At 41.7% G+C, this 72,089-nt stretch overlaps 1 protein-coding gene across 1 annotated transcript; it reads right to left on the bottom strand.

The window, feature by feature from the left end:
* Nucleotides 1-38,480: 38,480 nt before the first annotated feature.
* On the bottom strand, nucleotides 38,481-66,477 carry lrig1 (leucine-rich repeats and immunoglobulin-like domains 1). The gene is made up of 18 exons (XM_079579232.1): nucleotides 65,470-66,477; nucleotides 56,796-56,867; nucleotides 55,364-55,438; nucleotides 51,663-51,800; nucleotides 51,208-51,351; nucleotides 49,219-49,362; nucleotides 48,984-49,127; nucleotides 47,353-47,496; nucleotides 45,852-45,932; nucleotides 44,801-44,872; nucleotides 44,399-44,470; nucleotides 44,164-44,327; nucleotides 43,724-44,062; nucleotides 43,346-43,627; nucleotides 41,628-42,062; nucleotides 41,414-41,545; nucleotides 41,047-41,325; nucleotides 38,481-40,104 (listed from the first exon to the last, which is right to left on the bottom strand). The coding sequence occupies exons 1-18, from the start codon at nucleotides 65,670-65,672 to the stop codon at nucleotides 39,923-39,925; spliced, it is 3,102 nt and encodes a 1,033-aa protein (XP_079435358.1). The 5' UTR covers nucleotides 65,673-66,477; the 3' UTR covers nucleotides 38,481-39,922.
* Between the last annotated feature and the right edge of the window lie 5,612 nt (nucleotides 66,478-72,089).

Raw genomic sequence — 72,089 nt, 5'->3', positions numbered from 1 at the left:
GGCCCCCATCCAATTACATCTGTAATTACTTGTCATAGCCACTTTTTCTCTCTTTAGGCGCCCTTTTTTTGCTCCTCCAGTAAATGGGGTTGAGGAAAACATGATGAGCACTGTGGTAAGAAACGAAGCTGAGCAAAAGATGGGCCAAATAGACTGGATTGTTAAATACATTGTGCAGTTGGGTGTTTGGCCACTTGATGGTAGTGTTGTACTGCAACCAAATGGATGGAACTGAAATGGTACTTTGTGTCCACACAGCCAAATACATATGACTGAATTATAAATGATCACACAGAAATAAAGCAAAAGTTAAGCAGACTCGCAAATCGCAGAAATCTGAAAAGTGTGCAGGATCCAAAAACAGTAGGACAATTTGCAAAAAGATCAGCACAGCTTGTATGCTCCCATTCAATCTTTTACTGTTGCTCGCACAGGTCAGATCAGACCTTTATCAGACATGAAGCAAGAGCTGAAATACTGTATTTGTAATTTAAATTACAAAGATTGGGGAAAAAAAAATCAAAGGTACAGTTCAATTTGTTGTTCTTTGACAAAAAGTGACACAGGAAAGTGGTGAGAACCAACATTTGACATTCACTTTTCTATGGTTAGTGTAGAGACGCAGCCGACACAGCCAGTTCTGATTCAGAGGATATAGCGCATGTTGCTGTTTTTGACTTTATTACAAAGATCAATAGGCTAAAGCATGAAAAAGAGATCAGAGTGGAAATAGACATTCAGCAAATGTTGCTCTCACCTCACTGCAAGTCCTGGGTTCAATGCGGGGCCTTTCTTTGAGGTGTTTAGATGTGGAAGACTCAAGACAAATAGTCCAGATGAAATCTAGCTCAAGTTTCAAAAGACATGAGGACAAATTTCAGTCTAACCCCTACCTTACCTTGACTTTCAGTAACTTTGGCCTTTCTCTGGGTGGCCAAACAAGCATATAGTTGCTGCATATAGTCTATATTTTAGCCAACATGGGTCTTCTCTGCATTTCTCTTGCTCCTGGGGTGGCACTAGTAGACTGGCATCTGTATGATCAAGGGGAGTCACAGCAGGTGAGGCTCGGCTCTGTGAAATTGCTTCCCATTAGTCTGTATTTCCACTCTGATGCAGGCAGGATAAATGGAGAATCAAGTTGCCAGGTGGGTAACCCTCTGCCTGCCCGCCTTGCTGCCCGCCTTTACCGCAATGGGAGATCTGAGGCATTAATATTCATCTTCACTAGCTGTTGGCAGTCCATGTTTTTTGTTGACATATGGTGGATGAGTTTGAACTTGTGGGTTTGAATATGATTACTTTGCGCGGGCCCCGTCGCCGTGTTTGCGGGCAAGAACATCATCAGCGAGCACAATGACACTCTTTACCTGCTCAAGTGTCACGTCTCGTCGGTCCGCATTTCTAACGAAGGAACTCATTAGCCAATCTGTGCGATGCAACTGCTCCTCTCTGCTTCAACATGCGACCACCTGCCACATATTGAGATCACACATATGCTGCTATCACGCGCGCTTGTGATTCCGTGACTTTAATCCCGTAAGCTCGCGGAACCAGGGGGGGGGGGGGGGGGGGGTTGGGATGGAAATGAACCACACTTCGACGAGAAAAATCTGTTCAGTTTAATGAGATTGTCTCCGGTGTTTTATATGTCCTGTACGTGGCCTGCTTGATCTGTGGGAGCAGCGGCGTATGGCTGGTGAAGCAAAGGACCCATATGCCTCCTCGGGATCCACCTGTTACTGCCAATTGGGCTTTCTGTATTGCGCACGTCAAATGACAAAAATCAAAACAACCAAGCCCTGACTGATCCTCTCTGACTCACTTCAAAAACTCTCTGGAGCAGGGGCGTGTCTAAGGGGAGGAATCTGGGAGGTCACCCCACTCCACTTAGAAGGCTTCAAATGTTCCTCGCATTTATTATTGCTAAACCCTCAAAAATCTGAAGAAGAAAAGGCCATAGATAAACACAAACATAGTCATAATTTGAACCTGTCATTGTCATAGTAAATAATGTTACTGTTTAATTGCATAGTGTCCCTCTTGCATAAGTTCCACCCTTTGGCCACACCCCGGGGAACTATTTTGGACTCGTTGCTCTTTAGTGGGGGAACTATTACAAGATAAAGTGCAAATTCTTCAAAATCACTTGCTGTATAAGCCCTCACTTCCCTGACACACGTCTTAACACAATCATCATCTGAGCTTGAATGACCCGAGTCTCGTCTTATCCTAAGGACTAATTATAAGGGGAGACCGGTTCTATTTGTCACACTTTTTTTTTTCTAGAGTTTGCTGCTCATCAACAGAAAATCCCACAAGAGTCAAACCTGCATTGAATGAAAGCGTGAACCTTTGACTTGAAGTAGACCTCACTCTGTTTGTTTCTATCATAGTCCAATAAATAGTTATTAACCGTCAAACACAGCAAAATCGACTATGACAATGTGCCCCATATGCAGGGCAAGTTGTCACAAGGCGTGGGGTTGGTTGTCACTATTGTTTTGAATGGAGTTTTTTTTTATGTTAACTTGAAATTTTATGAACCTTTGTAGCTTTCTTGCTTTTTGGGATAAATGGGACAAAATGTGTTTAAAAACAGTCACAATGCAAAGCCAGATGTGCTCATGAGACATTTGATCTGACTGTGGATTTTTTTTGCAAAATACCCTGTGAAGTAAATTTACTAAAATATATATATATATATATATACAGGCTCTATGAAAGCTTATGTTGAAATAAGTGATCAGAAAAACAAATTTGACCCAAAAGAAAAAAAATGTCCCACCATTTATACCCCATGTGACAAATGAACTCTCAGTTTTTGTGACAAATAACCCCCGAGTGTCCACTTAACCAGCACTGTAAGCTAGCTAGCAAACAGCTTTAGCAGGTTAGCTCTAAAACAGCTCATACTGAAGCTAACATATTTCAGATCAGTGTCTTTTGTTTATGGCTCTAACAAAAGGAAGGCTCTCATTAGAAAAAATAACCCAAAAAGTTTGGGAAAAGGCATAAAAACAATTCAAATGTGTCCTGTCCTCATGTCTTCAGTCCAAATGAGAAAATTACAATTGGAAGAGAGAGGAGGAATACCAATACGCACATTTTATATCAGTACCATGAGTAGCTACAGCGCCTTCTAGTGTGGCTAAAAAGCAATGTGACAAATTACCCCTCGTGACAAATAGCCCCTACTAGACATATGGACAACAGTGTGATGGATTCTTTTGGATAGACTGAAAGCTGAGGTTTTTCATTCAGCCCACAGACCTTTTGATTTCTAGGGCATTTATCGAGGCTACAAATATTGATTGACAGTTTTTTTTTGCCTTTTAAAAGTACTTGAGAAAGACACTTCTTCAGCAACTAAGAACATTTTTGATGAGTTAACGTAGTTTGTCATGACAAAATCAGCTGAAATGAGTATCAATGACGGCATTTCACCTTTTTACATTGAAGCTACAATACATTGATTGGTCTTCGGTTTGGTTGCTTCTGCTGTGCACAAAGTAATTGTTATTAAGTGTGCAGAAACATGTGCTTTACAGGCAATCTCTGATGAGAAGACCAAAAAAATCATAGAGTATGAAGGTGACACTTAGTTTTCTATGCATTTTTGGAGGTGGGAGGATGTAATCTAGTCCCTGCTCCTGTGCTATCCTGTACTTATTTTCTCCCTCACTAAACTGATGTTATTCACGCAAATTCCATCTGGACAGATGGGGAAAAAAGGACAACAAGACACTGTGATTTCTCCAAGGGGCTCTGAATAAATGAATACATTTGTGGGCTGGCGCCTGGCCTGTGTGCATACTAACGCTGGCAGATGAAACGCAACAGTGGCAGCAGGGATTCGGGCGAGGAAGCAGCTAAGGATCCTCTGCTGTGATTGGCTTTGACATGTGTCAGGAAGGTAATTCATTTTCTCCTGGCCTCCATCGCTATCCTCCTATCTCTCTTCTTTGGCTGAGGACCCCGTCAAGATAAGTTTGTTTATGTGGTGCAACGCGGCGTCTTGTCCTTTTCCAGCTTTCTAATTGAGAGTCCCCGAGTGCTATGTTATTTATTTAGAAGCCTTCAAGAGGTATTTCTGATGGACATAATATCACATTAAAGCACAAAGTGAATTTGGAGATCAGGGCACAGGTCTGACAGTGTCATTATGCACGTTCAGAGTCTTGCTATACATCACTCCTTTAATTTAGAAAGTGCAGACGAGTAGCCTAATGAGCATTAAACTTTTGACATTTGATGGTCACATTAATCTTTATCATGGCTGAGTCTTTCCCATCTCCCAAAAGATCCACCAAGTGGCCGCCATGAGTTCTATTTATTTATTCATGAGTACAGCATGAATCAATGAGGCCACCACACATTATAGACCACACACATATGTGCTTTAACAAATGATCTGGAGCGGTTTGAACAAAAACGCCTATAGCAAGTTTAACATACCATCACACTTCCTTGCTTCCCAATCTTCTCCACAGTGCTGTTTTCTGCACAGAAAGAAAATGTTATCTCATGTACCACCACTAGATGGCATGCTGAGATTATCTACATAATGCTCGAACCGCGCGGGACTTCAGTGCTTTCTTGTCTTCCAATTACCACCTGTTTCTTCACTGAAAGGAGCCTTTATTTCATTAGTACCGTTTCATACTGTATACTAAATACTTTCCAATTTGAATGAGGCATTACCTCACATTTATCTCACTACAGCTACATCCGTCCTATGTCATACAATTCCCCTGAAAACTACAGACAAAGGCAGTGATTATTTGCTACATAAGCATGCATTTGGCAGGGCAGATGAGAAAAGTTCTGTTTAGGTTGTTAGACTTTTTCTTCATTCCTCCTCCACCCAACATCTGGGACCTGGCACCTGAAGATCCTGTGGTAGAGCAAAATGAAACACCTCTCCATCCAGGTTTCTCCTGAACGGCTTGGATCTATCTCCAACCCGGCTGTTTTCAAAGACAGTTTGTTTCTTTGCTATAGTCTTAGTTGTGGCATTGATTATAGTAGCCCATTTCTCCATTTATCTCAATTTCAGTTATATTTTAGAGCTGCTTTGGTGTGAACTGATATTGTTGCCATCTTGACCCTTGATTATTGAACTTAAAATATGATGATAATGAAATACTCTAGTTAAAGTAAAATGTTCAGACTTGATGTCATTGCCCTGATGCAGGTGCATATACAGTAGTTTAACTGCAGTACCTTTGCAATGTGCACATATAAGCTTTCAGAATCAGTGGAGTGCTACTTATTCTTGTGATCCCATGTATGACGGCACCAAAGCACAGCTGACTCTGGTGCCCAATGTCAACACTCTCCAGTTAGTTTGTCACAGGTTCAGCAGATGAAGTACAAATAATTGCTTCAGTATCCTGTTTCTGTGAACAACAGAAACAGAGATTTGTGTTTGTGCACCTATGGACTCGACTCAAGGATGAAACTGTTTATTGACAGCTGCCTCTTTTGAAAAGGCCAGGATTAAAGAGACCCCTATTATAGGATAGAGGTCCTCTTTTGTGCTTACTCAACACCGTATATTTTTGGACCAAACAGCAACTCTTTGCTTATACACTACAGCATTGGAGATCTCGTGTTGGTTTAGCTTTTAGCCCCTGGAGCACAGATTTACATGACATACTGGAGAATTGGATGACTTATCCAATTCATTTAACAGACAGATTGTGATTTAGGACATTGTCAGCCCTCTAGCATGATTGCCTCAGTCATTTTTACTGTAGTTTTATTTTCCTCTCCAAACACATGTTTAGGAATCTCAGCCAATCAGAAAACTTGTTATCACAAACAGTTCTATTCTATAAAATATCAATTCTGAAGTGTTTTCATTTTCCTGAAAATATAAAATATAATTCTTTGGTCTGATGATATTGGCTTAGGACAATGACGAGACACAGATAAGTGAGCAAGTGCTTTATTTGTCATTGTACAACCGTACAATGCAATCGTGTTCAGGTGTTAGTCCTGAGCCGCTGCGACTGAGCCACGCCGCCACTGTGGGCCAACCTGAGCAGCATATTTTTGGGGTTGGGGAAACCGTAGCACCCGGATAAAAAGACCTGGCTGGCTGCCTTCAGTCATCCTCTGAAACGGTGAAAGATGATCATGTATTCAAGAGGATTCAAAGACACAAACCTTTTCATGTTTACATAATTATACCATCTGTCTGTCTGGTAACTTGTGGAACAGCTGTCTCTGATGATTGATGTGTAAGTCTGTGTATTTTGTATACGTGCCTATACTATTTTGAACACCTGCGTTTAACCTGATGCTGATGAATAGAAATTCCATTCTCATCTTCAGATTCAAGGAATCTTCCTTTTTTCATGCTAAAAGCACACATCATGATGCAGATTGCTGAAGCACTCCCACTGCTGTGGAGAAGACTACAGTGTGAGCTGCACCTGTCATTTAGATTAGTGGTGCTGTGAGAATGTATTTAAACTTTCATGCTCAGCAGTGTCATTCCAGTGCTGCGCAGCCCCCTCATAACAGCCTTATCTTTGGATAGGACTGAAGCAGTGTGTTTCCGATCAGGAAACTCCCCCCTCAGAGATCTACTTTGTGTTCTCTTATTGAAGAGTTCTGCAGGTCCAAGTAGACCCCCGAATGTGTGCGCACTCCACAAGACTTGGTGAGATATGGGCTTTTCGTGCTTTCTGTTGCGGATGATACATTGGATGACTGAGCCACTACAATGATGGAATACAGGCTTTTTAAAGTCATGGTATACCCTACTGAAATCAGGAAAACAATATATACTTCTGTGGAACATAGTTGTTTCAAAACATAGATCCAAAGCTTAACATACACCTTTTCTATCAGACTCAATATATTGAAAAACAGAACCTCCAAAATGACAAAGCATTAAGGCACGTACCTCCTAAAACACAACAGACAGACTGATACTCTGACCCTTTCCACTTGAAGTATACAAAGCAATATTCAGAGCCCATGTGTACGCAGTGTACCCAGTCATAAATTTCCTTTAGGTACTGTCAAAACACATTGCAAAATACAACTCCAGCCTCCCTCTACCCCCCATCCTCTTACCACGTGTGTGTCTGGGAGCTGTGTTTTCTTCACACCACTTTATGCATGTTTGTCTCAATTCAAGCATAAAACCATTGGCGCGCCACACGTGTTTCTAATAACACTCTGAACACTATCGGGCTGGCAAAGGAACTGTGTGAATTAAAATGGGGAGCATGTCTGGAGCATCGGGAAAACTACTGGCAACAGCAAAGGAGGCAGAAATCTGTCAAAAGCAGTGGGATAGTGGTGAAATCTGGTGCCACTCATCTTGTCGTATATACTGTACATTTTAGCTGTTTCCATGGTCATTGGTGGTGAGGTACTGCAAACTCCCCTACCAGCTTGCCTCTGATGGCTCTGGAAAACACTGGTCTTGTCTATAATCTAATTCAATGTGCTGTTTTGGAATCAACGTAAACATTAGTGTTGCCCGATTATACATGTGACAAATGCTCCTGGTCATACGAGCCTGTCCAGAAGTCGGCCCACGCTGCTATGTGCCTGCTCCGGTTTCCTCACCTGCACGCAGCGATGCCTATGACCCGTGCGCATCTGGAACCCGGCACCTGGAGGGCAAAGGCCAGTGCGCTGATGTCACTGCTAAATGTCTGACGGAGGAGAGTAATATTAAGTGCCACTCGCACCACACGCATTACCTTAGCCGACCCCCGAGGAGGTGAGGAGTTCAAACCCATTCGAAAGATGAACAAGCTAAAGCAATATTCTTAAAGGTCCCAGGCTTTTACGACTCCTTTATACCCCTATACCCCATTGTTTATTGATTTTTAGTTGCAGGTGTCTTTTTGGAACTTAGCTATAAAGAGCTTTTTAAAATGATAAAATTGAAGTTTTGGATAATGCATTCGATTGATTGATTTCCGTAGTAAGTTTGGCCAATGGGTCCAACTTCTTGCCTAACTCGTTTGAACTATTATTATCTTTTTGAAAGCTCATATTTGCATTATTGAGCTAATTTGCATTGTGTGTTGTTGCTGCAGGCTGTTACTGTACAAATACCTCTCATACTTCACTGTTGCACCTATTTGTCTCCACTCAAGTTCAGATTGGTTTTTATCAGAGCAGTTTGACAAGGTGTGTGATGGATGAGCGCGGCAGTTAACAGGTGTGTGGTCACGTGACACACTCAGGAACTATAGGCCGTCAGGCTGGTTGTGCGTTTTCAAAATGTGTTCCTATTTGTGAGTCTTCATTTTTCCACAGGTGGCGCTTCACCTTTTTGGCAGCACGGTGGCCTCTCCAGATGGGTTTTCCTTCAGGTCTTGAAACACTTGCCACCCACCTGCTGATGTCATGAGGTGGTTCTCCTCTGTGTTTTGAAAGACAAGACAGCTTCATCACATTAATTGTTGTTTATTAAAGCCACACCGCGTAGGATTTTTTCCCAATGAATAACATTGAAATGCAAGCTGTTATTTTATGACAGATATTTTCATAATTGAAAAATCCCTGATAAATGTACAACAAACACGGGTTTACTGTGAGTGGCTCACCTCTCCAAAGACATGATTGTAACTTTACTGGGAGTGGGTGCGTCTCCAGCTCGTCTCCATGGAGATGTCGACTAAAGTCAGCAGAATTTAATGGTAAATGGTAAATGGTCTCAACTTATATAGCGCTTTTCCACCTACATTAGGCACTCAAAGCGCTTTACAGCAAGGATCCACTCACCCGTTCATTCTCTCATTCACACACCAATGTACGCAGACACTGGGGGCAATGTGGGTGAAGTGTCTTGCCCAAGGACACAACGACAATGTGCACTTTCAGGAGGTGGGATTCGAACCCCCGACCTTCCGATCATGAGACGACCCTCTCTACCATCTGCGCCACTGTCGCCCCCAATTTATAGGCTAGGTTCTCATCCAAATCCATTCTTTGATTACCCACTGCAGTTGTAGTATATTATGTGTTGAGCTGGTCATTAGGAGCATGTTTTGTACCAAAATGCTACGCAGTGTGCCTTTAAGTAAGTAAGTAAGTGTAATTAAGTAAGTGTGTATGTAAGTTAAGAAAGTAAAGTAAGTAAAGTAGGGTAAAGTAACTTAACAATGTAAGTTAAGTAAGTTAAGAAAAGTAAGTTAGTTAAGTAAGCAAGTAAGTTAAGCAAAGTTTGTAAATTAAGTGAGTAAAGTGAATAAGTTTCTGTCCTCTGCCAGCTGCCGTTCTGATTTACTTTTGCCTGTTTTATTTTCCTATGCAAAAATCAATTCTTTTGGGATACTAAGCATTTTCTTTCTTTCTTGCTTTCTTTCTTTCTTTCTTTCTTTCTTTCTTTCTTTCTTTCTTTCTTTCTTTCTTTCTTTCTTTCTTTCTTTCTTTCTTTCTTTCTTTCTTTCTTACTTTCTTTCCTTAATCTCTTACGCGCTCAAAACGCAAGGTTAAACTTCCATATACATCACCACAATAAACTATGAAGTTTTCTGTATCTTTCCTGAGCAGATTAGCATGTTTTTGCAGGTTACCATGCCTTTACACTGCTGCAGATAAAAGCAGCATTGTGCCCCTGTCTCATTGTATGATATATTGTTTGATAGACTAGCAGAGAGGGGTATTATCTAAACACACATGTTTCTTTTAAGATATACTTCACAATATAAAGGAGAAGGTGAACGGCATGACGCGCTAACATCCCGAGGTATACGAAAAGAGAGCAAACCATGGAGCGTCATATCGTTTGCTGCGCTTTTCTCTGGTGATACAACTTAATGCAACTCAGCCCATCGACCTGTCAGCTCCTTGCGCGTTTGCTCTGTTCTAACAGCTCGGCTCATACATCTCTCCTCCTGTCAACGGCTAATTGGTTGACCCTGGGGGCATCCTGTCACGCCAAGCAATTCATTGGCTAATATGCGCTTTGCCGGTGATGTCATCTGTCAGGAGGCTACAAGTCAGGATTGAAACAGTATGACAAAATTTCTCATACCAACTATCTATCAAAAAGTGCCCTCAGCTGAGAGTGAATAGTTTGAATCCTACGGGGAAGTCTCCAGTATAGATAACCGGCTTAACATGGCACCGTGACACTTTCTACAATGATATTAAATATGAATAAAGTCATACTTGAACTATAACAGTAAGAATAAGTAATGAGTAATGGATATCTAATGTTATACAGAATCTTATTGAGGTTTATTCTTGTTACCGTTGTTTGGAACTTTTATATAAAGAGGTTTGTCCTAGAAGCATGACTTCCCATTGCATCCCCTCCGTCCCGATTCATCTGCTGTGTCATGGTTTCATTGTGAAGAAAGAAGCTGCTCTCAGGTGGGAGGCAGAAAAATTCACCAGCACAACATAAATATTATTCTGAGTTTCTGGGAAGCATTTCTCTCATGTCAGTGGAATTGCTTTCTTGAATCCGTGCCAGCCATCCAACTCTGAACTCTGCTCCCCCCCCTCAATCATGCTTCCATAGTCTCGTCACTTTTGCTCAGCTTTTCCTTAAAACAATATGTAGGAAATGTTACTGTCTTGTGCTGACCCAGCTGTGATATGATTGACTTGATGCATCAAATCTTCCTCTGCTTGGCTAGCAAAGAAGTACTATAGATTTCTCACATGCTGACGTAAAAGTATGGAGATAGACTGGGATTAGAGTTTGCCATGGACCCACTTTCAAATGCATTTATTAAAGTAAAAAAAAAAAAGCAAAAGACAATACTTTACACTTTGTTTTCTGATGATCAATATTGAAACTTTAATATTCATTTCTACAATGAAGGAATATGAATGCTTTGAACCTTAACCCCCACCTTAACTGACATTTTCTCCATGTTTAGCTTTACCCAAATCTAAACGCTTCTCGACTGAAGAGTTCACAGCCTATGGGCCGATACGCCTCATTTGAGACCGCAGCGTCACTTTTCTGTTGCGTTTTTGTCATGTATTTGTTGCTTTTTTGCCATGTTTTTAATGTTTTTTACCATGTTTTTATTTTTTTTATTTTTTTACCATGTCTTTATTGTTTTGTTTTTTTGCCATATTTGCATTGTTTTTTTTTTCCATGTTTTTATTATTTTTGTGCCATATCTTTATTCTTTTTTTTCGCCATGTTTTTATTGTTTTCTTGTTTTTTTTCCATATTTTTCTGTTTTTTTGGCCATGTTTTTTATGGGGGAGGGGGGGTTTGCCATGTTTTTGTTGTTTTTTTGCCATGTTTTTCTTGGGTTTTTTGCCATATTTTTATTTATTTTTTGCCATGTTTTTATTGTTTGTTTGTTTTTACCATGTTTTTATTGTTTTTTACCATGTTTTTATTGTTTGTTTGTTTTTTACCATGTTTTTATTGTTTTTTTTTTTGCCATATCTGTATTATTTTGCCATGTTTTTGTTGTTTTTTGCCATGTTTTTCTTAGGTTTTTTTTACCATATCTTTATTATTTTTTTTGCCATGTTTTTATTGTTTTTTTGCCATGTTTTTCTTGGGTTTTTTGCCATATTTTTCTGTTTTTTTTGCCATGTTTTTATTGTTTTGTTTTTTACCATGTTTTTATTGTTGTTTTTTTTGCCATATCTGTATTTTTTTGCCATGTTTTTGTTGTTTTTTGCCATGTTTTTCTTAGGTTTTTTACCATATCTTTATTATTTTTTTTGCCATGTTTTTATTGTTTTTTTGCCATGTTTTTCTTGGGTTTTTTGCCATATTTTTCTGTTTTTTTGCCATGTTTTTATTGTTTTGTTTTTTTACCATGTTTTTAACCATGTTTTTATTGTTTTTTTTAACATGTTTTTATTGGTTTTTTTGTGCCATATTTTTTTTGCCATGTTTTTATTTTATTTTTTTACCATATCTTTATGGGGTTTTTTGCCATGTTTTAATTATTTTTTGCCATATCTTTATTCTTTTTTTTTTTTTACCATGTTTTTTTTTGGCCATATTTGTATTGTTTTTTTTGCCGTGTTTTTATTGGTTTTTTTGGGCCATATTTGTATTGTTTTTTTGCCATGTTTTTATAATATTTTGCCATATCTTTATTTTTTTTGCCATGTTTTCATTGTTTTTTTTGCCATGTTTTTCTTGGGTTTTTTGCCATATTTTTCTTGTTTTTTTTGCCATGTCTTGTTTTTTTTTTGCCATGCTTTTCTTGGGGTTTTTGCCATGTTTGAATTTCTTTTTTGTCATATTGACGTCTCGTTTTCATTGCTATTTTCACTTCCTTTTTCAAGAAGCTTGTAGTTGAAGCCAAACTGGAGAAAATGGGCTTGATTCAGGTGGGACTTAAGAGGTTAACACGAAACTCAACATACTTGTACTGGTAATCCTGTTTAAAATCATTGTAGTATTAAAAACTGACTCTGAGTAAAAATGACATCATTCCTTTCCACCGCTGCTGGCTGGCGTAAAAAAAAACTCAAACTCATTCTCAAATATCCCCTCAAACTGTCAGGTGGAATTCCTCAACAAGCTCGGTCAAACTCGGGTGGAAAGATAGCTGTGGCGGCTTAAGGCGTGAACTCCGCTTTTCACACTTGGCCTTCGAGGGGCTGCAGGGTGGAAGCCTGGCCTCTAACACTCCGTAATCTGTGACAAATCTAGGTTTTGAGGAACGGCACTGAGCGCACCGAGGAGTTATGCGGCGTATATGTTCAAGGTTTAGGTGGGATATAAGCCTGTGATTTGTGTGAAGTTGCCTCGAGGGAGTTCATAAGACGAGTGCGTGTCTGAAGAGGCAGGTGTGGCTCACTCACGCCTGGGTAGAGAAACCTGAAATGCATTATGACTTCTGAATATTGAGCAAATACGGCGGCCTCTTGTTATATTTCCATTAAAACAGTAATTGAATCTGAAATGATTACAGAAGCTAAAACAAAAGCAGAAAAAGAGCTGTTTAATAGAGAACAATTAAAGTGATTGTCTGTAAGTTTTACAAATTTAATAGTTTACAATTGACCATCTGACTCTGAAATTTGACATAACACAAGTAATATTATTATTTCATTTGTCTAATTTCTGATTTCAGCAAGTAATCAGAATCTCTGGTGCCATTACTTTGACCAATGAGACGTGCTTTTCCTGCGAACCCGCCTGTCAGGTCCAATCAGGAGGGGAGGGGGAGGGACCTTGATAGTTTACTTTTGAAAGTTTGTATTTCGCTCTCCTCATTTTGAAAACAATGATTGGCTTTCTGATCCGATCAGGGAAAGATTGTTTACTTTCAAATTTCACGATCACTCTCTCCTCAGCAATCTTACAGACTGTCACTGCACTCTTCACCAAGTGCATTTTCTGTCTGAACTTTGTATCATCTTTACCAAAATCTAAAAGGTCAAAGCCTTACAGGCCTCATTTGAAAGCTAAGACTTACAAAACTCATCTAAATGGATCATTTTTCCTCGCGTTGTTGGCACATTGTCACTTTTTTTTCCTTCGCTTTTTTGTTGCTCTTCTGTTTTTTTTTTTTTTTTACATTTTATCCCTTTTTCATCACTTTTTTTTACAATTTTTTAGTGGCTCTTTTGTTGCTTTTTTTGTCTGTTTTTTTTGTATCACTTTTACATCACTTTTCTGTTGCTCTTTTGTGGCGTTTTGTCACATTTTTGTCACATTTTCATCGCTTTTTGTGTCACACTCTTTTGTTGCATTTTCATCCTCCTTTTCGTCGTATTTTGACACTTTTTTCAAGAAGCTTTTAGATTTGGGTAAATGTATGATGTATGTAAGAGTCTCATATCAGTAATAACACTTTGATATTGTTATTCTTATCTATTTATTTATCATTTTTCCCGTTTTTAACCAGAAAAGTCTCATAGAAATGACATTATCTCTATGATAAGGACAGTCTTAGCCCCAAATGGATCGTTATTTGATGTTTGTATTTCTCCGTAAATTATTGCAGCGATGGAATGAACTTTACAACAAAAATTCAGTCATTGAGTTTTTGTACCTCATTTTGGTTCCTTTTCTGTTTATTTGAATGAATTGTTTGTTTACTTATCAAACAGGGCAGAGCCTCCTGTCCCACCCACAGAAGAGCCTCTCATTGGGGCTACTGTGCCCCCTCCTGTGTTGACCAAAGCGCTCGAGGTGTCACTTGGACCTGTGGCGTCACGGCTGTAGCTGTGACATGAGCTCATATCTGCACATGTGTTTGGAGACACAACACAGAGGTGCAGGTGTGACAGACGTGCACCTCAGGGACCAATGAAAACACATGAGGCGGCCCACGCTAAACCATGTTTGTATGACACAGTTAATGGTGCTATGCTGATTATGTGATGTTATTCTGCATTTTGTGTAAATGGGTATTTACTAACTCAATGCATGAATGAATCTATTATAACCTTGGTGATTAAAGAGGACGCTGTTGCACTGTGGGCGGAGCTTGGGAAAAATTCTTTGCACACAACACATAACAAAAAAAATATATATAATTAATAAATATTATATATCCAGAAAAATCTAAATATATAATATATTTTTTGTCTTATTGTGCACTACTACAAAGCACAAACTCTTCCTCGACCCTTATTATCGTAATTACATTTGCTCTACCGAGTAACACTCCCCCTTTTGTCACCATATGAGCATAATGATAGGTGTTCAGTTGCGTGCGTAAAGTGTTTACATAAGCTATATTGATCCAGACTTTCTTGTTGTTCTTCTCTTGTCACACAGAAGTTTTGGCAGTGGAGCATACAGAGGTATCCAGCAGCACCTGCTTCTGCAACATGATTAATGACTACTCTGACTTTGTGCTTATTAAAATATGGGCTCTGTTTGTTATCAGTCTCACTGCCCTCGGTCCTATCATCGTTCTTAATCTGATCAAGTGGAATGTCTGTCTATAGATATTAGATATTAGTCTATCTGAGATTCTATGGTCAGTTCGGTGCTGTGGGTTTGCTGATTATGTGGATGTCACTGATTCAAGAATTGGACCATAGCTCTTTAAGAAAAACTGTTGGAGTCGTTTTTAGTACAGAGGCAGCATTACTGCAGCGGATGTACAATACGGGACTTTTTTATTGCATGCAAGATCAGGTTAAACACTTGACTAAGATGATTTGTGCTCTCTTTGCTGATCGAGAATTTTCCACTTGGGCTGGTATTGAGCAGTACGCCTCAAGGAGCATTCGTGACGTTTTGGAATCCTGCTCAGAAGTTCTTAAAGTGATATTTCAGGATTTTTGACATAGGGCCCCATTTCCTAGCTATCCAGAGTGTCGTTGATTTCTGGAGATATATTTTTGATAGGATGCAGTCCTTATAATTGAAGAGTTTAGTGGTGCTAGGCTAGTGCTAGGCTAGCGCATGTCTATGGTAACTAGTAGCCTGCATTTAAAACCTCTTCAAATTCATTGGGTAGTCCTCCAAACATTACCATATCTGATTTGTAGAAAGCTCCTTTGTGAATTTCACGTGTGGTAATGCCGGCCGCAGGTAAACAAACTACTGTAGATCCGGTAACATAGCAGATCACTCCGCCGCTGCGTAGCTTACAGCCAGGAAGCTGATGCTGCTAAAATATATGTTCTTTTGAATACAAAATGGTTATAGTTCAAAAAATATTCAGTAAACACAGACATTTATACGGGTAGTCGGGTGTTATAAGTGATTTGCCTTAGGTGCGCTGTGCTTGGGTCAGACTGTTTTTAATGCAGGCTACTAGTTACCATAGACATTCACAAGCCTAGCACTAACCTAGTACCACTTAGAGGGATATTTCAGGATTTTTGACTAATTTCCTAGTTATCCAGAGTGTTGCTGATACCTGGAGATATTTTTTTTGTAATTCATGCAGTTCTTATGTTTGAAGGGTTTCGTGGCGCTAGGCTAATGCAAGGCTAGCGTATTCCTACGATATCAGCTGGCCTGCATTAAAAACAGTCTGACACACTCCACAGTGCACCTGAGGCAAATCACTTATAACGCCAGACTAACCATATACATGTCTTTGTCGATTGAATAATTTTAACCATTTTGCATTTAAAATAACTTATATTGCAGCAGCATCTGCTTCGTGTTTGTATATGCTACGCAGCGGCGGAGTGATCTGCTAGAAAATAGTCCCTCAAAATGCGATCATTCATGTGATGCGAGGTCAGTTATATTCCAAAAATTATTCTATCGACACAGACATTTATATGGTTAGTCTGGCGTTATAAATGATTTGCCTCAGGTGCACTGTGGAGCGGGTCAGACTGTTTTTAATGCAGGCTAGCTGACATCGTAGAAATGCACTAGACTTGCACTAGCCTAGCACCACGAAACTCTTCAAATATAAGAACTGCATGAATTACAAAATATCTCCAGGTATCTTTAACTTGAGAACTAATTATTCCTGGGCATGTTAGTTTTTGGGGAAACCTCAAAAAGTCTGGAATAAAACCTGGAACATTGCCACTGACTTCTTTGTGATGATACTGTGAAATACTAAGACTAGCTGGGCCTTGTGTCCATTTGTCTCCTGCTCCGATCCTCCTCCTCCTCATCGTGTCCTTGCTCATCAGTATGCAGATGCTGCTATATGACCTATTTAAAGCCATTTGTCAAATTGCTGCTCAATGGCCTGCTCGCAATCCGTCTCAATGTGAATATATTTTGACATGTGTTTTTCTGCCCTCGGCTGAGCGCCTAAGGACCTGTGACAGCCCGAAGCCTCCCTGAATACTAATAAAGTTGCCGGTATCGTACACACACACACACACATATAGGACACTATGAGCGGAGAACCAAACAGGCCCAGTATATATTAGTATAGTACAGTACCTGACAGTCACCGCAAGTGGAGCTGTCATCTTCGATAATGCACTTTTGCAAAATGTGTCAGGAAGCTCCCATTAAGCCCCAGACTACAGACACACATGTGCTGGTGGAAATCTGATCAAGGAGCCAGCCGTATTCCCACAAAAATGCCTCCACCACACGGCCCAGGGCGTCCATATGAGCGCTGGTCATGTGCTTCCCAGCAGTGGAATCTGGTCCCGGGAGACGGCTGGATGACACACATGTTTTTGGCTTTTCCAACAGATGCTCTGGAGCTGCTGGAATCGAGACGGTGGTTTTGCAGCCAACTCCAGCATAACTTCAAGTTAATTTAACGTTTGTAAGAGCAATTACAGCCTCTGTGAGTGTGAAGCCAAGCGTTCACTACACAGTTTCATCTGTCTTGGAAAATCCTGCTGTGCCTCAAAAGTTGTGTATCTTAACAGTAGAGTAAGGATTGTTTTGTGTGGAAATATAATGCACTGCAAACACATGATTTTAACTGTAGTACATGTGCTCACTAGTGCTCCCGGTGGTCAATGCTTGTCCTGCACCACAATGCGTTCAGAGAATAGGGATGTATTATTTTATACCTGCTCATTGCTGGCAGATTTATTTACTGGAAAAGGAACTAATAAAGTAATTGAAGTAGCTTGTAGGCAACAGAAGCTAATGACTCTAAGCTAATAACTGAGAATGATTAAAGGTCTTTATGTACATCTTGTGTGTTCTGTCGCGGCTGTCTTCATGAATCTCAACAATGTGTTAATGCCTTGGGTGAGTGCGCCTCCCTGGTAAGTGTTGTGAATCAGGCCTCTCTTCTCACTTCTGTGGATCCTATTTGATCAGCTCAATCTGGAGTTGAGTGAGCTTGCAGTGTTTTGGCAGGCAGAAGGAAACCCCAGTTCTAAATGGACTTAAACAAGTGAGCTGTGCAGCCTTTTGGACAGATCCTCTAAGTGTTGTTAATGCTTGAAGATGTTTGTGATGAAGTGTACAAATCTAAAGATTGGGGTCGAATATTTCACGTTTCTTCCTTTCAAAACACACATGGGATGCTTTAGAGGGATTTACATTGATATTTTATGGATTTTGCATCCTTGTAATTCAAACCCTCGACTCTGTAGAGCACTGTGAATTTACTGTGTACAAATCATGCTCTATAAACAAACTAGCCTTGCTGCTAACTATTTCTTTGTAGTGTAGTGAGAGTATTTTCCGTAAACCTTTATCACTTTTATTTGATGTGGTAAATATGATAAACTACTCAGCTACTAAACTTACTAAACTTACCATCACTATTTCACATCATCTGTTTCGTTTGATGTTAAACAGATTTTTTGTTTGTTTTTTTGTTTATGAGTGTTCTTAGCCCAAGTGCTTTTATTTGAGGAAGTTGGATTGATGGCAAATCCAGACCTTGAAAATATGTGGTACGTAGTTCAACTATGCAAGCTGCATTGTATTTAAAAAAAAAAACCTCCCCTTTGACATCTGCACCTGCATTAGTTACAACTATTTGCTCCCCTAGTGTCCCCAAACAGTGCGGGGGCTATACAGTCATTCCCAATTGCAGCTGTACAAAATGAAGGACGGAAAGTTAACTTGAGTTCATTCAGCACAACAACGGACTGATTTACATATATGATGATGAATTAGAAAACAAAACGTAACAAAAAAGTGGATAAAAGAATGAATAATTTTTGCTGAAGTAAAAGAGATAAAAAATATGCAAATAACACCATATATATATATTTTTTTTTTTTTTCCTCAACTGAACAATCCAAGTGAGTCTTGCCACACCTGTTCATAGTGATTTAGTATTGTCCTTCTAGGAAGTCTTGATCAATTTGAATGAGAATACTTGTGGTTTTTAGAAGCTTCACCACTGCCAGGCTCACCATAGACCTGCGCAGAGTGTGCCAGAGGTGTCTCAACCAGGCCATAAATTACAGCACGCAATGTTTCCAGATCCTCCGCATCTGTCTGCAGTACTGGGTCTTTACTCTCCAACAGAATGTGTATGGAGATATTAGAAAACTTCCCTGCAAACTCAATCAGTGTATTAATATCAATCAAATATAGATAATTAAGTGATGAGAGGAATAATAATAATTACAAAGCACAGGACCAAACTGAAAATATTGATTAAATGTATCTATTTTCTTAGAGTTTGCGTGAAGTATACACCACTTGAAAGACTGTTGAGCAGCAGCTTGTCCTTCAGAGGCCAGATGCTGCCTGAAAGTTAATCGACTTCCAATGAGTGTTTGTATGAGGTCAGTAGAGTTGGACCCGGGCGCCTTATGAGCTCGTTAGCCGGCGTAAACAATGAGGGCATTGTGCGAGCCGTGTGGGACGGTAGTGGCTGAGGGATCCCACTTGTTGCCGTCATCAAAGACGAGCGACACATCTCGCTGCCAATTTATTTGTTTCACTTTTGACTTTTTGTATTCGTTAGCCTCTCCTCCTTCCTGTCCCACTTTGGCACGGGCGCAAGACAAAATGATGGAAGACAGTAGTGTTTATGTGTAGTCCTTCTTTGAACTCAGGAAGCGCACATGTCCTTCTGTGTTGCAACATTCGTACTCCATGCCCATTTATAGTTAGAACTTTTCATCAAAATCAAGAATGTTGAGCCAGTAAGTTTCAGAGAGAATTAATGGATAGCAGCTAATCCCCCCAAAGTTATGACGAATAACTTTTTTGTGAACTTGGTGGACAATGTATAATCTGTTCCCTTAAGTTTCGGTCACATGAGTTTCTTCCTGTTATGGCTGCCATTTTGAGGACTTTTTAACATGATCCAGTTGATAGAATTAGGGCTGCACAATACATCACCAAATTGTTAATATTGTGATTAGAGAGGCACCGATCCAGCTTTTTTATTACCAATACCGATACAGGGGTATCTGCCGATACCAGATATTTACCAATATCAAAAGACTTTCCTAAGACTTTCTTAAGCATTCTCTGAGTGAAAAATGAATTGACTCTTTTCCTTTGTTAGATCAATAAAGTCATATTTTGTCATGTTACAAATCAATTATCAATTAGGCCTATTGCCTATGTATTGATAAACTCTTGGATAAACATTTAACAAGGACAACTTTAAATATCTTTGAGAATATGATAGGCTTTAGGATAGGCTACATTAATATAAACAACTCACATTAAGTGATCTGATCAAATGTTAAATCAGTGAGGAACTAAAATACAAACACCCAGCCTTGATTAGTTTTCGTTAGCACTAGCATGCTCCCGCTAGCTTTAGCATGTTATTGCTAACCGCAGAATTTTGCGCAGCGATCAAAAATACATTTGTGGAGGCTAAAACTAACACAGCAGTTGAATTCTCCATGTTTTTAACTTTACAGTGATATACAGCATGCCCATATTCACTAAGAACACTTTAGGTGGTAAAATGTGTGTTTTTAGGGCGCCAAAACTGGTAGCCAATCGGTTCAGCATCGGATGTTTGTAGCCAATACCCGCTATCCTATTTTTTCCAGTATCGGCTCCGATATCCAATACCAGTAGCCTATCGGATCGGCGCATCCCCAATTGCAATATAGTTTGGTACACTGACAATCTGGTTCTAACTACTCATTTTGGGGCTCTTGGGAGGCACTTATTCTGCATAGTGTTTTCATTTGTGACGCAGATCAAAGTATCATGAAGATGCTGATCATTTAAGACTTTTACAAACACGTTTTCTTTTCATGACCTCTGCCCTTTCCTCGTACTTTACTGTTTGGATGACTGTAGGAGTAATATCATGTCATACTTTATGCTGCTTTGTATTTACTCCAAATCTGATCTTGATTGTGTGGGCTGGGCCTGGCTGGCACACAAAAAGGCTGTTTCTCTTTGGGCACATGTGTTTGAGTGACATCATGTCTCAAGGGCACAAGAGGCGGACAGCCAAACAGTTCTTCTGCGCTAAGGAGCTAACAGGCAAGCTAAAGCGAACAATAACCGCCACAGCTGTGTGTGTCCGATTCTGCGCTGAACAAGTGTCTCTTTGTCCCTGAGTCAAAGGCGCTCTCTCTGTGGGTCATCTGGACACGTCCGTTGGCCAAGAGCTGGACTACTGCTGGAATCTGCAGCTCCTTCCTCTCATGGTCCGGCCAGATGTGCAGCTCAGTCACCCACTAAATGAGCACACGGCTAATCAAGTGCATCCAACTCAAGTGTGGAGTCTTCATTTGAGTAACAAAACCAGGAATCCTTATGTTTTGTAGAAGTTAACAAATCACAAGAACAGAACAATGTGTGTCATTATGTCATACTCAGTACCTTTGTGACAGGCCTTTCCCTCTAGTTGGTTAGTTATTTATACATTTACATGCAGAGAAACTAAAGCTCATGTCTTAGGTTACAGTATAAATGTGGAAATAATTTTAAACCCATATAAAATATATCTATTATGGATTACTATCATAAATACACAATACAAATAACAAAAGAAGAAATGTTACACAGCAGAGCGCGTGATGTCCACATGGGAGAAGATCATATTGTTATAATTAATTGTGAAAGTATCTGTGCACAGTCATTGTCTCGTGTTCACACGAGTGAATTATTGTCAAAAACCCTAGATTAATTTCACAATGCATTGGTTTGGCACACTTGTTTTTCCCAGCAGATGTAGAGTGAGACTGTCTTGCAAAAACAACATTAGCAAACAGGAGGGTGTAACACTTGTGTTATGACAGAACACCGAGAGAGAACCACAAAGAATTCAATGAATTTAGCATCAAGGCATGATGGGAACTCCAAATTTAATTAAAGCTGAGCCTGGTTGCACTGCCTGAATTAAAATTCGTAATCTGAAGAGAAGCCAGACGGCATGTAATATCACCTCCTTCCTGTGGGAAGTGGCCCAGGTGCAGAGTCTAACCCTAACGTCTGAGTTCAGAGGTCAAAAAGTTTGTTTTTGCAGATTGAGCCCCTATTATTTATTCATGAAACACAGAGGAAGGCTGAGAAATTCTGAAAGACAGAAGAATCCCCAGTGTGAGACCTTTGAAGTGGAAAACAAAATCTCCTTTTTAATCTTTCCTTTAATGGAATACACATGAGGCTGTGTGCGCACTGGCCAGCCTCCTTCTGGAAGTTGACTTGTTTGTGTGTTTGCATCTGTTGTCCACACACGCTCCTCTGATGTCAGAGTGTGAGATAGGACCAGAGCGTGGAAACATGTAACAAATTAAACTCTCAAGGGCCAACGGACAAAGAAAATATTTGTAATGGCTCCATGCTGTTGCTCAATTGCTCTCTCCCTGAGCAGGAATCTTACCTTGCAAAGCCTGAGGCGGCACAGCTGTCCACATGCATTTCATACACCGGCTAACCTCCCACTGTCACCTGTATCTCTAAGGTTAGTAAGAGTGATCAGACTCAGACTTGCAAAGGGCTCTTGTACTGTTCAGTGGTGCTAAAAATCCAGCTCTGTACTAATATTACAAAAACAAACAACAGCACGAAGGATATGCAGCTTCTGTTTCCTTTTAGGTTTAGGGCAAAATCTGGTGCAGGCAACAGAACAGACTTCACTATTGAAATGACAGATAGCAGCGCCACATTTCATTTAAAACATGTCTCTCTTTACTTGATGCCTGCTTATGGCAGTGCAAATACGAATATTCCTTATTGAAGTAAAAGATTAATATGGAGAGGCAGGTTAGACACTACCAGCAATAATTCAGTGGATGTGTTTTATATCAAACAAACAAAACAAGCATTATCACAGCTTGTTGTCAAAAGTTATGAAAGTGTACAGTCTAGTCAGTTCCCAGCACTTGGGAAATGGGATTTGGGAGAAAGTCCAACACAAAAATAGCCGGTTCTGGAGCTCAGAGTTTGCTAAGTGTTTTTAAAGTGTCTGATATCAACAACAAACCAACAGTGGCTTCTTTCTCCCTCTTTCATCATCTTCATCTATCAAACTCTCTCCTGACAATTCTGCTTCTGACAGGACACTGTGGACGCAAAAGCAAGGTCACACGCTCTCCTCTTGGCAGGCGGCTGTGTGCGGAGCTGTTGCAGGTGCAAAGGATTATATGCTGCTTTGGGAAAGATACAGGAGGGGGTCAAATGAAAATTGGGTGGGTGGGTGGCTGGCTGGGGGTTTTGAAGATGGGTGCATGGATGGGTCGGTGAGTCTGTTGTGAGTGCAGAAAGAGTTTAGTCTGCATTCTTGTACTTGGTCTTTTTCAAGTGAGTCAGACAAACTGAGGTCAATGACTGGAACAAGACTATCTTAAACATAGAAGGGTAATTACAACTATACTTAGGCAGATATCTCTCTCTAAATACCCACATCTCTGTGTTTGTGCACTCCAACATGTCATGTAATTCATTGCCAAAACAATTATTGACACATCAATGACATTTCTTTCTACCTCTTTTACAAAGCAAATACTGTATTTCTCAAAGTTATAGTGCGTGCTTAATTTCAGCTTAAAAGTCACAGGATGTAATACTATATAATAATACTACTACATGGTAAGCAGCATTTAGCCATGTGTTGGGTACCTTCAGAGGTGATACAATACAAGCTTGGCAAGGCACAAACTGTCATAACTTGACTACCAGAGACACGCCTCATCCACATTGCCACCTCTATTCACAGTATGTTGATTTTGGCATAGACTTCCATGAGACGCCCGGCCATGAGAAAGCCAGCCCTTCCTATACTTTCTATTAAAAAGTAGGAATGGTCTGGGGCTTCCCTCGCAGCAAATTGTTTCTCATCACATCCGAGCGGTTCGTGCACACGTTGGGGGGATTCTGGTGTTCATTTGGGACATTGGAAGGATGTGAGGAGGCCGTTCCTGGGTTTTGCTGGCTCTTGCAGCTGTGCTCTTGCAGTGGACCCTGAAGCCATACACGTACGCCAGGGCTGAGATGAACTGAGAGAAAGTACAGCAGCCAATACGTTCAACACAAGAGCCCAGCACTTGTTGCTGACGAAGGAAAATGGATACGCAAATCCCTATCCTGTCCCTGTCCTGCTTTACAGTCTTGTCAAAGGTCTTGTGCCCATTTTACATCTGAAAATATAGGTTGTTCAATACCCAATATCATAATGCAACACACACACACACAGTTTAGATTGTCAAGTAATGAAATGAATTAGGCAGTTTGTCGAAATTCAATAAGAATGGCTGTGCTTTGTGTGACTCTCCAGAGCATATATTCTGACATGTCATGCAACTCACTTACTCAGCAAAGATTTTCTGACAGACAAACAGTGCACCTGTGTTGGACGCTTGCGGCTTTCACTCTATAACTCATCCCTCTCCTCTCGGCTGCCAGACAGGACAGGAAGAAAGGCAAAAGCCCAGGGAAAAGGCAAAAGCTAGTGGTTGAAATACGGAGACACGGAACATGGCACCCCAAGGAGCTGATGGAGGCGATGTGTGATGAAAAATAACGGCACAGGCTCTGTAGCAGTATTGGCACTGATAAGGAACATTTTACAATGGCCATTCTATTTGCAATCTATAATTTAAAACAATAGATTTATTACATGCTATGTCAATATGCTCCACCGGCCCCTCCAAACCAACGCTATCCGCTCACTCACGAACCAGGTCCAACCCTGCTTAGCGTCTGAGATCAGGCTTCACAAGGTGATATGGCCCCAATATACACATCACGCTCTCCTTGGATTACACTTTTCAAATGCTCACATCAGCTCGTTAAATTATCCAAAATATCTCAACCCTGTTTGAACTGGCCAAATGCAAATGGGTCAAGCTGACCCCGGATTGCATCACTTTCGATTTATCTCAGCTCAGATCAGGTGGCAATTTTCCTGGCCAATTTTAGATCCTTAAATTCTGCGCTCCAAGTGAGAAATTTATCGGGGTTATACGCATCCTTTTTTTATGGCTGGTCCAAAGATGACAAAATAGCTCGCATAAAACAGAAAAAAAAAGGAAAAAAAACAGGTCGTATCTTGTCTCTACCCGAGCAGCAGCGCAAAAATATTCATCATTATAAAAAGCAGCAGCGACCAATAAAATGTAATATGTGGGCTGATCCTAATGCTTTGGGTCGCCTGCTCAATTACAGGCGCTTTGCTTCTCGGTGGCTTGGTGGATATGTTTACAGAGAACAGTTGCTATGATTGTGGCAAAGTGACACAGGCAGACTTTAACACACTCTTTGGCTCAGCGCAAACACTTCTGGAACCCTCCGGCTTCCAGTTTACAGCGACTGGGGGGGAAGTCAGGGTGTAGCATGGTCTATAAAACTCCTAAGGGAAGGATTGTATTGGTGTAAAGGGGGGGGGGGGGGGGGGTTTATGCGCTCACATAATGGGAACGGTTGTAAAAGGGGAAGATTATAATTTTAATTTAACACACAACAACAAAAGGTTAGGCGCAAGTGTTTGGGTTTCTGCAGCCTATTTTTGCACCAGTATAGCCAAGAGTGTGGTTTATCTGGTTACATGAAGGTCTAAAACAGGAATACACTTTTTAATTTAAAATTTAAGTTTAAGTGCTGTGCTTCAGTTCACAACAGGCCGTGTTTTAATGGCTCCGGTTTCTTTCGTACGACTCCTGTGAGAGTTATGGGAGGCCTTGGTTTTTCTAAATGCCTCTGTCTTTGTAGGCGCCGTGGGAGCATTTGTTACCACCCCGCTGGACTCAACCAAGACCCGGATCACGCTCGCTAAGGTATACACCTCTGCACACTCGAGGCGTATACCACCTCGTCTGGCAGCGTCTTTTAAACAGTATTGTCAGGTGATGTGTCGCAGGCCCTAGAGCTGAGCGAGTTTCACAAAGGCAGCACCGGGACAGTAGAGCGAGCCAAGCCCCCATCCGTCACCCTGCTCCGGATCGTGGCCAGTACCGGGCAGACGTGTTTGTGTGAATGGTTAGTGTTAATGCTTAGATGTGAGCCAGAAAGTCCACTGTCTTTTGTCGACCTTCCTGTTCACAAAATGCTTGGGAATCAGGAATAAGGGTGCTTTCCCTCGTTGAAGTACTCATAGCACACGAGGGAATTTAGTTTGCAGGATATATTTCCAATTATTTTTCCAATTAATAAATTATATAGCCTAATAATAAACATTGGCTTTATTTAGCGCTTTTCTGGACATTTCAATACACTTGTATTATTCATTCACTCACTGCCACGGTGCCATGCTTCTATTCAGTGCGGCTTGGTCAAAGTACCTTGCTCGCGTATCTACTTTACCCAGTACACGCCAGGGTTTCCTGCTTAATAATGGACCGCAGTTTCCACCGATACGCACGCTAGAATCATCATTACTGAAGGAAAAACAAAACAACGATGGAAGGTTTTGTGAGCTGCAATAAGAACAATGACAGTGTGGAGAAATAATGCCCTTTGGTGCCAAGGCAAATACTACAAGAAAGAAGCAGCTAAAAGACGAACTATGAAGGTAAGCTACAGAGGCCAGCAATCTGTTCATGACACGCTAGCATCAGCTCAGCGCGCTTTGGCCACGGCCTGTAAAAGGTCCCAAAATGTGTGCCTGCGTCAGCCAGGATTAGTCCCGGCCTGGGAAGTGGGGACACTTGCCTGACAGAGGTAGACCAGGCTCTGGGCTGAGCAAGGCCCGTCAGTGGAAATGGGCTTTAGTGATGAACCTTGGTGATGGCTTTCACAAACGCTCAGAAATATCCACAACCGGGCCTGTCAGTGTAGCTTCACCATAGAGCCATATTGCAGTTGTGTTTCCTCTCAGTTCTCATTAAGCTGTAAAGCTACTAAACGTCATACTTCAAAGTTCAAAGATTTAGATTTGGTTTTGTTTCAATAAGCCTTTAACCTTGAATCAATGTAATTGTCATGCAGTCTAGCAAATACATAGATTTATATTTTGGAAACTTTACTTTTTGTCCTTCACCGAATCTATTTTTTATTTAGCCATGAACTTGTAGGAATAACAATCACAGACAGGACATTCCCTTTCACCCTTTCACTCATTTTAGATAAACTAAAGATCAGCTGTGATATGCTTCTGTCCCATCCAACCTCACTGGAACTCACTCTGTGCGATGATATCTCCTCCTGCTCCTTTTTTTTTTGTTTTGTTTCCCACTTTGGCAGGCTCTACTGTATGTCTGGCTTTCCTCATGGCGTCCTGCGAGTGGGCGTCTGTGTTAAGGCTAGAGAGTTCAGCGTCGGCCCCCGTATAGACACGCATATTGTTCACGTGGAGCAACGGTCTTCGGGACAAGACGCAGTGTTCCCTCCCTTACACCAAGCTTGACAAATAGGAATTAACAAAACACTGGGGCGGTCGAGATCTGTTGTGAGAAGCTGTCTGGCTGGAGGTGGAACAGCGCAGTACAAAGGCTTCCTGTAAACAGAGGTTGAATTGCAGCTGCTGTCCTTTAGCACAAGCAAAGAGACTGGGTCGCTTCAGCGAGCCGCACTTCTAACTGTATAAGGCCAGCGCTGGGTTTCACGGGCCCACAGGTATCCTCAGAGATGGGATGGGATTAAAACCATGGGAAAAGATGAGATTAGAAAGTACTGTATACACAGAATATGCAACAACTGCTGGAGCTATACAGGCTTGTAAAAGAAGGGTATTTGTAGGATTTCTAATGGAGGAATTTGCAATTGTCAATCATTTGTTAAACTGATTCCCTGATTCACTCACTGACCAAACATGTTCCTGGACCAGTGCAGTTTTTGACAAGAACCCTTTCTCAACATTGCACGTTTTCTGACTTTGTTTGCCTCAATCTCTCTCTTCTCCCAAGTTATTCCCTGTACCTTTTCCATTTTTCACAATACACACTCATACCAATTTGCCTGCCCGTGACACATGGCTGTATAGCCTTACAAATGACAGTAAAACGAAACACTAATCTTGAGCAGACTGCCTCAAATCCTTCAGTTTCTCATTGTAGTCCCACAGTATTGAGATCAGGATCGTTTGGGGGCATGTCATCTCTTCCAGGTCTCACTGTTCTGCTCTGCACAAAAATGCAGTCAGTCACTCCCCTCAGGGTATTCCACTTGCGTTGCTTCACACCTGTCGGAACATTTTTGCACAGCGGTGTACTTCTTCACTGCTTTTTCTCAGTCTGAGTTTGAGGTATTTTCCACTACTTGAGTTCTTCAGTTTTGAATTGTACCTATTCACTCCCATTGACTTTTGAATTGCACTTGATTTGATTGGTGCGGCCACTCCTGATAGAAACATACTGTACATCTCATCATCAAGTGTTAAAACTGAAGAGTTCATCTCAAATCGCGCTCATCGTGAGACAGGGTAGAGCTCGACGGTGGTGAGGGTGACGGAGGGGTTGAATCTGCGTGAAGGCAAGTGGATTTTGGAGCGTGTCCCCTTGGTTTCCTGTGCAGAGCTGCAGGCTGAATACAGAGCGCTCTTGTACAGTGGACCTCAGCTTCTGTGGGGAGGACTGCCACACGAGGCGGTTCTGCTGGCTGCTGGGTTGACCACACGCCTGTCACAGCACATTTTTCTCGCTACTGTACAGCGCAGTTCTTTGACTGGCCATCACCAGCTTGGCCACCGATCTGCATTGGTTTGTGCATCTTTTCAGGAACGGGTGCGCAGAAGCTGGAAAGTTGGGCGAAGCTTCTTACCCAAGGACATCCCGCTCTACCAACTGAGGCCTGAGCGTCATCTTAATATTCTTAACTTAAATGATGGTCGAAAAGTCAAACCGTATCGCTTCTATTGAGCTTTTGGCGAAGTTGACATATGGCCACATTGTTGAGTTGCCGCCGCTGTGCGTGTGACTCCGCTGAGGCCGTCACCTGCTCTGGCACAGCTGTCATGTCGAGGAACGAGTGCTGGAGAAGTGGTGGTTGGGAACGGAAGCTTATCGGAGAAAGACTAAACAGTGTCTTTGTGAGGAACAGGAAGCAGAGAAACCATCCATCCATCATCACACCCCTATTTTCTCTGTCTTCTTCTCAACGGCCTTCGCGTTGACGACCAGTGAGCAGCCCCACCCCCTAGTCCTCTGCGACGTGAGGGAGACTCAAGGGCTTTCCTGGGAAGTTTCTGTGATATTGTGAACAGATGTTTTAATGGACCTGAGAGGAAATTCGTTCTTTGCATTTGACCCATCCTTCAATGACTCTGGGACCCAGGAGCCAGGACACATCTCTAGGTCTAGGCTTGGCTAATGTTCATATCTCTTTAGTCATTCTTTTTATTAGGCTGAAACCTATACCTTTTTGATATTCAAAGCATCTGCACAAATACAGTACTGTACCTTTCTGCATCATGGGTATTGAATGAACTTGATCACAAACCTATATTGAGTGATAACAGCACATAAATTATGAAAAATAATACAATTCCTATTCTTAATGCATCATTAATGGGTAACAATTGTTTGGGGATTTTTTTTACCAATAGAAAACAAATTAGTAAGACGTTATTTTCAGACTTCTTCGCAATAAACGAGAAATAATGGTCCGAAAACTCTCTGAACCCACTGCATTCAAAAGCACTGGTGATTGTTTAAAAGCCTCTTTACACGGCCCCATATCTAAAAGCCCTGTATTTTAGATGATTTGATTTAACCACAGTAATCACGTCCAATGATAGCGGTGCCGCCCGAGGGCAACAATTTATAACCGCAGCTGAAAAATGAGAAGTATAAAAGCTTTTCCTGGTGCGCTCCTAGTATTGATTAAGGTGTTGCAGGGGTCCGGTGGAGGGCTTTATTTGAGTGTTGTGATGTGTTTATGATGCGCCGCGGACAAAGGGACACGTCTAATGGGTCCCCTGAGGACTGTCCACTCTAGAAAATACCCTCAGACCCTTGTGACTAATATGTCCACTTATATATGAGGGCGGTCATTTAGGGAGGCCTTGATTCAGTTTCGTTTGGGGATTTTACTCACCCGTGTTCTGTTCTCCAATTATTTAGCCTTTTATGTTTGCTGCACCTTCCGTTTTTCTTTCTCAATTCAAAGACTTTGGATGTTCCTAAGGATTGACAGCCTCCGCATAGGCATATCTTTTGTAAATCTTTGTAATATATTCACTCCAAAATCAGCAAGTTCAGGTCTACTACTGTCTCCATCTCCATCAAAAGCAGAATTATCCTTTCCATCCCATTAACGCTTTCACATTGTGACTTCTTCATTCCTTGGTTATCGTCACTCCCAATTTGAGAATCCTATTCTCATGACACAATCCATGAAACCGAAGAAGGGTCCAGCTCAGGCCCAGGGACCAGGGTGTACAGACAAAGAGAAGTGTTTAGAAAGTAAAAGGGAGCTTGTTGATCTGCAGGGCCCCGAGGCTTGCTGGTTGCGCCGGTGCATGCCTCATACAAATTGCTCTGGCTTTAAAGCTGTAATTATGGTAATGGAGCCAATTGCAGTGTAGTGAAGCTTTTAAGTGCTTCCATGTGTGCGCCATACCCCAGAGACCAGCGGAGCTCACAGCCGCGTGCTCCGGTAAACCTGCAAAGCACCGCCAGGGCACCACAATTCAAAGCAACATGGGACTTACCAGCACAAATGACACCCTAAAATTCAACCAAAGCAATTCACACCATTCAAAATGAGACAAAGGTTTGAACACACTAACACGAGGCTGTCACGATAATCGACTAATAAATGTCAAACAATGATTTTTTTGGGCTGCACATTTAGTCAGTTCATTTATTTCCATTTAATGTTTCATTTTTATAATGCATTACTTCATCTTTAACCCTTAAGTAGGTTCTATTTTATTGTATTTCATGTTTTAGTGGAATATTTTAAGATTAAGTCCTTTTCGTGCAAAGCTTTACTGTCACTTTTAAGCTTTAAAGGTAGTTTCTATGACGTTAAATACCAAATTGAACCGTAACTCTCTGTGAACATTTATCATCCTAGACTCTTCTTGAACTCTCCCATCATGTCCTGTGACTATGTTTAGCCCAGTTCCTCTGGGAGATGATTGGCTGACAACAGCGGGATGACAGTTGTGAGTGGCCGTCCAGGTTGAGTCAGGGTGAGGCGGGGGCAAGAGGAACATTTGAGCTGCGAATCTGTGTCAACATCTCAGAATTCACCATGGCCCGACTCCAGACAGGAAATGTAAAGCTAGATGAGAGTGGAGGCGATATCATGCCACTTTTTTTGATTGAGGGATTGGAATATCGCATGGTTTTACGCACAGTGGTTTCATCATTGTGCTCTTTTTTTCTTTTTCAATTATTGAAATTTTATTATGTGATACTACTTTATAATCGTATAAATACTATACAGTGGGAGGAAAAAGTGAGTACACCGTGTGGAATGTCTTACATTTCTTCCTAAATTGGTCATAAAATGTGGTCTGATCTTTAATAAAATCACAAGAATGATTAAACTGCGTCTGCTTGAATTAATACAACCCAAACATTTACATTTTATCATATTTATGTTGGCCATAACATGTAAATATTCGCAGGAGAGATTCACTTACTTATTCCACGCTGTTGTGAATGTCTCAGGTCTTTCTGCAAAATATCTAGTTAAATTTGTGAATTACTTTTCTATTGTTTTGTTGCCTCAGGGCCTGGACAACGTGCTATCATCAATGGAAAAAAAAGAAATCACAAGTTTAACTCGATATTTTGCAGAAAAACCTGAGACATTCACAACAGCATGTGAATAAATAAGTGAACCCTTGTATTAAATAGCTGGCTGATCCTTCTTTTGCAGCAGTAACTGCTTTTCTGTAGTTGCAGATTAGACGCTCACAGGATGAATCTTGGACCATTCCTCTATACAAAACTGCTGCAGTTCAGCGAGATTCAGGGGGTGTACTCACTTATTCCTCCCTGCCCTGTGAATGTTTACATGTTATGGCCAATAAATATGTGATAAAATGTAAATGTATGGGTGGTATTAGTTCAAGCACACACTGTTTAATCATTCTTGTGTTTTTAATAAAGATCGGACCACATTTTATGACCAATTTAGGCAGAAATGTAAGAAATTCCAAACGGTGTACTCACGTTTTCCTCCCACTGTAGTAAAAAATACACTTCTTACACTACAACAGTGGTTCTCAAACACTTCACCTAAGTACCACCTCATGAAATTAAAATATAGGCCTAGACCAAGATCAAACCAGAACTAAGGTCTAAGGTCTATAAAACTCTACTTAAATGCATCACCCTGCAAGGAGTAATCTTGAATGGTGATTTTTTTTGTTTAATAAAAAACAAACAAAAAAACACTTAAATTAAGATAAAAGAAATTACTGCACTCAAAACTAGAATTAAAAAAAAAACTTAAATGACTTGAAATAACTGTTGTTGCTTTGCCTTAATTTAATATTTTGCCCTTGGACAGATTTCTCAAATCAAGGACAAAATGACTTATTACTTACATATCACAGTTTGAGAGCGACTTCCCTAATGACTCTCCCTTTAGCTCCCTCTTGATCCATATTGGCTCATAATTGTTCAAATTATTCATAAGCAATTGCCCCTAAGTGGCTCGCACAGAAGGGCAATGCACGGCGCTGACTTAATTTGGGTTTATGGCCGTATTGAAGCTCCTCTGGTTACTCCTCCATTGGCTGTCTCTGTTAAATAGCTGACCTGGGTGGGGCAGACGTGGAACTGTGTGAATGGTTGGGATGTTTGGGACATCTCTAACATGCCTGGCACCTTGTAGAGCTTTGCAGTTGACAAAAGCTTCGCATAAGCATGGAGGTTTATTTTCTCCCCCAGTCAAGTCAATTGGTTTACGCGGAAACATCAGTTATATCACATTCAATCCGGATAAATGTCTTTGTCTAATCCATCATCCAACATTAGATTGTGTAAAAAAAAATATATATATATCAAAGTACTTAGGAAGTTTTTGTAATATAATTGTTCTGTAGAGAAGGTGCTCTTCAGTGTTTAGAGAACAAAAACAAGAATTTAGGGAAGAAAGCTGCTTTGTTGGCTGCAACGTGTGGGATAATTAATACCCAGCATGTGATGTTTTTAAGGATATTAAATTACCTAGCTTCTAATAATAAAAGCGTTTTACATAATGTACACTGAATAGAGACTTGGAGTTTCTATTCTTTCAAATAGAATTGTGAATTGTGTCATTTTAAAAATGGCCTGATTGTGCTATTACTGCACGGTCTATGGTTCAATTCCTAATAAAAATAAACAAATGAAAGTAAAGATGTGGACTGTGCATGTGCAAACAACATACAATTACAGTGGGAAGAAAAAGTACACAATTTTCTAACATTTTTGCCTAAATTGTTCATAAAATGTGGTTTGATCGTCATCAAAATCATAAGAATGATTAAACAGTGCCTGCTCAAACTAATACCACCCAAACATTCAATTTATACATTTTTATTGGCCATAACATGTAAACATTCACAGGACATAGATGAATAAGTGAGTACACCCCCTGTATCTCGCTGAACTGCAGCAGTTTTGTAAAGAGGAATGGTCTAAGACTACTAAGCAGTAATTTTTGCAAAAAGGGGTCAGCCAGCTATTTAACACAGAGGTTCACTTACTTATTCCACATTGTTGTGAATGTCTCAGGTCTTTCTGCAAAATATCTTGATAAACTTGTGAATTAATTTTTCTATTGATGATAGCGAGTTGTCCAGGCCTTGAGGCAACAAAACAGCCCCACACCATGATTCTCCCTGCACCGTGGGGATAGGGTTTGGATGTTGGTGTGCTGTTCCATTTGTCCTCCACACATGATGTTGTGTGTTCCTCCCTTATGATTAAGATTTTGAAGATCAGACCACATTTTATGACCAATTTAGGCAGAAATATGGGAAATTCCAAACGGTGTACTTTTCTACATGACACAAGTCACCCAAAGCTCTTCACACAGTGTTTTTTGTCGTACAAAATGTGTAACTTACATACATACAACATACTGTACATACATACACTTACAAACGAACAGTCAGTGTCGTCTGCAGACTCAAATGGCTGATCTGCACAAAGGATTACAGGTTGACTGAGTGTGCACAGGCCACTTCACTCCTCACAAAAAACATCTGGCTTTGCGCGAGCGTGTGGGCGTGCGCTTGGAAGAACAGGAGCATTAGTCGGCAAGAAACACCATGTCTGACTGCGCGATGGAAGACCGAAACGAGAGAGTATGACGCAGCACAAAGCAGGAGACTTGAAATCCCACAACCGCCGGGCCAATTGAGTAGGCTGAGCTGGAACATAGACATGACTGATAGATAGCACTGGGACATGTGTGGATGTCATCTGGCCATCAGTCATGCACACAGGGAAGAAACCAGGGGGGTAGGAGCTCCATGGAGGCTGACGAGGGGGGGGGGGTTTGGGGTGCAGGAAGCCTAATTCCAAAACCAGCTGCGTGTAACGGGGGAGGCAAGACGGTCAGGATGGCCCATCACATTTCACTGACCCCCTCAACTGCTCCTGGTGCAGGCCCCAACTCTGTCTCCACTGTTCCACAAATCGGCTCAAATCACTCGCAGACACTGTCGATCAGCTCCTCTGCGTCACACGCTACCGTACATAGGCACTCACTTCAAAGTTCCTGCTGTCACTACACGCTTTAAATGAACTACAGGTGCCAAAAATGTTAGATTTACATCGCATTTTCCTACATCTGTTGTGGATAAAACGTAAGTTATATTCAAGGAATAGGCCACCGTTTTTACATACTGAGATATGTTCTTACCTTAGCTTTGACGAGTTCTATAGGACCTGTCTGGTCTTCACCCGTGCCTTCAGTCACGTAAACACAGCGCAGACGGCGTTAGCATTTAGCCTCTCCTGCTCTCCACTATAGCTCCAAAACAGGTCAAGATAGAAGCTACCAAGCTCTTCCACGTTTTCCCTATTTAAATATGGTTACGTGAAGTGTTACACTACAAAGTATAATTACACAAAATTAAACAATGTGGATTTTCTAAGCGGATAAAAGGGGGAACTATATTGTAAGGCGTAATAATACCAGGAGTAGTTCGAAATCCGCGCAGTAATCTTCACTTTACTGCGCAGTAATCTTCACTTTACTGTGCGGATGCCAAACTACTCCTGGTATTACTACGCCTTACATTATAGTTCCCCCTTTTATCTGCTTAGAAAATCCACATTGTTTAATTTTGTGTAATTATACTTTGTAGTGTAACACTTCACGTAACCATATTTAAATAGGGAAACCGTGGAAGAGCTTGGTAGCTTCTATCTTGACCTGTTTTGGAGCTACAGAGGAGAGCAGGAGAGGCTAAATGCTAACACCGTCTGCGCTGTGTTTACGTGATTGAAGGCACGGGGGAAGACCAGACAGGTCCTAAAGAACTCGTCAAAGCTAAGGTAAGAACATATCTCAGTATGTAAAAACGGTGGCCTATTCCTTTAAGGAACTGTCCACCCATTCGCACACATTCATTCCTACAGCCATGTAAGCAGATAATGCGGTTACAGGCGGGTGAACTGCCCTATGTATTGGAGTGGAAAAGCTGTAGAGGTTTCAGCCAGCTTCAGACGAAATACTATCAATTATCAATAGTTTGGGAAAATTCACTGTTACCACGGAGATCAGACATGTTTGTGGCTGTTAGCATACATTTTCCTCAAACTAATATTCGCTAAAACAGTATAAAAAGTGGAGGAAAAAGGTGTGGAACAACTGTGTTAGCTGCTGAGTCACTGCTGGTAAATACATGTAACTCACTGTAGTGTCCCGCTGTTTTAATGTGTAACAAACACTCCAGTATTTTTCCTTTTAAAATCTACATTGGTTTAGGCTATTATTGCTGCAAGTCCCGGATGCTTAGCGATATGACGTCACAATCCTGAACTCTACCATAGACATAATAAATAGTAGACTCCTTCTGCTCACTCCTCCCCATTTACGTTAATGACTGTGGATTTACAGATTCCTCCTACCCAGCTCCGACCGAGCATGTTCGTAAAACAGGCAGTAGTGCGGGATCTTCAGGGCGTGTGGTTTGGTTGCAACCGCACCCGCGCCTTTAGCTCTGATGCTAATGGCCTGTCAAGCAAAGTAAGGCCCTCATTAATATATAAGAATTCGAAATGTACCTTACGAAAACTCGTCTGGTTTCTTTAATTGTACCTAACCCTGCGTCATCACAGGAGCAATATATAGCTGTAGAAAGTTTAACATCATGGGAAACCAGGCTTTACAGTTGTTTAAAATGTGTGTAAAGAGCAATGCTTTTTAGTGCAAAACTAGCTTTCTCTGCCGCCACTAGTTGGAGCTACTGCAGCCATGGCGGCCAATGCTACCAGTGGCCATTAATAGACTAGTAGTGCAGAGTGTTTTTGAAGTTAATTAAAAAGTCTGTGGTGAATTCAATTTCATATGGGTAAAGAATAGCATTTAAAGTGTGTAGGATCAGACTCAGACATAATAATCCATAGACAGATGAATATTTGCTTAACCCAACGTTGTCAAACTTGGTTAGCGTCAACCAGTTTATCCATTCGTGTGTGTACTATACAGATTAGATTGTGCTACAGCATGCTTGAAGTTTGGCTGTTTCAGATGTATTCCTGGGCCAGTGTTAGTAGTGACTTACTGTATGTTGACAGTGTTTGTGTTACAGTTTGTGGGGTGTATGCCCACAGTTGCAGGCCATAAGGAGATTATGACAAATATGGGCGCTGTTTAGACGAGCCATTAACATGTGATCTGGTGACAAGTGGCTCGCTATAAGTATCTCGGCGTCTCCAGAGACCACTTGTGATCAGATATGTTCACTGCTCTGTAAAAAAGTAATCCAGCCTCTTGAGTGTAACTTCAAACTTGTTTAAAGGTTTTATTATGCATTAATCAGGCTCTTTTATAACATGTTTGGACGCCTTCACTTTGGTAGGCTATTACAGTATGTATAAAACTTAAAATAATGTTTATGGAATACAAGCAATAGAAGTTACCTATTTCTGACCACACACAACTGCTTCTACTCTGTTGGCACAAAAGGAATTGAAGCATTATAGGTCAAATCTAAACAATATCTGCAATAGCTGGAAAAAAACACTAACACTAAGACAATTGCTTTTAAGCAAGTGTTTGAGGAGACAGTATCTTAAGTAAACTATGGTCAAATGAAAATCAATAAAGTTAATTCAGCATTGTATGGGCCCTTGAAATTAGATAAGTATACCTGAGCAGGGATTCCCAAAGGGGTGTCACGAAGCACCCAGTTCGAGGTCCCAATATGATTTCAAGGACAACTAAATAATAACACTATATTTAATGATTTGTAAAAGCTTATACATATTTAACATGGGTATAAAATAGACCTTTCAGATACACCTTTTTAATAGATAATGAAAAAAATAAGGTTTGGGATCCCTGGACTAGAGTAACGCAGGAAGGGCTTCTGATGTCCCAGGGGAAACAGTCATCATCATATGCCCCCACTGGTTAAACAGCCTGCCAACACGTGTCTCTAGCTCATATTTGCCAGTTGCCACGCCCTGTCACTTGAGACTACCACAAGCGTCTTTCTATACTCCAACTGTGAATTACAACTTGATATTAAAGACTGTCCCTTTTTATGCTCCTTATGAGGTTTGCTGGTTTCTTTGGTTCCCAGAGGGGTCCCTTCCTCCCCCAAGCTTCCTGTGTGTCATCATATTTACTGTTTGATCCCCCCCCCCGACCACCTCCCTCACCCATAAGCCAAGCCACCTGTGGTAGAGGGTGGGAGGCACTTTAATATCTTATCATTCCCCCTGGAGCGCAACTGAGCTCATCCACCTGCAGGAGGATGAAGTTAAACTTAAGACGCCATTTAAAAAAAAAAAATTGAATAAAATAGATAGGGCATTCTGTACACGATTTTGGTCTGGTACTTTTTATTTTCAGTATTACATGTTAAAAAAACAGGTCTTTTTAAATACACAATTGATAAACCCTTTTTTAATCTACTACTATTTATTTTAAGTGTTTTGGAAGTCTGAAATAAAATCTAAAATGAACTTTGAACGTACAGTGAAAGTAAGTTAGGAAACTAGAGCTCCTTTATGAAGAAAAGATTTCATTGTGCCATCTGACATTTTGAAACTTATTTACTTATTAACTTATTTACCTATCCTGTTACAGATACCACATAAATCAACAGTGTTATTGGTCCATGTTTTGTCTACCCAGCATGTGTCTCTCTGCAAATCTGTGTGCACATGACCTCAGCATTGTCCATTAGCTAGTGTGGGAGCCTCCTGCAGACTAAATCCTGCCAGGGGCAGAGGAAGACTTATGGCCGCACAGGTGTGAGTGTCTGTCATGCAGCCTGTCACTATGCCATGGGCAACAATAGTCCACATGTGATTGGTGGAGGCCACAGCCAGGGGCATGTCAATCACAGGTGACAAACACCCATCTGGAATGCACATTCAGGGCGGTCACTGAACCTCAGTCAGCTCGAACTCTTCAGCAAATATTTAAAACAGCCTGCAGAAGGAAAATATGCCTGCTGTCTTTTTTGGAACTTTGGGGAGCCAGGATTCCTGGTCGGAAGATTAGCAGTGTGTACAGGCACAAGTTTCTTCTCTGCTTTGAAGATCAAGGTCTCTGGATTTTGTGTCTGTGTGCATGCTTCATCGGTATAGATGGTTTCTTCATAATCGCTGTGTCATGTGAGCAAAACTAAATGCTAACTCAGCTGCTCGTGATAGCAGATCACAAACACCCAATCACAAACCAAGACACAAAGTACTAGCAAAAGTGATTTATTAGACTCTAGCTTTGCTGTTGTTACAATGGTTTACACAGTTTAATAAATTACGCATGAACTGAACCGCACTCCATTTTGTCCCTTTTGCTTGGTGGATTAGATTCTAAAAGAGGGGTTTTCTGACAGGTGTTGCAGGTAAAATCTTCACTGATAGGCGCCATCAAGAGTAATCAGAGAAGCACGTCCCCTGGTTTACCTTGATAAGGCCACAGGTAACAGAACAGTGAACAGAAACACATGTAAACACCGAACAAAGTAGCCATTTAAACCGTGTCTGACGGTGCATGAAGAACTGCACTGTAAACCTTTGAACTTGCAGGCTGAATATATGTGAAATACTGGCCATTTACGGTGGATGTTCAGGCACATTACAGCAGTAAAATTCACCGGGTTAAAATAGTCACTTTTAATCCAAATAACAGTAAGTGCTTGAACGCTCGTGGCTTGAAAGCGAAGACACATCTAATGTAAAATCCAAATGGCAAAGTAATTTTCTCTGAACTAAAAACACTTTTCTGAAAATAAATTGGAGTGGAAGCATAAAAGGTTTCAACAGAGCAGTAACTGAAATGAAACAGGTGGAAGAGCCTAGTGGTAGTAGGTACAGTGTGTGGCGATTACTTTGTCAACATGGAATATCTCCTCACCCTTAAGGAGGCACCTCTGGTTCTATTAATCTGAATTTCTATATGAAGTATTTAAAAGTGCTTAAACATATGACCCCTATGTCTAATCCACACTGAACTGTCTGACCTATAAACAATATAAGCCCTTCCTTCATATAATGGATGCTAGTTCTATCTGTAAAAGGCCGAGACTGGCAACATTTGTTACAAACATTCAAGTGCAATCAACTCCCATCCAGAGTGTACCGGTTTCAGAGTTACTCAGGCTATTCAAAATTAGCTTTGGGAGTTTTCTTTGATAATGCAGTACAGTAAGGCACAGCAGCTGAATGTTGGTAGAAGCTGAAAAATGTGGTTTTGAACAAAAATAAAGATACAATCACTCCTCTTTTGTCATGCACATAAATTCAAATACTCTTTTGTAAAAATCATATAATATATAAGAAACTCTTATGTACAGTCAAATTGTCCAAGGCATATTTCTTTTTCCTGCACAATACTGTATATACTGTACAGATTCCCTACATTTACATGCTTCCAATGTAAGTCATACTTTGGAGCTAAAATTATTGGACACCTCCCAGAGGAAGGTTTTAATTATGTACAGTTAATACGCTCAGATGGGATGCCACCCACACAAGCTCCCCCTTCAAACTCCGGATACCCAGAGCCTTCCCAGCCGCAGGCCAGGAAGCTCAGGGCCATTGGCCTCGATATGAGGTAGCAGTTTATTTCCCAGTGCAAAGAAAAGTCCTCTCAGCCTTTGTGAGTTCATGTTGTTGGCTTCAGTGCCTGCTAGTCGCTGGCTCTCCTTAGGGGGGCGCTCTCATTTTGCGAGGCCCTAATGAGTCCATTGGACAGCAGAGTCTGTCTGAGCTCAGGCTCACAATCTGTGTCTTGGTGATTGGACAACTTCACTGGTTTGTGAAAGAAAACCTCCTGCGATAAGGGGCTGACTTCCTGTGCTGCTCTGCCCACTGTGAACAAACACATTGAGATAGAATTAATGCAAATTAAAAAACACATTAGGTGATAAATATTCTACAACATTGGGTCTCAACTGGTGGGTCAACACCCAAAGAGTGTTGCATGACCAACAAGTGATTTGTGGGCCTTTTGCCAAAAATGACTCTTGCTAATGATTGACATTGTTTTAGCTGTTTTTGATAATCTGTCTAAACCCACTCTTAAGTTGAAAGTGAATGTTTTATTTGGGTTGGATCATACAGTATGCTGATGGTGGGTCCCAAAGCTACACCTTTGAGAATCACTGTTTGATATAAGTCTATAAATCGGTGCTATGTGGACCTGCAAAGATGAAATGCTGAAGCTGGGTGTTGTGGCTACGACCAAAGTCTGTCGTAGTGAATTTCAGGCTCCAGACGGTGTGTGCTTAGCTGAGGTATGTGTCTCATATTAGTGGTGTTTATTTGCATGGAAAGGTGCACTGATCTTGATCTGATTTTGTTGACGTGACAGAGATCCTAGTTGCAGCGAGATGATGGTTCACTCTGACTGATGTTAGTCGCAGGTCCAACCCGATGACAAGCATTTTTGAACAACAACTTTTTTTTCCTTACGACGAGTGATCATTCCTCACAGATGGCCAATATCATGCCGTGAACATCCAGCCTCAGGCCAATTCCACGGCATGGATTTATTTAGGCACTAAACCAGAGCATGTCTACGCGGGCTACTTATCTGTGCCTCAAAGGCTGATGGGTAATGGGATGAACTAACCCATGCTGGGATAGGCCTCACATCCGTAAACATTTAAGAGATCTCAGGACAACCACTAAAATTACATCATGAAGCTTTATTAAACTGAAAATCGTTTGTGAAGCTACAATCTGCACCTGTTGCTTCTACATTCCGAACTAAGGATAATTCATTGAATTCACGCAGTGTCACGGCCTCACCTTTTCTATCTGGTTGTATCATGTTGTGCTTTTTCGGAAATGGGTCTTGTGCGTCCTTTCGGATGCCATTGGGTGTCCCATTACACAAAAGGGCTTTGTGTAGCTCTCTGTCCTGCTGTTCCACTGTGGTGCACAGGGAGTACGCAGGAGGTTCACTCTCCTGCTGCTGGTACTCCAAATCTGCGACAGGTCTGAACTCATGACTCATGTAGTCTGGGTCCTTAGAGTAGCTGTTGCTGTTTTCTATACAGTCTGAACACATAACTGCACAGTCAAACCCTGTCAGAAAGAAAAATGATCCAGAAAATGAAATCACCATGTACGTATATATGCAATTGTACCTCATTAACCGTAGAAAAGGGCATACCTGTGGATTCTATGTGTCCATTGGGCTGAGGTCCACCACCGGCTTCCACACGAATGCACACGTCCTGGCGCTCTGACAGAGTGCCTTGGGAAGACAGGTAGCTGGGCACATCTGGAGGAACAATTGTCTCGTCTACAAAGACAATAAAAGCAATGTTGAAACATCAAAAACGAGTCATCTCAGTTTTGTGTTGACATGGCTCTAGTCAGCTTACCCGTGTTAGTGACGCTACACTCCTCGCTCTTCTTCCTGGTCTGGTAAATGATACACACCCACACCAGTGAGGTCACAACAATACTGGTCACCACAGCAATCACTATGATTCCTATGGTGACTGTGCCAGGGCCTGCAGGGGCTGTGCATGGTGATCTCCGTTGAGTGACTACCAGCTGGCTGTGAGCACGCTCTGTACCCAAAGTATTGGACATTAGGCAAGTGTATCGTCCGGCATCCTCCAGCGTGGCTGAGCCTATCACCAGCAGCTGATTGCCAGGGGTGAAATGGTGCCTCTCGGAGGAGCGCAGAGGCTGGTCATTCCGTAACCATGTGATACGGGGCGGAGGGCTGCCCAGGGCTTTACACTGCAGTGCCACTGTTTCTCCCACAACTACAGTGCGGTCCTCTAGCTCCTGCGCCAGGTGAGGGGTTTCTGTAATGGACAAAGTTTGAAAAAGTGATTAGTTAAATCTTTCACAGTGCAATTTTCAGCTACTCTCACAGGTTTAGGATCCAAACTGGTAGTAAGACCTATAAACACCACCCCAATAATCTGTCTTAAGTGGTCACGCTTGAGTCTGATGTCTGCTGTGTGGATGTGTTTGCAAACAGAGGTACCACAAGGACACGAGAAAAAACGAAGATAAAATGTCGCCCTGTCTCCAGACAGAGACAGGGCATTTGATTGGTGGAAAGCCTCCTGTAAAGTGACTACTACTGCACAATAATACTTTGTTCCAATCCCTGTACTGTTTTGAGTCTACCAGTGCAAATCCACCAGTACCAAATCCGATTATTATTATCATGAATTAAAATACCCCTTCCAATTGAAAAAAAGCTGTATCTTTCAATCGATTTATTGACAGAACAATGTTGTCTATGTATCTTTTTTTGAATGAAGTGCACCGCGTGCTGTACTTGTGTGTTATAAAGTAGGCCTCATCTCTTAGGCAGAGCACTTGGCTTCACAGTGGGACATGCACAGATTAAGAGATCTCACTAGACCCACTTGCGCTGCTAATACTTTCTCTCTTCATCAGTCTCTCTTCAATGTGTCTCCCTGCTTTTCACAAAGTCCCACCATCCCCCTCTCCACCACTCTTTTTTGCTGCACTGTTCCAGACAGGGGCCCCTCAGCATCCCCCCGCTCACCTCATTCACTCTTTAAACCTATATCTATCCTAAATTCAAACAGACCATTACCGAGTACAACTTAAGCAAAATGCAAAAATGTCACAAAATATACTTGACAAATAAATAACTGAAGTTTGAATGTCATCAAACCAAATTCAAAGATTGTGTCGGTGAAGACTTTACAGTTTAAAACAGCCTATAGGCTGGGAGCATGGAGGCGTGCTGTGTAGCAGCCATGACAGGCAGGGCACAAGGAGTAGGGAGGGAATGCCACACAAACACCCCTCTGTGAGCTTTACTCCCTTTCCTCCACCAACTCCCATCCCCCCTGACTCCCGAACATCACCTCTGACCTCTGACCCACAGCAAGGCCACAGCTGCTGAGAAGGGAAAAATATAAGGCCTTACATTCCGTGGTTAGTGACCACTGCCTGGCTGTGTAAGAAGCTTCGCACAGCACATTTAATGTGTTGTTACTTATTGCTACACAAACTATTACAGAAACCACTGCACACCAAGGTAAAAAGGATGGAAGCAGTAAACATCTTAACATTTGATATTCATTTTAACATTTGATCTTACCTAGAACAGTAAGAGTGGCATTTGCCGACATGGTGCCCGCTGTGTTTTTCGCCGTGCAGCTGTACACGCCCATGTCCTCAGGCTTCACAGACGTTATGAAGAAAACATCATCATCAGGCATGACATGCATACGACGCTCGCGGGCAGCAGGGAAGTCTGTGCCACCGTCTTTCTGCCAGGCAATCTGTGGTATGGGGTGTCCCATTGCTGCGCACTCGAGTCGTGCCGTGTGACCGGTCCTTATAGTGATGTCTCGTGGTGTTTTTACAAAAGATGGAAGAACTAAGAAAGACAAAGTAGATTTAGTTCAAAGGATAACTTGTACTACTATACCATACAAAAAAACCCAATAACAACAACAATGGGTGAGGAACCTACTATTAACTATAAGGCGAGCCTTGCTGGAGTAGGTGGAGCCAAAGTGGTTGGTGATAATGCATTGGTAACGACCCTCGTGGGCAAATGCAACACGCCTGAGGTGCAAGATTGTGGTGTACTCCATGACACCTCCATTCTGACCTCCCACTGAATCCGAGGATCGTACATGAGCAAAGTTTTCAACCTCTGCGTGACGAAGAGGCTCCTGATCCTTTCGCCATGCAAAAGTCATTGGAGAAGAGCTGCTGCTGGCCGCAGTACAAGTGAGGCGAACGTCACTTCCCAAAACGGTCACTGTTGTTTCAGGTTGTACAGTAATCTGTGGTTTGGGAAGGTCATCTACCAGAAAGAAGATGCACAATTTATTAGATAATCAAGCCAAAAGAAACATTACCGGGCATAGGGACAGTCCAGTTGATAATACACCAAAAAAAACTTACCGCACACAAAGCTGTCAGATGGAGCCTGAAAGATGGAAACTCCTTTGAGGTTCTCGGGGTGAGCACAGGTGGCATTGACCCCAGCCTCAAGGTTACGGGAGATCAGCCATGTGGGCAGCCAGTGAAGCTGGCAGTCACACAGAAAGCTGTCACTCTGGATTAGACTGCAAAAACATACATGAACATGAGCCGAATGGACAAAAATCATTGCTGACAATACGTTAAGGTGACTTACAGCGTTTTGAGATTCCTTATTTTGCTGAAGGCATCAGGTTGTATAGATCGAATAGCATTGTCTCCTACATTTCTGTGGGCATAAGGTTTGTAATTAATTCAAGTAAAATACACACATGCAAAAAAGTAACATCCTGCAGAAGACACTCTGATTCTGATTTTTGCTCTGAGACCTGACTATGCAATAACCAGTTTGCTTCTGTGCGAGGGCAGATCAAAGGCCAAAGTGGAGCTTTACTAAGCTAAGGAGTACAAAGCAGCTGGAGCCTGCGAAAGTCCTGTCGTCTTCTTCTTTTACAAAAATGCAGCTTTTGGCAGTCACCTCTCCACCCCCATCTCCTCCTCACTGTATAACTTTCTTGCTGTAAGGAAGAACTGCTAAGCATTGTGCAAGAATACTCACAGGTGTTCCAGTGTTTCCAGACCCGAAAAGGCCTTCTTGGCCACCGACTTGATCTTGTTTCCAAACAGAGTCCTGTCAATTCCAAACCAGAAGGGGGTCGAATGACAGGAGGAGAAAGGGGGAGGATAAGAAAAGCAGAATTAGCACAATATTATGGGACAAATGTGAACTGTCATCCTGGTTGTTCTCAGGCTTTATGAGAATCGACTTAGATTCTTGGATTTACTCATATGGATTAACTGATCAAATCAACTCATACAACATGCAGCTTCAGAAGTTTCCTTTGTCTTAAAGCTTTTCCCCTGGTAGGAACACGTGCTGCTTTTGAAGACTTTCCACAACACTTTTTTTCCCATGGCTCACGGTATCGGTGTTGGGATGCATCAAGCAGCTTCCATGATGCACCATAACAAAAGGGCCAAGGTCAGAGGGCGGGGCGTACGGGCCGTTTGATGTTGATTGCTGAATACGGCCCTCAATTTCACCCTTTCTCAGTTCCTAACAACAAGCTTTGGTCAAAGAGAGGATAAGAGGAGGGAGGCACGGGGGACCAATAGAAATAAGCCTATTGGAAAGCGCACCCCTGCCGGCTCAAAGAAAAGCCTTTTCAGCGCCTCGCTCTCCCCGTTCTTTCTAGTTGGGCAGCATTCATACTGAGAACCATCTTGGCTGAACGTCACCTTTTTATCCTGCAGCTTAATGATTATGCATAGCCAGTCAAATCCAAGACATCTGTGTCTGCTTATATTACTCATCTAAGTATAGTACAATGAATATTCCAGATACAAACGGGAAAACACAATTAAATTAAAGTATTAAAGTGCTTTTGACTGAAGTGTAAATCTACAATAAAACAATAAAAAACAAACAAACAAACAGAGCTTACAAGTGAAAAATATGAGCACCCAAAAGGTGATGAATGAAGCACAGTCTGATACAAACACCCTGTGAAATATGTTTTACAGTAGAACTAACATATTTACTTTTCAGCGTGACACATTGTCAAATCCAATGCGCTGCAAAAAAGAGAATATCTTAAGAGAGGACTCACAGCTTGTTGAGACTATCCAATCCTGTGAAGGCCCCGTTGGTGTCCTCTATTGTTCCCGAGATGTCGTTATGATCCAACTCCCTGCAGAGAATAGATGTGAATAAGAAAGATGCAAACAGAGAGAGGGAGAGGGAACAGGGGAAAGGGCATGGCAGCGCTCGAGTGTCTCACAGTGTTGTCGCTGAGCTGGGAACAGGTCACCTGTGTATCCACTACTACTACTTCTGTAGATTCAGCCTCCTTAGAAAATCACCCCTCTGTCCAACTCATCACTGAAAACTTCACTTGCTTTATACCACCGTGTGTATGTGCCACTGAAGATGTTTGTGTGTCTTTGGTTGGGTTTAGGTTAAGTCTAAAACCACCAGCACTTTGGTTATCGGGCAGCAAGTCACGGGAACGAAAGGAACCAAAGTCTCAATTGTGAGGTTAAAGACTGAGTTGAGCTGCGAATGCTTTTGACAAAGCTCGTTTCAACATGTTTAGTGTTTCTAAAACATTCGCTGAATTTAGAAATTTGTGGAAAAAAAATGTTGGCACATTGCCCACCTCTAACTTGAGGTCATAGTTGGAATTAATGTTGTCAACCATTTACACATAACCCTGTTAATTCAATGAAAAACAATGTTGTTGTTTTACAACAACAAATAAACTGGTAAAGTTAATTATGTCATATAACAGGGTTATGTGTAAAAAACCTACATGTATTTCATGTGCTTGTTTTCATTCCTCTCAAGGGCAAAACGGTTTTCAAGGTGAAGTCACAACTGTCCCTGTGTTTTGTACACTGGATGGAACAACAACAATTTGAGGACTTCAGGCCTCTGAGCCATAGAAAAAAAACTTCCTTTCAAACATGGGAAAGGCCTTTGACAATCAGACACACCCTCCGCATAGTTACCCCCCTTAGAGTTTTTCTCATCCCCTCACACTCTGTCCAGTGTTCAGTGGCCACCGTCTTGCACAGACTAGGCCTGAGCTGCCAATTTCCTCCTCTTTCTGGCTGGCTGAATGTGAATGGCTGCTGCCTTGTTAAAGTAAGGCCAGTGGTGGGGGCTGTCGAGCAAGGGGACTGGTCACAGAGGAAGGGAGGGGGGTGTGTGTTGAGCCAACGACCCCCGTGGCAGAATTAGTGGGCAGGCTGGCTTATTTGGACCTTTCACACCCCAATGCAGGCTCCAGCCCCATGCCGGCACGGCCAGCAGTGCCGGCCCAATTAAAGCTCTCCCTGCTCCTTTTCAGAGCCCGGCCTATGTCTGCTCCAGCCTCTACTGATTACATTAGGCCTGCATCATAGATCTGCACAGTCACCAATGGAGGAACGAGGAGAATAAGGTGCATTTAAAAAACACAAGGGAGAAAAAACAATTGTTATGGCTAATTGACAAGAATCAAAGAATGACCCCTCCCTAGCATAAACTCATCTCACACATGTTTCAGTATTCAACCATCCCAAGTGCACCTCTGTTAGTCAGGCTGCATCGATGCTGCAGGTACTTACAGGACGCGGACAGCCCTCAGGCCTCGGAAAGCTCCCTCGGTGATGTGGCTAATGGAGTTGTGCCCCAAACGGAGAGTGTGCAGATCCCCGAGCACTGCAAGGCTGCCTTCTTCCAGACGAGTCAAGTTGTTGTATGACAGATTCCTGGAGAGAAGAGAGGCAGAAAATGAGTCTGAAAGGGAGTGGGGAAAACCCTTCGGTGTGAGGTCTGGAGGAAATGGAAGATTGGCATTGACCAGCTCACAAAATCCTGCTTATTAGGCTAACTAAACTTCAGCATAATAAGCATTTTGACATTGTTATAATGTCGCTCACTCATGGAAAATGTGCCATGAGATGTGTTGAGGATTGTTTAACTAATCCATTTCTGTCGCCAGGGAATTCCTTCCGATATCATGAGGTGCTCCAAGCAATATAACTGAACTTGTTTGGACAATTCCCGCACCGAAATGGCCTCCAATATAAAATGTTTCTGTCTAAAAGTTTATTTAAATGGCTTCACTTGCCTCTGACCCAGCAGAGGACGGGTCAAGGTCTCAGAAAGTAGGGATAAATACTTTTTACGTTTTTAATACTCATTCATTATCAAAGCCATAAAACATGAACAAATGTTAGCATAACTAGAATAGAGCAATACCTCAAATAACTAGGGAGGAAGCACAGCAACCGCATGATGTACAAAATCCTGATTAATAATTCTGATTACAAATGTTGATAAATCCCTCAATAGAATTTTGAAAATGAAATGAAAGGCCCATTGTGCCGTATTTTATTGGCCTCTCTGTGGCCGGGACCACGCTGTGCTTGAGCGCTCATGTGTGCAGAGATTCTCGTTGATGACCAGCTCCGCTTGGCCTATTGGGAATGCAATAACAGGAGCCTCATAAAGATGTGTCACTCCATTCTTAGAGCCATCGGGGTCATAAGAACTCTGGGATAATAAAAGCTGAAGCACTGGCTGCTCTAAGTGGAGGAGGATGGTGGCGGGAGCAATCTGTCACTCAAAGACAGAGGTGCAGGAAATGGCACCGAGATAGACAGAGTAAACTTGCATCAACTGAGAGGAAAGGCCATAATCCCTTTTAGCTCTTTATACATTCTGATTGGTCCATATAAACAAACATTGGCGCCACAGATGCACAGGCTACCTGGCAGTTAGCAACGCCTCAGCTGCACGGAGCACTTTAGAGCGCCTATAAGACAGCCATGTCAATAGCGTCTGAGATAATAACGCCTCATTCAGTTCACAAAGCAGTGAAGACAATCCTTCAGTGTAATTACCACAACATGACCAGCAGAGGATTACAAGCCCGTTTGCCAAGCCACTGCGCCTCAGAAGTGAGCACAAAAACTCTTGTCAAAGAGCTTGAGTGCTGCTGAGCTCCACTCTAATTATGGGATAAACAGGCTTATCCTGAGAATTACATTGTGTAGTGAATGTTAAAACTGCACCGTAACCTAACCCTGGGCTGGGCAGGGTCATGATACAGGTGGGGGAGTATGGTTTAGTTCTCAGGCTATATAACAAACCTATAGTTTACTTAACATTCATCAGTATATATCAGTTTGATATGATACAAACAGGCATTTACACATTCACATGCTGTAAAGAAATAGTTATAAATACTCACAATTCCCTCAGTTTTTGGCAGAACTTCCATCCATCAGGGTAAATGCGAGCTATCGAGTTGTTGCTGAGGAAAAGCTGCTGTAGGGAGGTCAGGCCATACAGGGAGCCACTATTTACCTCAGTCAGGCTGTTGTAGTCTAGATGTCTGCATTAAAAAAGGCAAAACAAAGAATTAATCCTCTATTTACAGTTCTTGTAAAGTACAAATGTTCTGCAAAGGCTTAAGGAGTACATACAGAACTTTCATTTTGGCCAGATCGTAGAAAGCTCCATCAGTGAGTTTGTTGATGCTGTTTCTCTGAAGTTTTAGCACCTCGAGGCTCGACAGGCCCTGGAAGGTCAGACCTTCTACCTGACGAATGCGGTTCCTGTTCAGCTCCCTGTATCGGAGAGACGCAACAAAAACAGCTTAACTTGAGTCGCGTGACTTTGGGGGGAAAAAAAATACGCACAAAAAATATCTGTAAGTGGATCAAGGATTTTATGTTTTAGAAATCAAGCTGTGGGTCTAAGTGCATATTTTAAACACATCCAGGGGCATTCATTGACGTGAGAAGACTGAAATGTGCACTGCTGAACAAATCCAAAGAACCGTATGCATTTCAGAACATGTTTGTAGCGGTCCAAAACTACAGGGTTAGCAGGTTTTAAATTAGACCCCAAAGAGATGTTTAAATAACCATGATCCTTTAAAAGCAACACACACACACACACCTATTGATGAAACGTTTTAGGGAATAAAATACACCAGCCATTAATCACCTGGATTCTGTACCCTACTCGAGAAACCACCCCATGATGTCTCCAATTTGTATATATACGGCCTCAGGTTGACAGAGACAAAAATGCATGCTTGTTTCTTTGTGCTCAGTATCATCACTCGCACGTGGAGATACAGTGTCACTGGGGCCACCTGTGCAACAAAAGGCACCTGGAAGAAGTGCCGGGGCCGCCCTCAGGTGAGTGCGTGGGGTAGAATGGAGGTGTTGAGCTACGGATTGGGCTGACCTCGCTCGCTGCCGGGCTGTTTGACGAGGATAATGGAGCGAACTCTGACGAACCACTTTGTAGGATGTGGAGGAAGGCTGTAAATCACAGATAGTGTCCCTTTTTGCCTGACCTGCCTCGAGTCGGTGAACATCGTTGTTTTTTTTTTTTGCAATCTTAATGTTGTTGCCATTATCACCTAGAGCTGTGCATATTCAGCCTCTGTTTCTCCAGACATGCAAACTATTCGGCTCCAACAGCTGATGTCATAAGGCGGCTCTGCTCTGTCCACCTTCACTCATTCTGTTCATTTCAGCACTCAGCTATTTTCTTCTACACATCAATTTTTGTCAATCAGTTTTGTTGAAATATCTTTTATGAAAATGCTTCTGTCCATGCTAGAAGTCCGGGCATCTTCTTTGCCCAGAAATTAGGTCTATATTTCTTACACTTGTTAGTTATGCAAGTATGTAAGTACATACCACAAAGAGTAAAGCAGTACTAAGTAAGAGGCCATAAACGCCACTGTAGGTGTCGTAGCATGCTACGGTTTTCTACTCATTAATTGTCTGTGAGAGTAAATACTACGCTGACAGAAAAGACAAAGGGAGAGAGGGATATTGTACCAATACCAATGACACAATGAAGATATTTTTGTCACTCAAACTTGGCTGTAAATACTGTTTAAGTGATGCTAGCCCGCAGTTAGCTTTGCCTGTTAGCCTGTTAGCTTCTCTCTCGTGATTACATTAGTGTGTATTGGGGCCTCCGACCTGTAGGCAGCAAAGTTGCATTTGTGGTTTTCTGGTCGGAGACACCTGGGGCGGATGAAAGACCCCACAATCATCCCATTAACACTTGTATTACCCCCAGAGTGACTACGAAAAGGATTTATTAAGGTAAACAAGTTACTTAGTACTGCTATAAGGTGTCCAAAAAGTATTACAAAATAATAGTAAAATAGTTGTTAGTAATAATAATAGTAAATTAAAATAAAAAATGAACTGCACTGTGAAAACACCAAGCTAAATGGGGATTAGGTCATAAATTCATCAGGAACTCTGGTGATTCTTACATCTATATATTACACATCTTAACCTCTTAACCGAGCACATTTTCTCCAGTTTAGCTACTGGGGGTATAGAAACTGAATAATTATTCTAACCTATTCTTAAAACACTACAGTAAATGCAAAGGCAAGCAAACAAACAGAAACGTGACAGTTCTGCTAGACTTACAGCTGTGTGAGCTTGGGGAGCTGGAAGGCTCTCACAGGGACCTGGCTGATGCGATTTCGGCTCAGTCGGAGAACCTGCAGAGTCGCTCCCAGATGGTCCAGAACTCCCATTTCCAAATCCTTGATCTTGTTGTTGCTCAGATACCTAACAAAAGCAAAAGTTAAATCACATCCACGACGACAGATGATTACGAGATGAACCCCTGAAGCTGCGTAGGCCTTTCGTGAATCTGTTGTGCAGAAGTGTGGGCCATTACAAACAGAAAACAACGCCAATGATAAGTGATGAGGAATCCTGCCAAACATGTGTGTTTCTCAAACTGTGGTACCGGTGGAACAATCATTCACTGTTAAGGTTTTCTTCATGCTTAAGTATTATGATAGATGGTTTAGCAATGGTTTTATTTATAAGCTCAATATATCCCTGAAGTTACTGAGGTTTGTGTTGATACTCACAGGTCCCGGATTTGGAGGCCAGCGGGGAAGCTCTGCCCTCGTAGTTCTGTGAGGTCATTATTACTCAGGTCTAGCGTTTCTAAAGAAGTGAACTCTCTGGTCATTGTGCCGTCAATACTGTGGATCTTGTTATGGTGCCTAAAAACAAGAAGGTGTAAAATTAGGAGTTGTTCTCACACAACTGCGCAGTAAAAAAAAGTCAGAATTCAATATAGCTTTTCATGCCCATTCAGATCCGAATCTTCTAAATACAACATTTTTTCCCCAAGTCTAGTAGGCAAAAAGAGGAGTCGAGTACACAAGAAATAGTGCTTCTCGTCCAGCCCTAACACTGCAGTGAAGAATCTTCCAAACAAAGGCTGCACTATCTCAAACAATACAGAGGACAATAATCTGCAAGACAGATGGAGATGGGAATAGGAGGAATCAGGGTAGAGGTTCATAATACGGGGACATGAATCTATTAACACACGAATACTGGGGAAATCACAACATTCAGAACATGTTGTTTTATTTACTTCAAACTGGCCTTTATGTGCCCTTACTATGAGTTGTCCAGTGGAATGTTTACATTAGATTTTAAGCACAAATTGACACAATAGTCGCTGCGGAGACAAAGGTAGAACACAGCTGTACAATTGGGCCTTTATATAAAAACAACAACAACAAAAAAACATTATGTGCCGTCATGACAAACATTGAGCAATATGGTCACTTGGAAAAATTAATAAAAAACATTCACTACTTTGCATTCAAACTCCAGGTAAAGTTTAACAGATGCACCATTCTGCTGTGTGGTTATGTGTCCGTGTGTGGGGATAGAAGGCCCATGTTATCTGAGTGCACATGAAAGCCTCTGCCGGGTGACACATTTAACACATGCTTGTGTGCTAACTAGGGATGGAAATGTCATTGGTATCACTGCCTTATGGACGAGTGCAATTGGCTGCTTCTAGTCGTTTATATACAGCGCAACCGCAATTACTAGGTCAACTGTTCCTTTCTACTTTTATTGACTAACTTTTTACCGCTGTTCCCTCTGACATACGTTACTATATCAACATTTAGTGACTTCAACTCAATTGGCTATTTTAGTTCCCAGGAGAGAACTCGACATTAACAGCCTGTGCAGGAGAGCAGGTGTCTAAAACAGCTAAACTGCGCCAAAACAAGGTCAGTCTCGTCTTCTAACAAGCTTCCGCCGGTGGATGAACACATACACACACTCTACACGCAGCCGTTTATGGCCGTCTGAGAGCGGAGGGTAGCACTGTGGCAGCCCACCTGAATAAACAGTGGCAGAAATGGTTAAGGATGAGCAGCTTGAAATGTGGGCAGGCGCTCTGAAGCGCACACAGGGCAGGGCAGAGCAGCAGACAGTGGCTACAGTGAGCGTGTGCAAAGCAGGATGGGAAGGGTGGGCTCAGGGGGGGGGCGAGTAGGGGTCAACAGCTGGTGACCTTCGCTGGGAAAAACAGAACTGCCTCAAACTAGTGGGAGAGCGTGACCTCTCTCACTCTTCTTCCACCACTTAAATCCAATTCCATTTTTTCACACAAGCGCTCCTCCCAGAGTCCACAACCAGCTGCATATACCAGACAGTAGCATTATGAGAATCACGCAATGAAAGGTGTCTCTATATTTGTGCATGTCTAAAGCATCAATAATCAAAGGGGTAAAATCCACTCAAAGTTGGCAGATCATAGACAGCACAGTCAGACATTGTGGGCAAACCCTCAATATTCAATCTGAAAACAGTTGTGTTTCTTTTCTGACATCCTGCTGCTGCATTTTGAGAGTCAATGGGATACCACCGGTTTCGCCAAGGGCTCTGCGGGACTGTGGAAGTCTGAAATAATGGTCAATAGTTTTTGAGAAAAAAGGGCCAACATGCTGTTAGAGTAGATCAAGTTTTCTCGGAATAAAAATTCAATCATACACACCGAACTGAAAGACTTGGGGCTGGGGAATAGTAGTCATCTGTCTGATAAAGGCACTGAAACACTGAAGTGATGTTCCAATTAAATGTATCTTTGTCAGTGTGCAGGATTTTCTCTGATTGATGAACATTTGCCTGTTTCCTTCCCTCCTGAGGTGAGCACCTTCCTCTATTTTATTTGTAAAGTCCTCAAGTAGAAGAACGACTTTAGCAACAAAATAGAAAGAAGATTACAAAGTGCTTTATATATTTTCACCATCACCGGCAACACAGTTGTATTTTTTTAAACATATTTTGTTGACTCTCTCACACTATAACAACTTGTAAGATAAACTTTTCACAAACCCCTGTTTTGATTATGAGATGTTTAAAACAGTTTTGATTATGCTGAAGGTCTGAATACAGCTCCTTCATTTGCTTGGCTGCGGGAAAGTGAATGTGCGCGTGAGATTCAACTAGTGTCTCACAGACTTGCAGTCAGACAGCATTCCAGACTGCAGTGGCAGAGGAACACAGCAGAGTGCTGCTGCCCTTGCCAGGACAGAGACACACTATCAAACTCCATTTGGTGATGTGGGTTTGGGAACAAGGTCTAAAACCACTTCTCACATCCCATTCCTTCTTCCTGTGCCGGTTTCTGAACCACCCACAAGGTCTACTACTCTTAACCATTTCTTTAGACAAGTGCAGCATCAGGCTGATCTGCCAGTATTCACACCGCCCAGTCCTTCCTCTCATACTTACTGAGCCATGTGACTGACAGCTACAGCTGCAAGTGCTTCAGCAGGCCTTCACTTCAGCTGTGTGCCTCTACTCCCACTAGGCCTACAGGCCTTGCCCCAGCAACAAGCTTCCAGTCAGGCCAAAAAAAGACACGCTGGCCATTTGGAGAGGCCACAGTTCAACAGAGAAAGATAAGGTGAACTGGCTTCAAATTGTATAATATGGGTATAATGAAAGTATAATGCAATCTAAACCGATTCTAAACTATGCAAAATACAGAACAAACACAACCTCAATAGCCATTAAGTTCCAATCGGACAAAGTGCTTACTGCACATTGTCAGCTTATGAATGCATCAGGATTCTGAGAAACTGCAGATGACACATAGGGTGAGGTGGGGGTGTGACTCCCACTCAGATCACCACTGAAAATGATTCAGAGCAACATTATATAGACCGGCAGATCTATGGACTGAAATATCAGGGAAATTCATAAAGCGTCTTTGAGTTTCTTTGAAAAGTCCAGTCATATATTATGGCTATTATTATAAATGCTTGTCGGTTGTGCAAAATTAAAAGCATCTCATGCCAACAACAACAACCAAACTTCACTGATGGACAAAGCTATTTATCTTTAGTCTAGAAATTTTTGTTTGAAAAGTTACATTTGTTAAATTACATGGCAGTATTATCATTTGTATGTCACTTTTCATTAGAAACGCTAGCTCACACACAAATAGGGCAGTAAATCTCCAGTGAAATGTCGGCGCTGCAGTCCCCAAGGCAAAGTTTCACTACTGGGAGCGAGCTGGAACAACATCAGAGCTGACACTCCAAGCAACCACCGAAGCCCACAGTAGAAAAGAACATGTGGAGATGTCAGCTTTAAGGCCACTACAAAGTAATGTGTATATTAACACCAACACGGCTACTCACAAAATATGATGTACCTGTTCCTTGGACTATTCTAATGTCATTTCAGAAAGGGCAGGAGCCGAACATTACGCTCACTGTAAAGCAGCAAGAGGGGCAGTACTCACAGGTAGAGTGATACAATCTTAGAAGCAGCTTGTCCTAAATCTGGTATGGAGGTCAGCTCATTGTGGTCCAGCCGCCTGTAAAGTGACACACAAACAGAAGGTCAGACACAGAAAACACACTGCACAGGCATTCACAGCTAAGGTGAAAAGGTGTGGTGGGGTTAGATGAGCCTACATACCAACTCACATTAGTAAAGATGGGTTTGTATGTTCAATACACGGAGCCTAATCTAATCAAACTGTATAAATCAAAAAATGTCAAACACGACTTGTCACGTCGGCCGCAAAGCAAGTAGCAAGTCATGCTTTTAAAAACCAAAAATAACACGGGAGTAAAACAGATGTCGAAGAGCGTATGACTGGCTGCGCGGGCCTGCCAGAGATGTCACCAGAGTGTGTATCAACAATTCACCCGTGTGCGTGTGTGTATGAGCCCTGTGCACCGGCGCTGAGTGACACCGAGCCAAGCCCTCTCCTCACCATATAAAATATTCACAAGGCCAGCAGCGTTGGCCACAGTATCGGGTGGTGGAAGGAAGGCTTAATATAGAAAACCACCACTTTATTCTCAATTGAGCTTAGTTCACGGCAATACATGGGAGGATATTGCAACAAGGTAATTATGTCAATATTTGAAAAATGAAAACTTTGTATCGTATCTTGAAATCAGGGTTTTTGCTTTTGTTCTAACAATAAATTAGGAAATAGATTAACAAGTCTTTATATATATGATAATAAAAAGGAAATTGACGATTCTTTCTGAGCTGCCCTATAAAGCCTATGAACCATGAAAGCCACCATTTACCAAATATTGTTTCTGTGTGAACAATCTGTTAAAGCAGTACTAAGTAACTCATACCCCTAGAGGCCATAAGCGCCGCTTCAGGTGATGTAGCATGTTGCATTTTTTTACTCATTAATTGTCCGTGAGAGTAAATACTACGCTGACAGAAAAGACAAAGGTAGAGAGGGATATTGTACATCCAATCACACAATGGAGATCTTTTTTTTTCACTCAAACTTGGCTGTAAACACTGTTAAAGTGGCGCTAGCCTGCAGTTAGCTTTGCCGTTAGCCTGATAGCTTCTTCTTCGTGATTCCATTAGTGTGTATTGGTGGCTCCGACCCGGAGGCAGCGATGTTGCAATTGTGGTTTTCTGGCCAGAGACACCGGGGGAGATGAAAGAGCATCCCATTAACACTTGTATTAACCCCAGAGGAACTAGAAAAAAGATTTATTCGGGTGAACAAGTTACCATCTTCTATTGACTTTCTAACGTAATTTTGCATGTTATTGAAAGTGCGCTGTTGTCCGAATGTTTTGTGGTGAAAGTGGCCAAGTCCAAGAACAATTTCCCTTAGGGGACGATAAAGATTATGCTATTCTAACAGTCTGAGCGTGCGTGAGTAATCTGTGAGTGTGAGTACTTACAACTCTCGTAAATCAGGAAGGTTGACAAAGGATTCAGGGTCGATCACACTCAGCTTGTTGTGCCCGAGATTCCTGAAACAAGAGAGACAGTTCATCAGAAAATCAATTAGAAAACAACCTTCTTTTGCAGTATTAGTGATAATGTGTTTAAACCACCACAGCCATTTTTTGCTTAGACAATATTGATTACAGGTAACAGTTATTTCTTTGACAAACAGCTTCAAATGTCTGCATTAAGTATGGGTGAACACGCTGCAGTACATCCATTCAGCTTGCCTTCCAGGAGGGACAGATCAATACTATTGATACATGCCGTCTCCCTCCTCTGGCTCACTTACCAAACATAACCCACAGGCTATTCATCTGCTCAGTCAATTTGCACTTCAGGCAAACGCTGGACTTAATAGCTGCCACTTGACTTGAACGGAGGCGTGTTTGAGAGTGATTTGTTTAGTGATATAGCATTGCCACCATTCAAAGGAACAAATGTACGTCGAGATGGAAGTGTTCTTCTCATCGACTCTTCCCAAACATTGAGATAAATCAAGTTTATTTCACACACAACAAAGTACTTGGAGTGTTCGCCTGGTGAATGGACTGTTGGCAGAGAGGCTGATCAAGAATCAAGAAGAACTTTATAGGAGGTACTTAAGAAGAATGTGCTTGTAATATTATCTGCCTTCAAATAACATTTCCCAAACAATTCTTGACTCCTGACTGTTTGAGCTAGTGTGCATAAACTGGTGAACCTAATAGACAACAGTGCAGGAAAGTTTGTTATACTGGTGTAACAAGTCTTAAAGTAAACTCAACCAGCTTGAATATCATTACTTTTAGAACTGGATATTGTTTATACTTTGAATTACTGACTTTCTTTCTAGTATAGTTTGAAACACCACACCTTTTAATACCATTCACGCCAATCAATCTCAATCTTCTGTCCTACTCCGCGGATTTCCCTTTCTTGTCTTTTGCGGCTGATTGCAGATAATGACAGTCCCCCTTCGCCAGCTCTTGTGTGTGTGACAAGATAATAGCAGGGCATGTGTGCCCCCCCAAGGCACAGTCCTGACTCCTGACAGGGAGGTGCACGTCTCTGTTATGATCGTGTAATGGCAGGGCACCTCCCGTTGTGACCGACATTGGTAAATTGTCATCCCCTGCAACAGGAGGCAATTACCTTGTTAGAAAGCCAAGTTAGAAAGGAAAAAAAAAAGGTGAAAAGGTCTCCACATTGTAACACCGTGAATATTATTCCTGTAAGGTCAGGTTTGAGCACACCAGCACTTTGAGAGGAGACATTCCGAACGTCTAAATAGAAAAAGGTTATTCAGATCTTATTCTTGTGGATTCTTGTGACAAAAATAACTATATCGAAGCTCCGATCATCGAAAAGAAACACACCAATGGTCAAAAAGAATGCTTTTGTGATTTACACATCGCTGTAACTTTACTTTCAAAAACTGCTTGTTTACATTTTTGTAGCATGCAGTCAGATTTTCACCAAATCCACAAAAAGCTCCCATCTTGAACAGATCAATTTCAGAAAGGGACTTGAATGCCACTTGCAGTATATTCCATTGATTTTTACCAACATTCTACTAAGGTCCAATTGGAAATAGACAATTGAGTGAATTTTTTAGCAGATTTTTGAGTGAAACCTTTGAGCTACGAGAAGCCGAAAGCATGTCACGTTTGAGAGCTAAACCTGCCATAGATGTGCCAAAGGCCACGGCAACAAACAGACGTGCACAAAGCCATGCCTGGGCCGCACTTTCCCGGTCAACTATGCTGTTTACACAACTTCTCTCCACATTTTTTTTTTTTTTTTTTTACACTTCTCAATTTTCATGCGTATCAGATTTGTTTCACCACATTCGACACCTACTGTTTTAAGTGATAGCGATAAACTGTGGTTCCCTTTGTAATGTGGGAGAGAAGGGCTAATGCTTTCCAGAGCCATTAACAATTGTGCCGTTTTCTGAAAGAATTTAGCAGGCTGCGATCAGACGCCCAGGAGTCATCAGCGTCTGAGAGAGCAGACAACCAAAAACAAGGAAAACAAACACAAGAATCTATGGACGACCTGTCAAACTCCACGGAGAAAGGATGCACAGTTCAAAAACCATTGAGCTAAAAGTGAACAGGATCGAATAGGATAAAATAAAAATCACACACAACTGAATGCACTAGAATGTCTTCAAAGGAATAAGAAACAGGAATATTGTACATCCAATTACACAATGAACATTTTCTTTTTTTTCACTCAAACTTGGCTGTAAATACTGTTTAAGCGGCGTTTTGCCCGTTAGCCTGTTAGCTTCTTCTTTGTGATTCCATTAGTGTGTATTGGTGGCCCCAGCCAGGAGACAGCAAAGTTGCAATAGTGTTTTTTTGATACCGGGGGAGATGAAAGATCCCCCCAATAATCCCATTAACACTTGTATTACCCCCAGAGGGACTACGAAAAGGATTTACTATGGTAAACAAGTTACTTAGGAAGCTACTGCTTTAAGTATGCTAAAAAAAATAAAAAATCTGCTGATATAATGTGTCTCTGCCTTTTTTCAATCGTTTTTGGGACAGCCAATATTGGCAAAATTACAACAGCAGCAGAAAAACAAAAACAAATGAAATGCTTAAAGAAAAAAATAATGAAATTGGAAATTCATCTCGTCCATACATACTTTGACATGTCTGATTTTGCCTTGACTTTTTGTATTACTTATTATTGTTTGTATTGGGCTAAACGACTGAGTCTGATGCTTGTGCAACCGTCTAAAGTTGAAAAATGGTCTCCAATAGCTGCGGCAGACCGTCACCGCTGGCCCATACAGTTGATCTGACAAATAAAAGTCATTAAACTGCTTTAAAAATGGGAGCTGTGGGAGTCAACGAGAACTGGAAGTCCAGGGGTGATGTAATTGCGAATGTCAGATGCTTGTAAGTCAGTGCACAGACCGGTGTGTGGGAGAGAGGGGATACAGTGGGGAAGAACTGCGCGGCGACTCGATGCGCACATACATCATTATTATCTTGGCCGCTTCCATCAAAGATAAACGCGGGCTGAACTTTGCTCGCTCCAAGTGTGAAGTGATGTTAAGGATGAGCTTTCTGTCACCCGCCTAAAGACAAAGGCCTTTAATCTGGCCCATTTCGAAGAATCATAAAACTAGTCAAATAATAACCCTGCCATGGCAATGGTCCAGACACAAACAACTCTTCCTGTTAATAAAGGGTCAGCGCATATCCAAGCAACTGAACTGCGATGGAAGTAGTATACACAAAGCTAACCCGCCACCTTTTGACTGCAGTCAAACAGTAGAACGAGGCAATATCTTATCAACTATGACAAGGTTAAAAGCATAAGGCACTGAGCAAGATTTACTCCCATAAAGATGAATGTGCTGCACTAAAACTGCAGTGGGTGTCCACTCTAGGGAGGCTTAAAGAGACACTCGGTGTGAGATCAGAGCATTACCACCTTATTTTCAAACATTTGCGTTCCAGAATCCACACAGCCCACATAGCCAACAAACTCCTTAGTGCTTTGAGATCACTCAGACAGCGAGCGTGACTTAGCGCTGAGTAGACCACATCTTGGGACCATGTGGAAGACCCCTGCACTGCCTTTGCTTCTCCTCAAGGGATTGAACGGGGCAAACCAAGCAAACAAGGGGTCTGCACTCACCCTCAGGCCACGCATGAACCCACGGCCAGGATCTGCGACGCCACTTTACACATGTATGTGCACACACCGTCTGCGTATAATTCATCCTAACCTCATTCTGAGAGTAATCGAACATCCGATTAAACTTAAACATAAGAGTACCTTCAGGATGGAGGACCTTGTGTTCTGTAATTCACATTTATGCCTATTGTGTATTATACTAACTCACTTTTTTGCGAAAATTACAGCCAGTCAGGGCAGGCCATTTCATCCAGACCAGCTGATCTTATATGACATTTCAGCCGTCTAGACGCTATAATGGTAATTGTGATTTCAACGATCAGAAAGTACAATAGGCTAATAATGAGCACTCACACATGACTTCTCTATAGCTTTCTCTCTGTTGCCTCAACTTGTCTGGGAGAGAAGCTGCACCTCTCGCTCTGGGTCCAAGTCATGCTTTTTTTCTAACATCTTCTCCAGATTTCCAAACCCTTACCAGATGTAGAGAATTCACAGATGATTCATCGATCAAACCCACTTTGTAGACACTGACTTTGGGAGGAGGGGGGATGGGGGAGAAAAAGTTGGCGCCCAGAAGTGTCTTCACAAAAGGCCCATCTATTCTGCTGACTGGATTCTTGCAGAATGACTTGTAGCAGCAGCTGTTTGATTGTCATTAAATCCAATGTGCGCAGTGTATGAGCTCACCCTATATCTTCATGTTAAAGTCAGGCTTTTTCGGCAGTCGAAGCGGGCTGAAACTTTGCTTTCCTGCTCCCATTTGTTTGAAGTGTTGATTTTACATCGAACGCCGCTATGCATTCAAAAACTAACTAAAGCGGAGATAAGTAAAAAACAAGCAAGATTATCAGCCAGTGATAAGATCATTCAAAACGACTTAGAAACGCTTCAACTGTTTCCTCGAAAACCAGCCCAAGGACATGAGAGTCACAGGGCTAGGAAAACTATGACAATAAACAAACTCCGTTTAATCACTCTCAATACCACAAGATTACAGGGCTGTGTGGAGAGAAATGCCCTGGAAACCACAAGGGGCTCTGCCTGCTGAGGGCTGCTGCTGTTGTCGGCCTCGGCTCTTAAAGTCTGACTTGTAAAGCAGAGGGAACAAACATTACAGCACTTACAAGGTAACACCAGTGTTAGTCTTTAAATGCAAGTGGTGGAAATGAGAGAGAAAAAAAGTGTTTTGTTAAAGATAATAGGGGGGGAAATGGTTCTCATTTAACCGGCTACTAATTTCTAAATAGCAGTTCTGGTCCATTGGCCTCACTAAATAGAACAAAGTGGTTTCTTACATTAACCTGGGTCAAAAACCAAATACAACTGAGGAAAATAATGTTTTTGATGATTATTCAGTTCTAGTTCAAACTTCCTGAAGATCTCAATAAATTTGCGTTCAATTAAAATAAATGTCAACTTAAAATAAAACTTAGTATTGACTGAATTAAAAATAGATCATATCATTGTTATTTTCAAATCAGCATTTACAGGCCGACAGGCGACGGTAGCACAGAGAGTAGAGCATGTCATCTTGTGATCGGCGGTTCGAATCCCGCAGGTGCACACTGTTGTTGTGTCCTTGGGCAAGACACTTCACCCACCTTGCCTCAAGTGTCTGTGTACACTGGTGTATGAATGAGAGTGTGAATGGGTGACTGGTTCCTTGATGTAAAGCACTTTGAGTACCTAAAGCAGGTAGAAAAGCGTTATATAAATGTGACCATTTATTTGCAGGCCCTGTAGTCCAAACTCATTCCTAACATCCCTGATTTCTAGTATCTCTAGTTCTTTACAGGGGGAAGACTTTGAATGATTCACAACTTTCAGGGTGCAAAGTGAAACTTTACTGTCAAAATCATGCTAACAAAAACTAGCCTCCTAACACACAATTGGAAAAACAAAAGTCTGCTTTCACAATGTACTGAATGAGGTCAAAACAAAAGTCTTAAAAGTACAAGAAAAGAATCAGGTATAGGGCCTTTGAAGTCTAATAAAAGGCCTCTCCATACAAACTATACTGCCTTGCCAAACAGGAAGCTCATGAAACTGCTTGTGGGTTTTCCTGTGTTACTACATGTGTGACAGTGGCTGAGGTTTCTGACCACTGACAGGACATTCACCAGTGCACAGAGCAGCTGCACTGTGCCCCTGACAAACACTTCTGCTACCACAGCCTATAAGCCAATCCTCAAGTGGCCTTTCATTCCCCCAGGCCTCTCGTCCCGCCCCCATGGTGACCAACCGGCTCCCCACCAGGAAACCACCAACACAAACCCATTTCCTGAAATCACAGCCCGAAACCAAATTGCCGAGGGCGGTGTTTACCAATAAAGCCATACTATGAGGCTTTATGGTTATGGCAGTATGCACGGAGCACTGCTGACACAACACCGCATGGCCTCCACAAAAGAGCATCTAAGGTTTCGCAAAGCCGTGCCTTCTCCCACTATAGATTGCTTAGGTTGATAAAAATACAAATTAGGTCCACAAAAGCTGGCATGACTAAACGGACAGGAATATCAATGGGGACACACACCGAGTTGGCAAACAGACGCCACGTATCTCCTTCATCTTTATCCAGCCACAAAATTAGCAACGCTCATGCTTTTATTTACTAGCGAAATCCCATTACGACCATGGCACAGCGCGCAAAAGTGCTTTTATACACATTACCATGGCTCTAAACAAGATAAGGCTCTACTCCAGAAAGAGAATATGTGACTGTGCGAGCGGAAACTTGCTTTGAATTTTATTAGGCTCTTCATCAATCAGGAAGAAAACATGCAAGTTCTCTGCTAAAAATGAAATAAGTAATGAACAAATATTGGAGAATTGGACAATATACAACCAAAAGGAGGTTACTGTTCAGTCTTCACGTCAAATCTTGTCATAAGGACTCCCTTTTCACGAGAAATCGTTAAAGTTAGGCCTGTTTGTTTTGACAATTGGAAAGCATTAAGGGTTTTTCCCTCTTTCAAAAGCCATGTCCATATTTGTTCATCAGAGAACTAGGCTTCTCTGATTTCTTAGTACAATGGAAAGTATGGCAAATACCCTAATATCATGCGACTATTTACAGATGCTCTCAAAACACTGGAAATTCAAAATGGTTCCAAACTGTCTACTTTACCCAAAAAACAAATATTTAATCCTCAAATATCTAAGGTGATCACCGCAGTTGCAGTGATCCAAAGTCAGCAACCTTGCCAAACTCACGAACTGGCAATTAGCATGTTAAAAATCAAATGTTACTCATAAATAAAGACAACACAAAGCAGAAGTGAGCACTAAGTTTTAGAGAACCTCGAAGATTTAACTCTATGATTTAATCTCAGAGAACCTCTAAGATTTAACAAAAATGGACTGGACAGAGCCCAAACTAAGTACAAATGAAAAAGATTACGTTCAGACACAGGTGAAATTGTCAAACCTAGACGTCTGGTTTTAAAGTAATCATGCAGAATCCTGGCGCAATGTCAGATCTTTGAGGAAGGAGTCGGCTGCCTTTGAGTTACCTGCCAACAAAACAGGCTATCTCAAGCAAAGTAAATCCATACTTGCAGGTGTTTTAAGTAGATAACCGCATCATAAAGTCATATCCTTAAATACAAACTATGTGGAGCACTCTGATATATAAGGTTTGCATGAGATAAAAAGTCAACTTCGATAAGACTTCCTCTGAACTCTTTCACATTAATGTCATGAAACTGTGTTGAAGCCAAGACCTGCATTCAGTCACGATGCACAAAAGGCTGATGGGACAGTCTCCATATTGTCATGATAAACAGCAACAGCACTTGGCTAAGAGGTGCTTCAGGGCTCTGATGCTGCCTGGGCACAAGTGCCATTATTCATGTTTCTAGAGGACTTTGTAAAAGTTGCATTCCTAACTTCCCAGGGGAAGACAAAACTGCCTAAGACCAAACCCTGGGAGTCATGGAAGTCTCTGGGTCTTTGGCCTCAACCCTTGCACAAACAACAAACTGAAAAACATGACGAGCAGCGTGGTCTTCTCATACAGCTTCACTGATAGTGCAAGAAATAATGTGACAAAGAATAGGATTGTCAATAATTAATCCCTCATTCCACTCTCCCTGAGGTTTCCCAAACACAGCAGGATGTTCCATTAAAATGGCCTGAATGGGCTTATTTCTCAAATAAATTGCAGACACAGATTCAACTGTTGTCTCATGCTGCGTAACCTGTGCATTATTTTAATAAACTCAATTTGTCAGTAATTGCAGCGACACAAAGGGTGTTACAGCAATAAATTTGTGAGCATAAAGAAGAGTTCTGTGTCTTATGACATGTCTGGCTCTGTTTGTTTACACAGCCTGGGGAGCTGTTGGTTCACTCCAGCACTGATGCATCATTCCCCTACAAATCCTACATCCAGCATCCGTGTCAGATATCACTGAAGCCATATGTTAATCCAAATGAAGTGCAAGTATTGGGCCTACAGTTTATAAAACAAGCTGGGAAAATTGTGTATTTGAAAACTTTGGCCTACTAGAAATCTGTGTAAACTTACCACAATAAGTAGCCTATGCATTCAGAATATTTTAAAGTGTAATGATCTAGTGCACCATTTTAGACATTTCTGGGTATGTGTGTTACTTACTAAAAATATGTTGAAGTTGCAAAGCATTCAATTTGCCTTTAGAAGAATAACAATTGTACAAACGTGTTATTCTTATGGAGTCTATTGTTGGATGAGTAAATAGAATGGAAAACTAACCTATTGCAGGATTGTGCAGACAAGCCCTCAGTCAGTTCTACATTGTACTGATTCCTTTAAAATAGTTATTTGGTCAATGAAAAAACAAAAATCTTCTCAAACAGATGATCAAACTTTGATCAACACATTAAACAACTTCATTTAGGTCACGGCTCCGGACGCCACTGACCTTTTCTGAACCTACCTTTTATTTACACTTATTATTTTCCATTTATGGTCTGTCAGTCAACGTGCGTACTTACAGAGACACTGTCCCGACAGGCAGGTCCAGGGGAATCGCCGTCAGTCCTTGGCTGCTACAGTCCACTGAATCTCCATTGCAAGTGCAGTTCTGGGCACAGAGCAGCTCCGAACCCAGTCCATAACTAATCAACAGTTCAAGTAAGAAAATTAAATAAAAAACACAACGAGAAACAAATCCAAATCTTCCCAGGGTCGCCGCCATTTTGTATCCAGTTAAATAGTGCGGCCGTAGACACTCTTTCCGTACCCTTAACCGGGGTGTTAATGCAGTTTCAAAAGGACAGGGTCCCGTTTATAACGCATTAATAGCGTTGTTATAAAACTGGATAGTCCAACAAGCAAGGTTTTGTTGAAGGGAGAAACGAATCCATCCCAAACAGGACGAGTTTCCAGACTAACTTTCTCTGGAGTCCGAACGACGCGGGATGTGATCAAAAAGTCACCAAGTGGCTACAAAAAAAAGTTGGCAACCGAGTAGGTAGAAAAGAGTTTCTGTGTTTTAGTCCACAAGTAGATAAAGTATGTTAACAGCTTCATATCACGCTGCAGTGATTGTAGAACAGGCAGTGGAAAAGACACAGCGCAGCCGAGAGCCTTAAATTAGATCCACACAAGCAGAGAAACTACAAACTTGGCAACACGTTTACGCACAGCTTTGGGCTGAAGGTTATGGGGTCTTGGGTCGAACTTAGTATGTAACAAACAAAGTTACGGCTTAGAGAAATGGTGCCCCCAGACTCAAGCCGCTCAACGCTCCTCAGCTCCGCATATCGTCCGAAATCTCAACACTCTTCACGGCTGCGAGATCCAAGTTTCCGATGCGCGTAAGTCCCGTTTCAGCAGCGCAAAGTGCTTATCAGGTGTGCTCTGCGGACACTAAATCATCGCGATCCGTTTAGTGGTAAAATCTGTATGGTGCCCACTCCTTTCGACCACCACCGCCAGTTTTTTCCTTTCTTGAGTTCGTAGTTACTTTTCCTTTTTTCCTCGGTGACCGCTCAGTAGTCCCACGTTGGGTGCACAACAGCGGAATAAAGGCCCGCCCTTGCTCCGCTGTGATAGGCTTTTAAAAAATGGCAGACACATAAAGGATGAAACTGATTGGTCGCTGTGGGTTTTTAGGGCATCACAGTGTTGGAGAGCCTTTGAGAGGCTGTCACTCAGCGGCTTCAAGCGCCGCCTATGTTTCCCACCCCGGGGTGTGAAACCGCACCACCTCCTTCACTCTCACTGCTTCTTAAAGGAACAATCACCAAGATCAGGCTGTGTAATCGCATTATAACAAGCCATAATAACATAATAGCTTTGAAGTACGACCACAACTGAAAGGCATGGAAAAGTCAGTGGTAAAATTTGAGCATAAAATAAAATCTAACTGACTCAAACGCATGATGGAAATACATTTTCTGACTGCCACAGACTGATGACGGACAAATCTTATAATCTGTTTAATCTGAGTGAATGCACAACGTGCATCTAACACTGGAAAATTCAGAACATATGCAAATCATTTTGCAAGTAAAATTTTGGCAAGCAAAACACTTGACAACAGACACAGTATGAAATATGCACAGGATATGCACCAGTTTGCACCCTAGTACCTCAAAGTTTTCACGGCCCATGGCGTGATTAAAAGATTTTAACATATGGTGAAGGGTCAAGGCAGGACTGAGCTTGTAACCCGGTGTTCTATCAGTCCAAAGGCCATCTGTTTTTTGGGTTTAAATGGAAAAAAATGGCTTTCGTCCAACCATTTATACTGCATAAACAGAACTTTAGTGGGACCATTGTTCAAGCTCATGTGTTTCAAATAAGAGCTGCGGATCAACCTGAATAATAGGAAATAAACGGCACAGTATATTTTGCAGTCCACGGGTTATTGTAACACAAACTATTCTTAAAGCAACAGATCACCGTTTTTACATACGAAGATATGTTCTTACCTGAGCTTAGACGAGTTGATGTGTACCTGTCTGGTCTTTGTGCGTGCGCTCAGTCATGCAAAACGACCAAAGATGTAGTTAGCAATTGGCCTCTCCCAATGTATTCCTATAGCTCCAAACGGGGGTAAAGTTGTAAGCTACCACGCTCTTCCACGGGCACACACACAGACCAGACAGGTACGTAAGCAACTTGTCTAAACTCAGGTAGGAACATATAACAGTATGGAAGAACTGTGTGCCCTCAGTCAGGCAAAAAGACCAAAGATGTTGTTAGCATTTGGCCTCTCCCAATATATTCCTATAGCTCCAACGGGGTGAAGTTAGAAGCAACCAAGCTCTTCCATGGGTACACACAAAGACCAGACTGGTACATATCAACTCGTCTAAGCTCAGATAAGAACATATCTTAGTATGGAAAAATGGTGACCTGTTCCTTTAAGTTAATTTTGGGTGCATCTGAGATTCAAATCATTAATCAAGTCATTACCGTTACATTCTGCCCACACAGCCTATATATATCAGAGATTTTCAAGATGCAAACCTTAATTCTCTGCCTATATGAATCTCACACATTAGTGGTATTAATACAGCTCACAGATTTGAGACTACCGCTCCAAGTCACTCTAAAGGCAACAGCTCAGTCATGTACGTCATGCTTGTACACGGGCATTTGATTTTCACTGCATACTTATGTCCAAGTGTACCAAGATGTCATCTGTCTACAGGTTTGATGTTTTCACACAGATCTTTTGAAAGCGTACTCTTATAGAAGTATGATAGCACAAGATTCTTACCAAATGTTGAAGACATCTTGCCTGTTGTTTCCACATCTGTGATAAATCAGCAGACATGTCAAGTTTTTAAGGCATGCATTTTTTTGGGTCATCACGCTGTGCATGACTGACTGAGTGCAATGACTGACACTGTCAGATCTGCTACTAGGATTGCTTCATGATTGGAGAAGTCCCAGATTTCATGCTATTAATCACAGTAGCAGGTCATAGATATTCACACCTGCAGCACTGCAGGCAATACAGTGGCACAGTTCCTTGTTCCCCTCAGTGAATAGGCCCAGGTTTCACATTGCATCATGTGTGAGTGTGCACAAGCCCAGAGGTCTGGCCTGTATGCACATCGGAGATATGAGACTCTGTTAAAACGGGATTTCACTGGTGATTGAGATGCAGTTTGTGTCGTCAGAAAATATTACCAATCATCATATTACCAAAGCTGATATTCAAGGTGCCTGACTGATTCTTAAAGTTTTTTTGTTAATGACTGTAATGTTTCTTATTTAATTGATGTATAGTGTTTAAACCCTTTATTTAACACTACCCTTGATACATTTTGCCTGCCAAATTTAGTACAATGTAATGTGAAATGTAACAATGTGTAACAACTTGTACCTGTTGTGTGTTACATACACAATAGAATAATTTGTATTAGTAGTTTGGTGGTACATAACGGAATAAGACATAATGACCCAAACTCTAGCCCTAATCTTATGTCCTAACCCTAAGGGTCTTATGCCTTATTCATTCATTATGTACCTCCAAAGTACTAAAACACATTATTCCATTGTGTATGTACTACATAGTTATTACAACTTCTTACAAAGCAGATCACAATGTTCTACATTTAGTTTGGAACAATGTATCAAGGTAGTGTAAAATAAAGTGTGACCAAAAGGGTAAATACTGAAAGCCTGTAAATAACTTTCACATTTTTTTTTTTTTTGCATATACATCAGTTCAGCAATCCCAAGTATGCTATACTATGCATTTTATTTTGCTTTTATGGTGTGGGCATGTGGACCAGGTACTTTAACTTTCTATTTTAAGGAGGCTGCTGACACGTCTTTTAATGTGATTTATCTTGACAATGACCTGCTGCGAGCAGCCTGGTACACAAATACTACTAATACAGCCCGCTCATTCCAAGTTATGAGTATGAGCAATATGCAAAGCTGTGGCTTTAGATAGTTTCACAAGATAATCCCTGTTTATGTGGAAGTTGGTTGTTTTTGCCATATGAGCTCCATAAATGTAAGGCACACTGAGATCACATTATTTTTAGGTAGGTAAAAGCTTTGGTGCTACAACCTCAACAGAAGGTAAAGGAACCTGGTGATATGCAGCAACAGAACGTCTATCACAGCAAAGCTAAGATACAAAGTAATCAGTAGCATATGGTAAAAAAAAAAAGCCTTTTCTTTCTATTGCAGCAAAATACCACTACAGGCTCATAATACAATTTAATTAGTTCACTTACTCCTAATTGGAAAATACTGTGTTGCAACATCTTTCATCTCAAAAATCGTCTCTCGCACTGTCTATCTGGATGAAGCAACAGGTGTACATAAAAAGTGGAACCGTATGGGGCTGACATTTCAGGGTTTCTCTTCCACTGGCAAGGATTGATTTATACTGTGAGGTAGAAGGAAAGCATTAGTGGGTTTTGCTGTGCTGCTGTGTCCACTCTGCTATGTGCTGCTGTGTGGAGTCTGTCATGAGGGTACATTGTAAAAAGGATAATGACCGAACCAGATGAGCCAGAGATATTGTGCCAGTGTGTGTGTGTGTGTGTGTGTGTGTGTGTGTGTGTGTGTGTGTGTGTGTGTGTGTGTGTGTGTGTGTGTGTGTGTGTGTGCTTTTAACACCAACCATATTGATGTTTGCACAGCTGAAGAGGAATGAAACTGTCAGTTCATACGTGTCTGAAAGAGAGCCCAACACATCTGGACATTTGGAGCGGGAATTCCACACCATGCAAGTGTCACTGTATGTTTCTACACAATTCTAGAAATTCTTGTTTGAAAACTCATTTTGGATTCAAAGCCTTGTTCATACCTTCTGTCATCAACCTACTGCTGTTCAATTGCAGCTGCCTTTGTCTTTTAACAAATCCCCCCAATCAACTAATCTCTAGCCTTTCTTCACTGCAGAATAACCAGCCACCTCATCTTTACTCATCTCCACCAGCGCCAGTGTTTGGGGGCTTCATGGACATAAACGGGTTTATTTATTATTTCATTTCATCTGAGCCCTACAGGTTATAGACAGTTTAAAGGGTTAGTGCCACAGGCTTGGGTGGGGTACTGATGATGGTGGCTGTTGCACCAATGGTGTTTGAGGCCTGGAGCGATTCCTCATGCTTGTCTAAAAGTGGAGTCTTCAAAGATAACAAACCATCTGCTACAGACATGCATCAACTATAAAATGAAGAAAGGTCAAACGTGGCCAACTCATCATGAGACAAGATGGCTAGCGGGTGTGCAGGAGCGTGGAAATACCTCTCTAACACAAAGCAGCAACGGCAAAGCAGCAATTTCTGCCACGTGTTGCCCATGGCCATGCATATTAATTCAGAAATATGAATGTAAACATAATACATCAGTAGGTGCCCCCTCGAGTATAGCTTCAGACCCACCTTCATCTTCTAAATGGTGGGAGGATAAAGTGTGATTCTTTATTTTGGCCCATTTTCATTACTCCACTCCATTGTGTTTCTGGTATGTCACCAATACTATGAAGCTTTGTATGCCACTGTGTATAGCTTACAACTAACTGTCTGTGAGATGGGCTCCGCAGGTGTCCAAACAAGAGGCTATTCTCTACTTTGAATTATTTTGAATATGTCAATTGTGAATGTGTGTGCTAATATTGACATTACTCATCACTGTTTGTCTAATGGGCAGAGTGAGTCAGACAGCTCCGTGCCAAGTTCCTGTCAAGAGGCAAAAGTCACGGCCCGGACCCAACGGCATCTGATGATCGACGAACACCTCCCTAACCTGTTCCATCACGAGATGGACGGGGTTCAAGATGTCTGTTTGGTTTACCTGTCATGCATACTGTGAAGGCATGCATTGTTGAAAGTGGAGCCAAGGTGGCACTCCGGTTTCCATTTGTTTTCAGCAGGTGTTTGCTTGTGTCCACATTGCTCACATCCTCACCTGGCTAAAGACAAAGTCTCATGTTGGCTTTGCAGATTCGGTGACAGTCGGATGGAGAAGGTCAACTCTCTCCAATGTATTTGGCAGTGGTTGTTTTAATAGGCCTTGTCAATAGAATATTTCATTAAAGGAGCAATGAGCTGGAACAGTTTGTGTTGGTTGCAAAGTGAGGAATGTGCTTGTTTGGCTCTTTGAAAGGTGACTTCTGTGCCACAGCCAAACGGTTGTATGTGTCTGCCAGCGCTCTTTGTTTCAGGCCTTCCAGCGTGAATGCATTTGTGCAGAGAAGGATCTTATTCAATCCTTTGTCTGTATCTTTGTTGCCAGTGCCTTAAAGAACAGTCTTTTGTTTTGTAGAATATAGTTAACACTGTGCCAATTGGTGAACTCATTGCCCTTGGCCAGAAAAAATATACTAATATTGACTAAATCTATACTTAAACCAAGACAAAATCAGATTGAAGCTAAATAGGCCAAACTCAGAGCTGAACCAACTTTAAACCATAAAAGTCCAAATCAGATCCAATCAAATATAAATGTTTTGTATAGCCCAATCACAACCACAGCTGGCTCATAGGGCAGACACTTATTGATTGTCTGCGGAAAACTTCCGCAGACAATATATGGTTTTCATGTTCTTTATTATTATTATTATTATATTTTTTTCCAGATTTTTGGGAGCTTTCACAGCTTTCACAGCTTCAGCAATTTCAGCAAGTTA

Source organism: Gobius niger (genome assembly GCF_951799975.1).
Source record: "Gobius niger genome assembly, chromosome: 20".
In the NCBI taxonomy this organism is placed as follows: Eukaryota; Metazoa; Chordata; class Actinopteri; order Gobiiformes; family Gobiidae; genus Gobius; species Gobius niger.
Note: the sequence above shows the minus strand (reverse complement) of the source record. Positions and strands in the feature narration are given on the sequence as shown.

What these genes read in the sequence shown, in the direction of transcription:
- lrig1 (XM_079579232.1), bottom strand. Translation starts at nt 65,672, where the DNA reads ATGGCGGCGACCCTGGGAAGATTTGGATTTGTTTCTCGTTGTGTTTTT. An exon ending in CTTCCTGATTTACGAGAGTT is followed by an intron (nt 55,439 to 56,795) that starts GTAAGTACTCAC and finishes GTCACTTTACAG; the next exon opens with GCGGCTGGACCACAATGAGC. An exon ending in CTCCCCAAGCTCACACAGCT is followed by an intron (nt 49,363 to 51,207) that starts GTAAGTCTAGCA and finishes TCTCCGATACAG; the next exon opens with GGAGCTGAACAGGAACCGCA.